Source organism: Daktulosphaira vitifoliae, unplaced genomic scaffold (genome assembly GCF_025091365.1).
Source record: "Daktulosphaira vitifoliae isolate Bord-2020 unplaced genomic scaffold, ASM2509136v1 Scaffold_1, whole genome shotgun sequence".
NCBI classification, from domain to species: domain Eukaryota; kingdom Metazoa; phylum Arthropoda; class Insecta; order Hemiptera; family Phylloxeridae; genus Daktulosphaira; species Daktulosphaira vitifoliae.
This window is the reverse complement of record NW_026099572.1, coordinates 28874037-28943316: the sequence shown is the minus strand read 5'-3', so window position 1 is coordinate 28943316 and position 69280 is coordinate 28874037. Positions and strand designations below refer to the sequence as shown.

At 32.2% G+C, this 69280-nt stretch overlaps 1 protein-coding gene across 1 annotated transcript; it reads right to left on the bottom strand.

The window, feature by feature from the left end:
* Positions 1-21349: 21349 nt before the first annotated feature.
* Positions 21350-59168, bottom strand: LOC126902850 (transcription factor hamlet-like). The gene is made up of 4 exons (XM_050680550.1): positions 58756-59168; positions 46532-46615; positions 24157-24994; positions 21350-23324 (listed from the first exon to the last, which is right to left on the bottom strand). Exons 3-4 carry the CDS (start codon positions 24975-24977, stop codon positions 22739-22741), a joined length of 1407 nt encoding a protein of 468 aa, XP_050536507.1. The 5' UTR covers positions 24978-24994; positions 46532-46615; positions 58756-59168; the 3' UTR covers positions 21350-22738.
* Positions 59169-69280: the final 10112 nt, after the last annotated feature.

Sequence of the window (69280 nt, the reverse complement as noted above, 5' to 3'; positions counted from 1 at the left end):
TTATAAATAATAAATATAGTATTTAGGAAAAAATTATTACATATCAAAGACAAACTGTATACTATGGCTGAGATTTGTCCGTTGCTCTTAATACTTAATAAAAAGTGTTTGTATTTTTAAACAATTATAAATTAAATTTTAATAATCATGATGTAGTTTTTCGTTAAGTTTTAAAATAAAATCGCATTTCATAAAATAAAAATTGGCTTTTTTTGCCTTTTGGTGAGTATTAAAGCATTAAAAATATTATTTTTAGGTTCTTATTATAGCGCTTAAAATAACACAATTCAGTGCTATAAGTTACGAGCCTTAGTAATTATTTTTGTGTATTAAAATATAAATTTATCAATTATTTTAGAAAAAATAAATATTTATATCATCAAGAAATTGTTAATAAAATGTAAATTTTTGAAAAAAAACGTTATTATCACTCGCAAATGGCAACTAAACTAACGTAGTTTACACGATATATTTTCATTCAACATTTACAAAATTGATTTATGATATTTACATTTTGAGTTACTAACGTTATTAACTTTGCCCTGGCTTCCATATGTGATATTGCCACCAAAGCTGATTATTTCTACCATTCGTCTAATAATAATTATCGTGTTGCATAGAACGATAGCGGAAACTATATACTGAGATAAAATAGACCATAAGAAAGAAATTGCTGTAGCTGTTGTTGCGCATATTGTGTTTGGTAATTATTGCCATTGGGTCAAACAGGGTTAATCGTGAGGTTATGTCATGCAGGAGCTATACATTTTTACTTATTGCCCCTCTGATATTTCATTTCCCTTGACCAATAAACGAAATAGCACTATAGATGATAGATGATAATACTTAAACAGCATAGGGTTTCCAACTAAATTAGTGAGAGTATCTGTAAAAACCATAACTTTATTCTCTCTGTGTGTCAGAACTTGTAATATTGTGATAATATTGCAATATTTGCAATAAATGAATAAATATTTAGGTTATTTTTAAATTTTACATCATTTAAAGTGACATCAATGATTTCAGAATAAGACCAGAAAAAGAGCAACACAACCAATCAGAAATACACGATGGGGTTTTTTTATACTCTTTCAAACCTCTTCATCATGTATTTCTAAATAATGTCCTGATCGATTGTATTGCTCTTTTTCTGGTCTTATTCCCAAGAAAAAATAATCATTGAATGTCACTTGAAAGGATGCAATATTTAAAAATAAACTAACTATTCATTTAGTATCCATCATAAGATTTAATTTACATTATATGTATTAGACTAGCTATTTGATTTGAATAATAGATTAAATTTGTAATTATGTTAACAGTATATTTTATTAGTTGTATACAGTTTTACTTATAGTATAAGTAACATTTTTTAAAATGTTGAGTCATACAATCATGTTTTCAAATTTATGTAGATAAATTATAATTCTTATAGCCATATCTATAAAAAACAACTATAAATACGACATTGAGTCTTTTAAATATTGACTCTAAAATAAATACAGCAATAATTTTTTTGTTGACGAGTGTCTAGTGTAAATTACAATGTGTGCTCTGAAAACAAATTAATTCTAAAAAATATCGTTAGACATTTAATATTTTACAAGTTATAGATAAATTGAATTTCAGTTCATCGGCTAAGGTAAAGAGACAAATAAAATGAGTAAACAGAGACAGCTTACTCATGTAGTAGCTGGAACTGACAATTGTCTAGATTCCCACACAGCATCTTCTAGGCACATCACAGTAATTACGTGTAATCGCTTGGTTATTTTTTTTTTACCTACTTCATCTTCTTTTTTTTACATTTATAGATGTTGCGATGCACACCGGTATCTTCCATTGCCGCATGCGGCGTCGATGTGCACTTCGATTATACTAGCACACACATGTAGAAGAACAATTGTGCTGCAAAGCACGAAGGGAAATTCCGATTGTCCCCACGGGCTTATGTGTCGACTTTTAATTGTTTTTTTATTAAATAAAAATAATATAACAAGCAGAACGTGCCGTGAGTGAGTAACGGCACCACTACCCGCGTTGACGCCGCGCCGGCCGGATACACATGTTTATACGTGTTTCACTTCTTCTTATATCTTATGTGGTTGTATGTGCACATGTAATAATACTATTTCATATATATATATTGTTGAACCTGAAGTAGTCTCTTTACTGCTTCCACGATCTGGCTTTTTCTTGCTTCGACTTTTTGCAAGTCCCTATAATACTGACTTCTTCTTAACTGTAACCAATGTCTATAAGACTGCTNTTGTTGAACCTGAAGTAGTCTCTTTACTGCTTCCACGATGTGGCTTTTTCTTGCTTCGACTTTTTGCAAGTCCCTATAATACTGACTTCTTCTTAACTGTAACCAATGTCTATAAGACTGCTATTAATATATGGTTTTATATAAATTCAGTAATTATTCTGGAACCGCGATGAGAAAATTACGGGTTTTATAGTTTGAACTGCTTTATTTATATAAGAAAAATTATCATTAGATATTTTATTCTTTATATTGTTCAATACTAGTATTGTTTTATTACACCTGTATGATAATTTTCTTTAATATTTACATTGGTCACAATTACAAATATTTGTATAATGTAGAATTTTGTGGGTATTAAACAGTAATAAAATATTGTTTTATAGTAAATTTTCATAATCAGTCACTATACTGCGTATTAGGGTGGCGCTTATTTTTCAACTTTAAAAGTTTGATGCTACGCACTATTCATTTTTTTGTACATAGTAAATAAAAATTTTTGGTAAAATTTTAATATTCTTGGTCACGTGCCGCAAAGGGGTTGAAAATTGTCATAAAGTGGTAGAAATGTTATTTTTTGCTTATAACTTTTAACTAATATAATTATAAAAAAATTGTTTATTTTTAATATTCTAGTGAAATATATTACAAACAGATAACATTTTGGTAATTTTTTTTTAACATTGACCGTTTATTGTAAAATCAATAAAAAAAATTAGTTCACACTATTCGAAAAAATCATTATATTTTGTTTTGCGTATAAATTTTTAATATTACAAATATAAAAACATTTTATATTATTAAAATGTGTAAAAATATATATTTTAACATAAACATAATTATACATTTTGTTATATAAGTGATATAATAACGTAAAATAAAAAATAACAGTAAATATTTCAAAAGTCTCAAAAATAAAAAAAAATTATATAATGTTTCCTATTACTAAAAAATTAAAGAAAAATGTATTATTTAAGGCGTAAAACAATTTTATTAATATTATAAATAATTGTAAAAATATATTGTTTTTGATTTTCATTTTTTGTAAATTTAGAGTTGAATTACTCTATAATTTTTATATAAGAAAGAGTTTTATTGCGAAAATATTTACGATTTATTTTTATCGAATTTCGATTTAATGTGTAATTGTTCGATTAAATATTGAATGATTTTACAAATGCAGTTATTAAATTTATTGCATCTCTATCGCTGACATTACATATGTCTTTAAGCGAAGCTACACGAATTATCATAATTATTTTGGTACCTCTTAATTGTTTGAGGTATTAGTTCAGTTGATTCTTCATTTATTAGCGTTTCATACGTATCAGCATCGATGTAGCTGATGAGTAAATCAGTTAAATCAAAGACAGCGTTACAAAATGGACCTTAAAAAAAATGTTATTGTTGTATAAATACTAATTGTTTTTTCAATTATATATATTTTGGAAGTTAATTCAAGATAACTTACCAGTTATGATTTTAGATTTTTTTTTTTATCTTCTCTTGCCGCAATTTACGTTTAACTCTCCTGTTTTAAATTCCAGATAATTTTTAACCTACCCCTGCCGTATATTAATATACCAAAAATTTCTTTTTACTGTGTAGAACAAAATGGCGAGTACCTGGCTTTAAACTAAAACAAAAAGTATAACTAATGGACACCCTATTGTGTATGGTTGCACTACTAAATAACAATGTACTGTTTATGTAATGTATTAAAGTTGGTCGATAAAAACTCAATATCCGTTCAAGATATAAAATGCTTAAACTATTTCTAAAAATTTTTTTATTATTTTGATAATACATCAATTAAGCTGCGTTGGCCTATACGGGAAAATCGTTCGATACAAAAAGTCATGTGTTACAAATTGAAATACACTTAAAGGATTAACAATAATTAAGCTACGTTTTGACATCTTTTATTGAGTATAGTTAGGTTTACTATAATGAACACGATGCATTTAACATGCAACCAATGAATTGTTGTTTACACTTGAAAAGCTCCGTTTCTACTATTTACTATCTAAAATAATAACTACTCTCTAAAAAGTGTTCCAGTTATGATTACTTTTCTTAGATTTTTGAGCGACATATTTATACTGATTAAATTAACTGTATAAAATATAACGACTGTGGTTATGGTAACGGATCATTTATTTTTAATTTTCTAATAGGTAATAACTGTGTAATCATCGAGATAAAAGATGAAACGTGTTATATAAAAAAAAAGTTACACTCCTATATCTAGTGCAATCATAGTCATTATATTCTTGGAAGTTACCCATAATAATACTCATAGATAGACATTACATTTTTGTTGGTTAAATATTCCTATTAGCCTGCAAGCAACTAGGAAATGTTTAATAAACTGACTATAATTGAATTAAATGTTGGGTCAGTTTAATGTTCAAAATTTTAACAGTTCAAATAGATGATATAACATTGACTACTTAAATGAATAGTAGCAACTAAAGTAGTGTTTCTGATGGGATCAAATGTATTTTTCTCTTACCCCAAAAAATATTTTTACACAAAATTAAATTATTTTTTAATTATAAGGAAAGAACTAATTAGTTAACAATGAACACATCAATTAGCTCTAAAGCCCTTTTAGTTTCGACTATGCTCAGATAATTTGAAAAAAAATTTGAATACATTATCCCTTAAATAATTTTGTCTAACTTCAGTATATTTGGAGGTCTTATAGAGTACATATCATTTTAAATGAATTTTTTTATTCAAGTTGAATCCTATGAAAATGTACGGTAAAATTTAGTAAATTGGCGTCGGCATTAAAATTCACAATAAATTATTGGAAAATGTTTAAAAATGTGTGTAAATTTATCAAAATAATTTGCAAAATTTGTATGATTATATTAAATACATTTAATTTTTATAAATGTACAGGATAAATTTACAGTGTAAATTTTACACCATACATTTGAAATTTAACAATACTATTTATAGTGTACTTATAGAAATAGTTAAAAAGTATTTGTTATGCTGTAATAAATTATTAAAATCATATTTCATAAGTTTATTATTGGATATTACTTATGGTATCGTATTAAAATATTTAGTGTTTGTACACATTAAATATACTCAACTTTTTTGCAAAATATTAAAGCTACTAAGAATACCCATATAGTTTTTTCTTTTTGTAAAATCTAAAGATAAGACATTTTTAGTAAAAATATTTCATTTATATTTTAACAGTCTTACTTTTCACACAATAATTTTTTTGAATATCAGATATGATATTAAAAAAAATATACTATATTCGATATTCGCAGATATGCAGCATTTATTATCAATGGTAGTAAGGCACATTGTTGTAAGTTCATAAAAACACCAACAGGCAATACAGAATGCATATCTATTGATAAAGACATAATTGACAATAAACACTCCGTCGTGTCTGTGAAACGTCATAAAAACCAATTAGTTACCTGTATTTGTAGTCCACATATATTATACATGTATATTAAATTCAAAAATGTGAACTTTAAAATGTAATATCTAATAAACGAATAATGTTATATTAAAAATTCAAATTCCATTTAATATTAAAATAAAAAATTAAAATTTAATTAAATTTCCATTTGAAAAACAAAGTTTACATTTTTTGCAAGGCATAAGGGAAGAACTTAAAGAGTATTAAATAGTTAGTAGTTCAAAAAAAATATGTTACTAAAGGTAACTAAAAAAATCACACTATATTGATATCATATATTTTTCATTTTAGATTTTTTAATTACGCTTTAACTAGAAATTAGTTAAAATTATTATAATATAAGTTATTTATAACGATTTTCATTATAGTTCTTAACACTTCATTCTTTTTATGATTGTTGATTGTCAATTAAATAAGTAATAAATATTTGGGTGCTAATAATTTACAAAGGCTATGGCCCTTAATGGGCATATAAAGCGTTAAAAAAAAAAAAATTTACAAATCTTCAAATTCTTTTGGGATTAGATACTTTTTAGCCATAGAAATACAGAAACAAAAAATTATGAAGTCAGGTAAATTACAAACATATTCACAGATAAACAAGGAGTAAGTTATAATACTCGAGTTCAACTTGACTTTATAAATCTAAAATTTTGCTAAAGATACTGAACTCCTACCATACAATTTTACTATAAGTTTTATGTTTTTATTGGAAGCTACTACGTATAAATTATCATCAAAATATTTTACTTGATTTTCAAGGATTGCTTTAGCATTATTTATAATATAAAATATTACTTTTTATAAAATAAAATATAAATTATGGTAATTATTGTAAAAATCGAATAGTAATCGAAAAATTAAGGAATTTGGACCTCAAAATAAAATAACAGATTTTTCATTGTAAATAAAAATAAATATTGAAATAGTTTTAAATAACCCTTAAGTACTATGTATTATTTTTATAAAATGCTTCCTGAGAAAAAACATTTCGATGCCTATGTGTTACTTTAATATATTAAACATACTTTGCAGTAAATAAAATGTGTGTTTGTCTTGAAATGATAAATTGACCTTTATAAATAGGAATTATAAAATTAAAAATTAAATTTTTAACTTGAAACTTTAGTCTCTTGTCTTCTTAAACTCTATACGTTCCATGTACCATAATTTTACATATGCATACGTAAAATTGATTATATTTTAATTTAAAAAAATTAATTTCTTTAAGGCGCTATTTAGATTTTATTTTTATTTTCGCTCCCTTAAAAAATTATTAAAATAAACAGTTCGACATTTGAAAAATAACCACACAATAAAATTTTTTCTGGAAATTATTATTTTAGGAAAAATTTAGTGGTCAATCGATCACCCTAAATAATATTAAAAATCAATATAGAAAAATATATTTTCGCTTCATAAATTCATTAAATTTATACATATTAACTTTATAATACCATATAAAAGATAATTGTTGAGCTATATTAATAATATGAATTGAAATCTACTTAAAATATACATATTTATTCAGTTGTAAAATATATTTTGTGAAATATTGTCTATTTTTCAATATAGCATGAAAAACTATTTAAGTATTTATTAACAAATATTTATCCAACTAAATCGATAAATAAAAATACATATTTTCATATCTTACTTTTATGTAAAATTAATATATAAAAAGCTATATAAATATCGTTTGAGTAGTTAAATCAAGTTTTAATTTTTTAAGAATAATAATTTATATAAAAGTGCTAACCTAAGCAGTGAAAAATGATTTTTAATAATTTTTTTTCTATTATTATAATAACGGCGATTTTCCGTGCTATGCAAGTTGATACAAGTTCTTCTCGTAATGTTTCGGACCTTGATTCAGAATTTAAAAAAGCCTTAAAACTAGATACTGGATTCACTTATTCTGAGCATAATCAATTCTATTTACTTAAGTTTAAAAAAATAATGGAATTACTAGAAATTAAAGAATTACCAAAGGGAAACACCATGAAAAGCGCCTTTGATATAATATACTCTGACTTGGTATGTGGTAATTTGTACTTACTTAAGAATTATTTGTTGTTATGTCAAAATATAAATGATTATTATTTAGACGAATCAATAACTAGGCACATGCTAGCTTCTGTTTTAAAAATAAATCAAATAAATTATGTAGATCCATTCTGGTATATACACATGTATACTTTGTATAGATCAATGTTCCTAAATGAAGCTGATAAAGATCATATTTGTTTCATAAACAAAGTAAAGTATGATATCAGTGAACGGTTCAATACAATGATAGAAAAATGGTGTAGGAAAAATAATCGGTACATAAATACAGTTAAAAATAACGATAAGAAAATAGAAATAGAAAATCTCATAAAAATAATAAATAATAGACAAAAAAATAATGATATCTTATTGGAAAATGAAACAGAAGAAAATTGGGTATCCTTAAAAAGTATTTACTTACACAAAATAATAGAAGAAGACCAAAATTGTTTGAAAACCATAATTATGACATTCGGTGATCAAGACGAAATTGTTTATAAATCAATACGTGATGATATTGTCAATTATTATGAACTAGCGAAAAATTATTATTATTATGATGATTGGGTCACGCAAATAAGGGTATATTTAGAGAGTATGGTGAATATTATTAAAGTAGCCGCTTTGCATTTAATAAGGAACCATTTATACTATACTCATCAATATTGGCAATCAAAATCTAGTATTATACGAAATGTTGATGTAGGCTATCCTGAAATAAAAGAGTTACTTTTAAATAATAATCTCTTTGAAAAACTCTTTAAGTCTGATAAAAGTAAAATATTAGAAATAATAAAAAATTTGACTATAAATATATTTAGTAATATACATAGATCACACATTATAATAATTTCCACAATTGACATCACAATAAAAAATCTGTTATCAAAATTTGTGCTAAGAAAATCTGATACTTTATTTAATGCTAACTTTATAAATCATATAAGAGCTAAAAATGAAAAATATAAAGGAAATTTAAGTAAGAAAGACTTAATCAAAGTAGAAAATTTTAAACAGAAGTTTAAATATCCATCGTTAAGTGATAGTTATGAGAGGATCATTGCGTATCTACATTATTTAGATACTATATTTGAGGGCTATAACATTGAGACTACTTTGTCTTATATTATAAATTTTAAGAATTATAAAGGAATAAGTCATAATGTAGTTAGACAAACTAATACAGAAAATGTAATAAAATTTTAATTTGTTTTAAGATTATAGAGAAATGCATCATCTTCTACTATGTAATAAACAATTTTAATTGATAACAATATAAATTAATTTTTGTTCCTGACAACATATTTATAAAAGAAATATCATTTTTTTAATCATAATCAATTTCCTATTATTGATATTTATTTAACACTTACATTGTTGAGCCTAAATAATGTTTTTTATTTATATGTATAAAAAGATACTTATTGATGAGACCAACGAATTGTTCATTACTATAAAATCTTATATAAATATTTGCTATAGCATATAGGGAAATATAAAAATATTCACTGAAAGTCATTGGTTAGAAATTGCTATTTTGTAAGTATAAATAATGAGGTTGGCTTTTTTAATGGAAAGACACCCATACCGCTACATATAAAAACATTTTTGTGCTTATTTCAAATTTGCAATTAGATATTTTTCACCACCACTAATTTTTGATATTTTTAATAATTAGTTAAAAACAAGTATTAAAATATAAAAAAAAAAATAGGTTAAAATGAAATCCAACAACAAAACAGTGGACGAAATCATAGATGAAACTAGGCGCAGAATATTCTTAAATATTAGTATATTATAGAATACCATAGTAACTTCCTGATCACATATCAATCTAAAAAATACAATTTTTTATTCCTCATAAAATTTTCTATTTAATGGTATAAATTCTAAATATGCAAGTTGAGCTAAAATAGTGTTTAAAAGTTGAACATCATTAAATTATTAACTTGTAAAAAATCAACTGTAAAGGATAAAAAAATTAAAAATGCCGTTTTTTAAACAAATTTCGCGTGAAATTGAAAAAATGTAAAAATACCAAGGGTGTATATACACGCTTCTCCCTACTCGCTACTAAAATAATTTTTTTATACATTTATTACCGATGAGCAACAACAGATTATTTTTAAAAAAGAAACTGAAAAGACAAACGCAATTAATAATAATCTTTGCATAACATCGCGGCATCAATTCAACTACACAATATTAATTTAAGTATCATAATTATGAATGCAATGTTTTACTTTTCATTATCTAAAAGTGTAATTTTCATCTTCAACTATACAAATATTTAACGACAAATGAAATATTATAACATAAATATTAAATAACATTGTATATTATTGTATTTAGTAAGAACTCATTTACAATCGAATAACCAGCGAACAATTTTAATCAGTTCGAGCGCTACCAAAAAATCTCATTATTCAATTTTTAGTTTTACATAACTGTAAGTACAATTGTTGTTATTATCAAATCTATCCATGTATTAAACAAACGTGATTTTCAAATTTATGTATTTAATACATCGAAGCTTTACGAAGGAATTATTAAGAGCTTACCTGGTCAGTGTTTCGTAAAGAATAATTATTGAAATTTTTTTGCAAAAAAAATATTTGGATTCAATGGAATATTGAAACTAAAATTAATCAACTAGATCTTTTCAGAAGTTTAATTGTATTCGTCCATGATTAAATAAATACTAAAAAATATATTTATTAGATTTTATAGTGGATTTTATTACTTTTAAAAATTCAATCTGATTATTCGATGCGTAAGTTGATTTTATTAGTCCCACGAGTTGAAATTTAATGATTTTTTTTTGGTACCATAAAAAAGTCGTTAAACGTTTTTAGAGTGTATCAATACTGACGTGATGTGCAATAACATAAAATATAGATGCTTTATGTAATTTATTTGCATTTAAATTCTACCTCAAGATTATTGATTATTAGTCTATTGGTGAGGATATCGAGATCACACTCATTTTAAACATAATATTCTCTACGCGATAGATAATAACTTTTTAAGTAACAATTATAATGAACAAGGTTCAAATATTTAAAATTATTCTCAACTGTTATAAGATATTTATTTAATGGCAGATACCATTAACTGACCCATCAGTTTATTATTATTATTACGATGCGTTCCCACACGAAAACGGTCGCAGCTAATCCCACTTGAAGAATGCGCATTTCACTTGAGATGCATTTGGAGTGAACATAATATGTTTTATTTGGTCGCACTATTTTATATGAAACTGGTTGACTTCTTCTCTCTGCGTCACGTCTCAGTCCATTTGGAATTTTGCCACATTAAATGCATCTAGTGCGCGTACACGCCTATAATTAATCGCCGTGCCTCGTTGGACGTATACCGAATTAATTAATCCCCTGGTAAACATATTACCACAGTACACGTTCATATGTATATATGGACTTGCCGTCGTCGCAACACCCATCATGCACTTGCCATTCACACCAGCGCGTGGGCGTACCATCGTCTCGGATCACGTCACTCCGATTACATTATCATTCGCGTAAGTCAACACACAATTTTTTTGATTTATTAATGTTCACACTTATTGGTGAATTGATCAGAGCGCGGGTACATCGCAAGTACCACGCTCGGCGGAAGTTTGTTCCGGTTTGTCGTTTCGGTGAATATTCACCGGGCTTCGTTCTCACAATATTACATACGATTAAAAAATATAACGTCAACAACAAAAAAAGTAATATTGTGCAGTCGACCGTGCAGCGGCGTTATCGCGACGTCTCGGCGGTGGCGGAGCGCAGGTCACTATAATAATAATAATAATAATAATAATCTTGGCAACCGCACAGGCCGACAATCTAGTTTAAGTTTCCTATTCTAGATCACTTAGAGACCGGGGGCCGCTTCGTGACCGAAACTCCAGAAAAATCTATACCGTATGCGACAACTGGTTTTCTCCGTAAAAACCTGCGTCCGCTTCGGTGCAGCCGCTCTGTAGTATACGAATACAACGCAAAGTGCACGCGATTCCGGTACGCGGATTTCGTCAAGCTCTAGATTGTTGCCTATGAGATGCTCATTATTGTGTGTGTGTGTAATGGATTCATGTAGGCACAATACACGCGTACGTGTGCGTCTATTATTTTGCGCCGCCTGCGTGTTGTACACACGTGTGGAATGTGTTCCCGTGTACGTAAGCCCATTTCTTTGTTCGCGCTGGATAACGCCGCGCGCTGGCCGTTCAAGTCTCCACAATACACACGTAATTTCCGTGTACTGACTCTGGTGCGGAGTTGAGCGAGCGGCTTAAAACCAATGAATAATCGCATTTCGGTATGGTAATCAAGGAGACGCTTTCGTTACGTCGAACCACTTGTGTGTGCGGCACAATACGATATTCAAATTAACCTTTACGGTCAATAATGTCACCACTATGCGTTATAACGGGACATCGTTATTATATACCCCACGCCGTAACCATCGCCACAAACGCACTGACCAATGATTTCTTAACGTTTTTTTCTCTTTATTTCATTATCTGTTAACTGTCTCTTTTATCTAATGGAACGAAATCGTTAGACACTCATTATTACTATTGTGAATCGTTAAGTGTTTTATCACTCCATAAAACAGGTTAATTAATTACTGCATTATTTCACTTATGATTTTACAATATTTTTCCATTGAGTGTGTTATTATTCACCTGCCGAAGTGCATTGATATGTTGGAATTGTGTCGTTCTATCATAATTAGACACATTTTTAACGATTGGAACATCTTATGACATGTTTTACGTTACAATGAATATGACGACAATAATAAATTAAAATTTTATGAATGGAAAGGGAGTGGTCACATAGCAGTAACCATTCTCGTCAACTATGAAACGTCGAGGACACCAGTTCATACTAAAGTTGTTAAATTTTAATCATTTTGTATTGTTGTGAAAAATAATTATTCATTATTCTACGAGAATTCTAAAGATATACGATTTTTATGTTGCATTTTACTATGAGTTTTTGTAAAATTATATCATTAATTAATTTTATGAAAAATATATTTATTTCTATTAATACTACTACGATATGCTAGTATTTTAATAAGATAATTACTATATTAAAAATGCTACTAATTAATATTTATTAAAATAAGTAAATTTTAACGAAAGAAGAAATTATGAAAAAGAAAAGGATTAAAAAATGCAGCATCAATAAATATAACATGACTGAATGTATTGAATATTGTTTATTCTCATTTTACTAATTGAGCCGGTAATAAAACGTTCAGTAAACAAAATCATTAATGAATAGAAAACATCTATAAATTTGACTTTTTAATTTAATTTTTATATGAAAAATAATTAGGGAAAAATTGAAAAAAAAATGAAATATGTATATTTTGATATTATATACTTGCAGGAAGCTTTAAATTTTATTAATTTCAATTCTGTGACAGCCGAAGCTATTAGCTTCTGTTATAATTTTTTTCCTATTATGATGTAGGACTGGGTATTAAATTATATAGCTTCTTTTTGTACTAGTTTTATACAATATTATTTCTAATTATATATTATATATTATAAAAAAAATACATTTTAAAAACTACACTCATATGTTATCGTTTACCGAAGTTCATTCCAACCAATAAATAAAAACTGTTTACGCAATTAATGTAATTTACTTAATTTCATTTGATATTTTTACTTGTTTCAAGTGTAATATAGCTCTATGAAAATATATTAACTATTTGACTTGTGTGATAATAATTGTATCTATGACTAACATATTAAATTTTTAATAATTTGTTGATTTTGATGCCATAAAAATCAAAATTTATACTAAAAATATAAAACATTTTTAGAATATATTATTTTATATTGATTAATAGTCGTATTTTTCGCATTTCACGATTACATTTTTAAATTTAATAAAGTATTAAACTTCATCTTACGATTATTTATGAGGTTATTTATTTAATTTAACAATTATAATTCATTGTTTCTATCTTTAAGTATGACATCTATTACACATTTCAATTGTTAATAAAATATCATCATAATATGAGAGTTAAATTTAACTTAAAAAATTTGCATTTATTAAAAAAAAACACTTTAAACGAGTACCATAATTTTGTAATATATATATATATTTATAATTAGACCTGCAACACATTTTAATTTAATGCGTGATATTTAATTTATATGAAAAATGTTCAGTTTAAAAATATAAAATGTAGAGTTTCTTATTATAAACGAAACCTTGTTTAAATAATTGTTTTATATAACAGACCACTATTAATCAGAAGATTATTGGTTTGGACACTTGGGCGTAGGCGACCGATGGTCTTATAATCAATCTACGACCTCTGTTTAATAGTTTATTCACCATTACCACAATAGAAATGAAAATCTGCCTACTAATTCACCAAGCTAAAAATATAAACCGGCATCGATGAGAGGTGTCAATATATTATGATAACTCATTCTGAATACACAGAGGCGTGAGCAATCTTGAATGTATATCTAAGAGGTCAAGTATTTTCAAGAATTTACACTTGATGTAATTTTATAGGCATTATATATAAGAGAGTGTTCTAGAAATGTTTAAAAATATGGTGTTGATCATGGTTAAAAGCAGTACAAACATTTTATATTTATAACATGTAATAAGTTGCAAATCATTAAATTTATTATAAAATAATCAAAAAACATTCTATAGGTATACCATGAAAACCGATACAATATTAACTAGCGTTACGTTTATAGTATTTCACATTTGATATTTAATAAATACTTATCCAAAATACTTTACATACATAATTAAATAAATGAACTATGTATTGGTATCTCGGAAAAGAACATACGAGAAACGTCTAGAAAGTAACTGTACTGGAGCTCTCACGACCGTAAGAAATGTTTTTTTTTAATTTCGGCAACCTTGTAGCCTCCGTTTTAAAACGAGATCAATTTGAGATTACTATGTTAAAAACTCTTGAAGCAGGAGCATCTCTTGCGAAAAATTCGAGTGGTGCGACGCGATAATGATATTAGGCGATTAAAAATAAAAGAAGGAGAATACTCAGACAAATGGACTTGCTCTGCTACACGAAAATACTAAATCCCACACGACCAACGCCACGAAAAAATTATTCGATTCGGACGTTTTTAGCGATCAAATTATTTTTACATTTCATTGTTTAGACAGCAAATTGATTAAGTTTTACATATTTTTTTTGTATTATACACTAAATGGATACTTGACCTATCTGAAAAGACTTATGTGAAGGTTGTGTGAAATTATTCTTATAGTTTCTACATTTTTTTCATACAGAATGGAACACATCTAACTGACTACTCCTATAACATTTGGTATAATTAATACTTCGCCGTAATTTTTAAAAAATAATTTATGCATTTTTATACTACGTTCAAATAATATTCTTTATTATTCCTAAAAAAAAAATTCTTAATTAATTTTAATTTTTCCAGAATTTCAAAATAGCCAGTTTTCAGCACTCTTCTTACAAAAATTATTTATAGACTATAATTTAAGACAAATGGAGTATATAATATAAATATGTACCAATACAAACTATACCCATACACCCGCACTACATATATTGTTTATTTATTAATATTCTTATAACTCAATAATTACTCGCCCTTTATGTTGACCTATTAATAATATTTTTAGTAAAGTGCTTATAACTGGTTATTTTGAAATTAATTTATTTTTAAAATCTAAGAACGCATAAATTATAAAAAAATAAATTACAGAGAGAACTTAAATGTATCAAAAAGTAATAAAAGTTGTCAATTAGCCTTGTTCCACTCTACTAGCATGTGCTAGTAGTGTGCCAGCTATTTTAAACATTTTTAAACGCTTAGACTGGAGTAAATAATTTCTAGCTGTAATCAATTAATTTTTTATCGATTAATTTAGATTTCTAACAGGAATCTAACATATTTAAAAATTATTGTACGTGCTGCAGAAAAAAAAATGAATGGGCTATTATTATTCATAACTAAAAATAGTAATATCTGTTTATAAGTCAAATCTAAAACCAGTTCACTGACGGTTTTTTCATTAGAAAATCTATGAGAAAACTAACAGTTTGTTTATCATATCGGAGTGTGGATATCTTCGGTAATTGTTAATTATTAACTTTTATTTTCACATGCTATTTTTTAAAAAATTTAAACGGGGGCACTGTTTGAATTCTCACTACGTCACTTAAGGACGATAAAACGCGTTTTAGTCGTCTTCAGCTGTGTCCGAGAGACAGATTGAGTTTCTCAATTTTACAAACCGGAAACTGACACAATTATTAAAAATATAATATACTGAATTGAATTTCGGTGAGCAGTTACAACTTACCTGTCTGTCTACTACTCACTTAAGGGTACACATATTTATATATACGAACAATCGACCAAATAAAACAGTTCGTAATTGGTATTGTAACACATAACAATATTCTATCATATTATTGTTGTGCAACAATAAACCATAAAAAAGCAAAATACAATATGATGTTTTGGCTGACAAGATTAGAAACGATTATTAGGTATTATCGATTTTTTTTCGATTATTGCTAAGAAATAATTATTTTTATTTTTTGATAACAGTAAATAAAAATTCCTAATGTCATTCATAATTATATTCCAATTATTTCAGCTGTTTAAAATTAGAAATCGAAATATATTTTAATGAATAATTTCAACAAACTCCGTTTGATTTCTTTTAATACCATTTGTTATTTGACATTTCGATGCTATACTATAAAATAAAATAAACTTGCAATTGTTTAAGTCATTTTGAATTAAATTTAATAATGTAAGTTTTAAATAATTAAATTAAGTTTAACCCAATATATTATTCTCTTAACCTTAATTGAATATTTTTAATTAATTTAAGTTTTACATTGATATGTGCCTTAGTGAATGTTTCATTTTCGTCGTGAGTTCTTTAAATTTGCCGGTTCACAAACGCTTCCATAGTTAAATAGAATAGGCTAAGGTGTTACAACTCAATTATCATCTCACGCAGACAATGTAAAAAAATAAGAACGAATTGTGTGATTATGGTATTGTAGAAGTCCAAGTGGCAACATAAATCATGACAAAAAACAGATTTTTACGAGTTATCTTGGTGTTATTATACAGCATCGTGCGCATTGTTTTGAAACAATTACTTTCGTTTATTTCAGTTAAAAACATAAGTTCTTTCAATCTATTAGTTTTGACCAAATAAGCGCAAGGAATAAAATAACAATTGATCTTTCAAAATAAATATAATATTGTACAACATTCGTTATATACTCTTAACCGATGGATCTTTTTTGGTTAATTTCTTGAAATTATAAAATTTAATAAACTTCGTACTGTAGTGACATAGACATAATAACTAAAATCATTAATTATTAAATTAATCTAAGTCTATGTTTTTTAAAATCATTATTATAAAAGTAAAACAATAATAATAATAATAACTTTATCGACATATTGAATTACTATACATGAAATATCAATTACAATAATGTATTTTTATTAAACACTCATTAAATTACAATTTCAATTTTTTTTTTCAATCGTATTTAACTAAGGAGAAGCTATAAAAATATAAATACTTTTAAAATAGTTTTCTTTATATTATGTAAAGTAAAATTACATTCAAAATATTGACATCCTTTTACTTATTTGGAAGCATTACATATACAGTAGATAAAATCTCATATTTTGAATCGAATATTTTGGTAACTAATATTAATTTGCATATTTATATATTTTTAATTAATGATATAGATAACCGTATATATTTCTTGTTGTGGCTATTATAAATATTTTGGAATTTAGATAAATATTTAAAAATAAAACTTAATTAATGAAAATTTTATGATTGGGAATTGTAGGATCGCATCAGTATCAGTTCACTACATTAAGCTAATTTCCAGTGATTGATAACTAAATAGTCGTCTAGATTAGATATAAATATTTGGGGGGGAATTATCTAGTTAAAAGACAAAATTATTTGTAATGTATCTATATAAAATGCAAATTCATTCCTGTTTTCATTTATTTATTATTTTATTAACGTTTTTTTCTTTCGTGATAAATGAGTTTCTATTTTATTCTCGACAATACTGTCAATATTGTTAAGAAAATTTATAAATTATATGCTTACTAAAACATTTTTAATTTTCATTACTAATAAAATAAAATTAACAAATGACACACTCAATTTATTAATATTATATAGAAAATTTTATTCATTTTTCTCTGCAGTGTTACTTATTAAGATAACTATCACTTAATTTTTCGTTAAATAATGTTTTTTCTTTAAATTTTACAAATTCAACAGACTTATTTTTACTTAACAATTACTTCATTAAATATTTTTTTATAAATACCTTTTAATTATATATATATATATTTGTATTTATTTTTATTATATTATTTCTAAAAGTAGATCCTTAGAAATAATTTTTTCTTACAATAACCTTGATAAACTTTGATTTATTCAATAAACTTGAGTTCTCATAAAATGTTCTATATTATTGGAAGATTTACAAATTTCAATACGTGTTTGACTCTGATTTATTTATGTATAACGTATTAGTACAATAGAGCTACATAAAGACTAGAGTTACTGTTAAATGAACTAATGGTAATGCTTGTGTATATATTCTACTTATTCTTCTTCTAAGTATATCATTATCAATACTAATAGTGACGGCTACTTTGGTTACGGCATTATACAAAAAACGTATATACATATAAATTTAATGGGACTGCATATACACTATAATGTAAGTACATATACCAATATCAACTTATGCGATTCTTCAATTGCAAATACATACTTGTCTGTACTGTACTGGCAAATTCCAAACGTTTACTATAAAGTAAATGGAAATGTATGTAAATCAACAACAATTTAAATGAGTATACGTTTTACTTTATGTAATGTGAAGTTATAAAATGTATTATTAACATTGTTAATCATGCTGCTGACCAGATTTTTGCAATCAACTTAATTTATTATTGATATAATAACTTGGCATTCGGAAAATTTTACTCATTTCACTGAATATGTTCCATTATAGAGTTCACATTTGTGTTCTAATAATTGATAGATATAATTATTTATTTTATGTAAATACTGAAAGATCAATACCTAAAACAACATTTGCTTATTTCAATGTTGTGTTGATAAGTTCAACAGTCGAAGACAAGTAGAGTAAAATTTTGGTGAATTTTTATAAAAAAAAAAAATAGTAAGACGGATTAACAAAAAGGTATTGTAAATACAATTTTATACTTTTAACGTAACATTACTTTCTTTTTCTTCAATTTTATGGTATACTTTTCGTTTGCAGTGCTACATTTTAGAGATATTTTAATATAAATCATTTATATGCTTTATTTTTTTAAATCTATTATTTGTAGTCGTAGATAGCTAAATGTGATTCGCGTCGTGTCACTTGTCATTCCCCGTTCGTCTTATCAGAAGTGGTTATTGTGATGAAATCTACACGACTATAGATGTTACTAATGATTACGATACATAAACTACAGTAAAGGTATTTACATGGACGTCGGGTTGTGTGGCTCCCCATAGAATTTTAGCAAAATTATATGCATTTTTCAAAGAAATAATTTTTTTGAAAAAAAAATTTAATTTAGACCCCTTGAAAAATATAATAATGAATATTATAATGTTATTATTATTTATGATATGCATGTATACTATACGCCTAAATAAAGTGATAATTTATAGCTTACTAGAAGTCCAATCACTACTTTAGATATTTATAGGCACTACACACTTCATAAATGGACTTACCATCAGCATTATTTGTAACGCATCAATTATTATATGGTACGCAGCATCATAAATATTGCACACGTGCATTAGACTTTTAACGACCGTTCAAGTCTCCTGCGCCCTACGGCCAACACTCATCTTGATGTTGCACTATTCTGATCTCATTATGCTAAGTATTAACCAAGTAGAATACGCCATGTGGTTAAAAAAAGTTCAATACTATTTAGTTTGTACCATATAAATCTATGAAATAATTCTAAAATCGAATAAAAACATTTAACTTTAACAGAAATGCATTAAATCACGGAAAAGGTCTCGTGTTTCGTATTAAATTAAAATAAATCAGATAAAAACATGTTTAACAGTATAGAAAATGCAAGTCTACAAATGTTGCACTAAAAAATGTAAATTTGTTTAGGTCGTCCTAATATTTGTAATATAGTGATTGAGCTCAAGTATTACACTATCAGATGTCTGTTAAACGAATTTCGGTGTTAATTAGTATGCAAATGAGGGGCGGCTATCACTTGTTTATGTAAAGAGTATTTAGAAACTCAAAGTTGGATTTCATTAATTTTAAATAACATACAGCATAAATAATTATGCGATCAGTCATAACATTTGGTCTACTAATGATGACTGTATTATGTGATTTTGAAAATACTGTTATTAATCATTATAAAATTAACAGTATAATATTGTACTTGGTGATGATTCTGAGAAGAATGAAAACTGTAGATTTAACTCCCAAAAAATTTACATATAACTAGCTCATTTTATGAACGATTAGTTTTTAAATGATCAACCAAGAAACATTTCGAAATATCAAGCTGTTTATTTTGATAAGCTTTTATTAATAAGCATTTGATAGGGATAAATTCTGTGAATTTTTATCTTTTTTAGTTGAATGACTTTATTTTCAACCATGTCGATTTATCGTATTTATTTATCGTAAATATTAAAATCGAGTTTATATTTATAGTGACGTTATTTACAATCCCACTCTATTGGTTTTTAAAATAGAGATTATCGATCAACGATGCAAGACTTCTCCACTAATTTATCAATCGAATTATATTTCAACTAAAAAATAAAACGTAATACCTGTATAACTCAACGCGTGTTTTCCAAGAAAAATACGCATCACTATTTAATTGATATTATATTTAAACATGTTTTGATCGTTTTTAGATTCTTGTTAAAAAAAATTGATTAATATATCTGGATAACTTATAAACGCATTTATTTATATGAACTATAACATTTGTAAAACATATTAGGTACTTATACAATAGTAATAAAAACTTTTAAACATAACACTTAATAAAATTATAAATTCGAGTGGTTTGTTTTTTACTGATAAATTCAAATAACAATCTTAAAGGTTAATAATTTAGAACATAACGAATTTTGTAGGTAAAATATATAGATAACAGCATTATGAAGATTTCTAAAAATATATTGGTAACTTAAACACACGAGATTCGGATAATCTCAGTTAGACTAAATAGCATTATAATTAAAATAATCTAAACAAAGTATACATTATATTTAACTAATATTAAACAAGATTCTTACATTCAATTACTAATAAAATATAATTATAATATTTTCACGAAATAAAATCTAGTAGCATAACAAAAAAGTATATCTTTATAATTATAAAATTAAGTTTAGCATGCATTTCATAATAACTATTGAATTTGTTTATAATAACTACATTACATATTTATTTTTCATCATAAATATTGTGTCTTCTTTTTTTTTTTTTTTTACTAGCTTTTCAGTATTATTTTGTTTACGATTTACTTAAATGCGTTTACTTATTGGCTTCTGCGATCATTTTTGTATGAATAAGTAGGTACAAATTTCCATACGATTTATACTTGCGAACAAACTAAATGTGCATTAATTTGTTTACAATAAACTTTATTGATATGCCCTATAGGTAGCACGTATATCATTAGAATAAAAGATGCTACAGTAATAATTATAATGGATATTTGTATTTGATTTATATACAATTTTTTTTGTGGTCGTAGAACGCGATCGAGGAACCGGTTTGCGAGAAAACCGTATATTATCGAACTGGAAGTTAAAAAAGTATATAGCAGTATATACACAACATATGTATATAAGTGAAAAAACATTAACATTATACATTATTATATGTAACGATATCATCGACCGGTTTTTGTTCTGCGCAGAATCTAGAGCATCCTGCTCGAGTCTTAACGCGTTTTAAATATTATGGTAATGCAAAATGCACTACAGGTAAATAGAGAAACTGTTTTCTATAGTTACTGCGTACACCAATTCATTTACCATTTGCACACGCAATCATTCTCCTTACAACCTTTTTCTTTAGATAATCATTACTGATGAACAATGCGTGAAGATGTCGTCAGGGCATAACAATAACATTTCAAAAGCGTATAAGCAAAAACATCGCTAGAACTAACAAGTAAGCCATGGATCAATATTGTTGAGTAAATGTGTATATGTACATTACAATTAACTAGATTCGCCCTAAAAATTATATAAATCTTAAATGATTAAAACCAAATTTACACTTCTATACAGTAATAATAAATCTACAAAGTATGTGATTTGAACGGTCGATTAAAAAATAGATAGTATTTATTATGGGTAATGAATACGTTTTAGTTAAGTAGAATATTTAAAATGTAATTGACGCCAAAATATTTCGTGTCAAGTATTTATAAACCTTACAGAAAATGTCAGCTGGGAGCCAAATTGTCAATAATAATATTATACAATATTGAGTGAAACAAAACGAGTGCTCAAAATATCGTTTCTTTGTTAAACATAACACGGACGTGGACGTGTTTGTCGGTGCAAAACATGAATAAATCTTCTTAATGATAAACGACAATTAAATTGACGATATTTAACAAGGAATACTTTTACCTGTATTGGCGGGTAAAGACGGAGAAGAATTAATGATCTCGTGGGCATTATAACATATTATTAATAAATGAGTTAACACTGAGAGAGATCTACAGCAATCTCAAGATCTAATCGATCCAAAAATAAAAACGCGATCGGCGTGGTTGTGTTTTCAGCCCTTTACCGTTTCAGGCGTTGTTCCGGCCGATCCGCGTTGAAAGCGAAAACACGGCGTCAGGTGTTGTTGTTGGTCTCTTTCTCGTTGACCAACGAGGCGGCCAAGTCCTTGTTGGGCGACTCCGACGAGGCGCTACCGGCCGACGACGACGAGAATCGTTCGTTTTCGGCAGACCCGCGGCGGTACATGCACAGCGGTCGAACGAGTTGTTGAGGATAAGGCGAGTGCCGGTTGTGGGCGGCCAGGACGGCGGCTGCCGTTGCGAACCGGCTCCCGTCCTCGCTGACTTTACCCATGAACGACCGGATCTCCTCGAAATAGGAATCGTCGCCAGGCCTGGACCTCCGGTGTTCAGCAGCCGCCGCGAGCCTGTCGTCCATGATCGTGGGCCCGTCCGCTTCGTGCTTCTTCAGATGCCTGTCCAAATTGGTCTGCTGGCCGAAACACCGTTCGCACAATGGACACTTGAACGGTTTTTCTTTATTGTGGATGTTTCGGACGTGTCGCTGCAAGTTTGACGATATGCTGAATGACCGTTCGCAATAGTTGCACTTGTATGGTTGTTCCCCTGTGTGTGTCCGCAAATGTCGGGTCAAGTTAGCACTTCGAGGGAACACTTTTTGACAGAACTTGCATGAATATCTAAAAAACAAAAAAATAACCCGTCAGATACATTTTTTTAGACATTTAAACACTAAACTTGAAAATTTGAATCGATTCTCCCGGCATTTAAAATGCAAAGAGTCGATTAATATCTGGCAAATATTTATTTCAAAGTAAATAAATATTAAGAAATAAACTTATGGTAACAATTTCAAGACATTTTTTATTTATAACTTGTTTTCTATTTAAATTCCCTCATTATAGAATCGATGCATTCGGAGCTTTCACGCTTCTACACCTTGCACAATACGAATCCGTTTATTATGCGACTCTCATTGGTTCAACTCTAATCCACTTTTTGTACATAAAATGTACTTCCTATAAAAATAAAACGCGTTTCCTTTTAAATTTCAAGGTAATTGTTTACATTTGAGGATACAAAGTAAAATCAAACTTCTGACTAAATTAATCATTATTACTTTGACATCACCTTACGTTTATAATGTTCAATCATTTTAGTCTTTAAAACAAATGTCTACCGTGGTCTATTGTAAATAGAAAGTAAAATATTTAAAATTAGCAAACAGTACACCTTGAAAGGGGGAAAAAACGCTTATCTCTCATGAAACACCTTGTACGTGATCATTAGATATTTGAAACTTGAAACTTCCTATGTTGTTCAAACAAGGAATCTGGCATTGAGCCTGTATTGTCTCTTGTGAAAAATTATTTTCTGATTCAACGTATTAAACTAACTTCAAAGTATCTATGCGGATCTTATGACTCTAACATTTAATAATTTCTCAATAGTTTTTATTCTATTAATATATTCATGGCGAAGTTTTAAGACTACAATTAAATGGGTTTTTACCTGTCTTTGGGTTTGCCTGGAGACTCCTGGAACGTTTTTTGCGGAGATCTAGTTACGGGTGCCGGTGTTGGTCTGACAACATCGTACGTAGGCGGTGGCACATGATGATGCCCGTTGAGCAATGAAGCGTTGATGAATGGATAGTGCGATGGCCTATGGTAGCCACCACCGCCGCCGGGTTGGTATCCGCCCAAACCGGGCACCCGTGACTTATCGCCTACGCGATAAATAGCTTCTAACATCATAGGGTGCAGCGGTTGTGGCGGGAACAATACCGGATAGTTAACCATCCGTCTAGTGCATTCCTCATCCATTGCCCGCCGATCGTCGTCCTTGTCCGAAGAGCATGGACTGTTAAATACCTGCGATGGAGGCGGTTGTGGGGGTCCCGGACTGTCCACTTGTATGTCTTCGGGCGACGGAGTTCTGATGATCAAATTTTGATTTTCGTCTTCCATCTCGTCCTTACGCGATTTCTTATGGTCGACTCTCAAGTCCAACGGTTGATCGTTGTTGTTCTCGTACGGCTTGAACGCAGCCGGTGACATGCGATGCGACGGTGATGGCGTACGCCGATCACTTATGCTATTGTTGTTGGAGTTATTGCTGCTACGGGACAAATCGAACGGCATATTGTCGGGGTGATCGGCCGGACCACTGGTGGGATACACGGACGCCTGTTTGGGTGACGTGCAGGGCAAAGGAGGCATGACCATTTTGCGAGGGCTCGAGTGCTTCTCGCGCATGCTGGCTTCACGCGGCTGGGTAGCTGGTCGTGGGTAGTAGGTGTACCACGCCGGTGACGTGTCCACCACGCTCATCACTTTGGCCACGCCGTCTATAATTGAAAAAAAAAACAACATTAGTACACGAAGCATCGAGGAAGTGGGTAATTGTTTTTTTATAAATAAACACATAACGGGTGTTAATTTAATACAGAATGATGATTATTACCATTATTGTTGTTGTGGTTTATCGCGGTCGCAGTTACAATGCGTCCGACAGTTAATCTAAACAAGCCAATAAATTGTGAACTTACAACGTGACACAATGTCAACGGCTGGTAATGGTCGTAATAATAATTGCAGACGGTCTACTGGAAGACTGGCAACAATTTTAACGAGAAGCGCAACGCAAAAATTTGGCTTGTATATATAAAATGGAACGTGCGGCGTAAACCCGGCAGTCCTGAGGATTACATGTCGCGTTGGAAAGTATAACGTTCGATTTTTTATTAAATCCACCAAGTTTGACGACTTGGCGGTAATAGAAACAAAAAAAAAAAAAAAAAATAATATATAAACCCGTTGCTCTGATTTTCTCCTCCGTCGCCACTACCGCATATTATTCTCTACATAACAACTAACTTCCAATTATATGAAGTGTATTTTATTCAGTACACATTTTTTAGTGTCTGAATCCGGATCGTTGCAATTTTTTCCTCATTTGTAATTTATTTAATTTTTTTTTTGTTCATCTTTTCTAGACATGTGTTTGAACTTTTCGCTAACGAGCGTCCCATGACGAAACCCGTTTATCGCATTTCCAAATCTGATTCGGGAAAGCATTAAAAAAATAAAATAAAACTAAACAAATACTGGCCAGATTTTTACGCAACAAGCGTTCGCGTTCCTCTTCATTATTAGATTTTCGTGTCATATTATATAAATTTTTTATGGCGATTCTTGACAAAACTGGATTATTTTATTTTTTACCGACAATTTTTAAATGTCGTTGTAGGCGCACCCAATGTGTTTTTTTTTTTTAAATCTAGACCGGATCGACTGATTGAACACAGCTGTTGAATGAATCGAAACGTCGTACACAAATTATTGCAACATAAAATCTAACTGATGCGCTGCTATAAGCGCATTAATGGTTTAAGTATAAACTAATAAAGATCGTGAATCTGTCACATAGAACTGTAAATGATTCATATTTATGTTAACGTTCAATAAAACTATGCAAGTCGACAAAAATCAGAGAGTTGAATGCACTGGTTTCCACTCTGAGTTACTAACTTCGTCCTTGCGAGTTCTTGCGAGGGACCTAATATTGTACCGGAAACCGTAGAAGACCAATTTCCAAAGTAATAATGTGAATACATTACTTGAAACAGAAGGTTTAACGGATAGGTGAAATAACGATTTAGGTTCAGAAAATTAACGAAAAACGTTTCTAATCTAAAAAAATCATCGATTTCAATTTGTATTCTAACAAATGTGTTGTTACACATTCTATCAGGTGGTAGACATGGTGGTATACCTTATACCAGTGGGGGAAATTGTCAGTGACCCGTTCTTAAATTTATTACCCGGCTACTGATTCATAAATCCAATATCATCTCCATACAGACTATTTGTATATAAGTTGTATACATTTGAATAGCAATAAATACACATTGTGTACCTTCATATGTTAGTAATTTTGTTTAAAACAACCGTATATGGTTGAGTTTGACATCCTATCATTATTATAGACCTAAAGAAGTATATTTCACATGAGTCCATCAGTGACTTAACGACAGTGTACCTATTTTGTTTTATTATAACTATAAATTCGAACTAACAACCAACTAGATTCCATTTTTTTACAACGTAACTATAATCCTCTCGATTTGAGGCTTTTTTATTGCATATATTTACCGGTATAGCGTAATATTGTTATTGTTTTATGGCCTCCGGTAAAGGGTGTTAACGTAAAAGGAGAAAACAATGCATGGTGGTGCAGTCTACGTTTCGAACGAAACAAATTCTCTTGTGTTTAATTAAAAAACTACTCTACTTTTACTCGTTAGTTTTATTTATTTATTTTTTTTTTGATTACACTCACGATTTGTATCATCGCTGTCGTTTATTCGTTCAAGCGTCTCCTCTTCTGTCTGTTCAATAAACGGCGTCATAAGTACCGAGAAAAAACTTACTCGAGATAAAAAAAAAAAAACTATTACAAGATAACGTTCTGAGAAAAACTGTCACGTGGAGGAGTACGATCACTTGAATGAATACGTTACCAGAACTCCGACGAAGACGATGATGACTATGATTACCATGATGACGATGACAATAATTTACAACACATGGATTTTATAAACACTGTGATAATCAATTATACGCACTGGTGAAATACCCGCAAACTCGTAAATCTTCTCCGGATGACTCGAGCGGACGTTTTCGATCGTGTTAGCCCGAGGTAATGTGTGCTGTACAGCTCTTCTTGTTGTTGTTGTTCTTCTTCTTCAGCGTGCCCGTACGCTGGCAATGTGTTGAGTGCCACGCGCTGGCATCCATCGCGCTAGACAATAATAATAATAATAATAACAACAACAGTCGTTGCTTATTTAATCTCGTTGTGCATAAGTCGCACGTGGTGGTTGTCTTGTGGTGGTCGGTGCAAGTGGTACGAACCAATAGCAGTGTTACAGCAATACGAATTTAGAACAAAACAGAAAATACATAGATCCAATCCCGCGGCCACAGAAACGATGATTACCCGGAGGCCGATGCTTGTTGCTCAACCTCGTGATCGTCGCCGCTGCCGTTGCTATTGTACAGGTGCTATATGGGGCATTGTTCGACAATTACCGGGCACGTGCTTTGCCTTGGTTATTATTGCGGCACACGATGTCTCCTCCTTCCCATGTGCAGCAACTCCGCGCGATTTATATTATTGAGAGTATACCTTTTGCTGCGCCATTACTTCTAGTTGTGTTATCCATCGCTATTATTTTTTGTTTTGTTTTCGCACAACGTTTTGTAATAGTCCATCGACAACATGCCGTCTTAACATTATTATTACTAGCTGAGCGATTGCAGGGGCTACCTCCTATTTATTATTGCCCGAGTTATTTCGTTTGTGTGCGCAATACCTAAGCGTGTAATGATATTGAGAACTAGAACGACTATTGCCATAACAATAATAACAGCGCAATGTGATTATCGAACGAAGAGCAATAAAGCTGTTGCACCCAGAGAAAAACCTCGATCTATATAATAAATTCATTGTTCAATTTGATAAATATATCATTACTATTGAATCTATGATATATTTATCAATATGATGATTTTTTTTCTTATCTTGAACAATAATTATTCATAAGAATAATTATTTTGTTCGTATTAATAAAACATTATCATAAACCCTTGATAAAATTTCTCTATCAAAATTGATTGAGGTTTTTCTTTGGGTGTGTAAGGGAAATCGACATGAATGGATTATGAAGAATTCGTGAGAAACAAGTAAAATAATGGTCAGGAAACTAAACGGTTTTACTTTTTTTGGAAAGATTACATTTTTTTAACATATCTGTCACTTGAAACACAAAGATACGTCCTTTAGCGTTCACTCGCCGTCTATGCAGTCATTGATGAATACCTCCATCTATTGGAAAGTCCATTTACCAAGATTAGTTTCACGATGCCACCGTTGCCTCATTCGTCTTAAGTCACCCTAAGGCCTTCGGGATTTCGGCGGGTATCTCTACAATAAATGGAGACGGCTCAAGCACAAAGATAGTACACCGTGAATATAAATCATGTTTGCTGTGGTTGCGACCACCGAATCGCAATAAATAAGAGGCACTGGGCGCCTTAGGGTCTTTGCATTGAAGATCCGGATCCTCCCAAAATCATAATAGGTAATCGTTTCATTTATTATTAACTAATTTTTTTAAATAATAATTTGTTTAGCCCGTTTGAACCAGAAATTTACGTTTATGTTCGACACGCAATTTACATCTTGTTACTCCGAAGAGTAACAACCTATTTTTTATTTATTTTTATTTCTCTCGCACACGGCGGCGGTTCGTTCGATGTAATAAAGTAGACGCGAGCGATTCGCCCACGAGCCGTTTATACACTTATCGGTAAATTAATACACGCGATGCTCAAGTATGTTTTCAGTTCATATTCATTGCCGACTCCGTACAGTCAATGGAAACAATCGGATCACCTACAACCACTGGGCATGTTATTGTTAACGCATAATCAATTTAAAAGACGGATTCATTATATTGACTTGAACAGCGTGACATCAATGAATTTTATTTACAGTGGCGTGTTTTATTTTTAACAATATCAGTAAATTTCTATATAAATATATCTAGTAAGGTTTTCTACGGGTGTGAGCTAATCATGTTTTTTGCCGACCATTAATGAGTTAGATGTATTTTCTTTTTCAGTTAGTCTGCAAGTAAATTCAGACTACAATGTTGTGTTTAAATAGATTGGGTTTTCGCTTAATGATATGCCTAGTTTCAAACAGATGGCAAATAACATGACCACCGCATATATAAGAAAACAATATTATTTTGCTTTAGATAGAAAACAAAACTTAACAACCGTGTCGTGACTGTGGTGTTATTAAAACTATTATGTGTAGACTGTGGTATCCAGTGAAATCACGTAACAAAATATTGTAGCAATAGGAAAAAAAACTTAATTAGAGTGATATCCAGCAAAAATAATTTTTAAAAAGGAAAATTATACGCTTTGTCAGATTTAAATAGGTATATCACCAGAACTTGTGATTATCCAAAAGTGCAGGTGTTTTTTAATGTATAATTATAAAATTTAGGTACATGCCAGATAACCCGGTGGTCATTTTCGGACAGTTATGATTAAACCCGTACCAGTTTTGGTGTGGAATCATAAGCGAATGCGATCGGTTCAAATGTGTTGAACGTATCGGCTGTGCCGATCTATGGTAGCGATGAAAATAAATAGTAACATCCAGTTCGAATTTCACTGAGTAGGTCATTGACACGCCTATTTTAACCTGATACTGGTCGGTGAAAATGATTTTTTTTTTTATAAATTGTAACATTGTACGTGTGAGCAACAGCATCGATCGTCCAAAATCGATGGCGTAGTGGAAAACAAAACGGAAAACACTCATTTCTTCAACAATGTACTTCAACAGGTTCGTCCGGCGCATTAACAACGACCAATAGCCGTGCGATTGTTGTACACGACGAACGCTTTGGTGTAACTAGAAGAGACAATTTTGGCGTTGCAACGATTTGCGTCATGTCTACAGAGCACCGCCGACATGTTAGTAATAATAATAATAATAACAATAATAATTACCGTCCGTGGGCCGTACGGATGGTGTTGTGAATGAACGGGTCGGCGGCGGCGGCAACAGTGGTACCATCAATCTCGGACGCGGCGCTGTCAGACCTGTCGGCCGGGCCGCATGATGTATGGGCCTCGTCAAAAGAGGTACAGCTCTTCCGTCGCGCGTCTTCGTTCGCCTCCGCGTATCGATCTTCGCCGCGGATGACCTTTTTGCGCGCTCCGAGGAAAAAAACACATCCGCCGAATGAAAACAATTGCCGGTCTAACGGCCACCGCAGCGCACGAGCACTTAACGAGACCGCTAGGCGGCGACCGGAATCGCATTGCCTCCCACACCCGGATGAAAATAATTCATATTATTATCGCATTTTAGTTTTCGCTGGATTTACAACATAAACGGTCGGCGTGGTCTAATCAAAGGTGTTTAGTACGTGCGCGACCAACGGCAGTTCAATAGCAGTCTCCGTGTTATTATCCCGTTTAACATTCACTTAAACACCGGCCGGCTGTTCATCTTTAAGCGCGACATTCGTTTCTTATACGTGTGTTGGACGTGCGCTGCGCTATTTACACGCCGTTTTCCTGTGCCGCACAAGACAATTGTGTTTACCGGTAGTCTCCACAACACTACACAATCACGTAGCAGAGACGAACACTCCGCGTTTGTCACACCAGTACGTTTACGAATAAATTTCCATTTCACGTTCAACGCCGCTCGTCGTTACCGCGACAGATCAACGATTTTTCACGTGTAAAAAAATAGGGGAAATCGTCGAAAATGTGCGAGACCGTTCGAAACTCCTCACACTTAACTCCGTCTGTTCTTCTGCCCATTACTTATTCTGTTTTGTGCGATCACGGACCTCGTTCAGACGACGGTCACACTCGCGTGTAATTTAGTGCCGTGCATAATGTAAGCAGTTGGAGATTCCACGACTCTTAAATCTCGTACACGCGCTTGTATATCAAAACCGATGTCGTGCGAATCGTATAATTCTCAAGTAGCTGTTACATGAACGTTTTATCGTTCGTACATTGTAATCATTACGGCTTGGCCAAAGATTAATATTTTCCAATTGCAAAGCCAGTGGTGCAGGCGGCGCATAAATCGCTGCCCGTGCGTTTGCCTCCTCCGAGATCGCAAACCTCGTATGTATCCCGTAATTTATTACACCCGGACGGAATTTGATATTCTCTCTGCTCCGTCGGATTCCTCGTCCGTGTAAATTTCCGACGGTGACCACTGCAGCGATGGTTTTTTTTTTTATGACGTAACTAGACCCGGCCGCGGTTCATTACTTATAATTTACACACGGGCGGACGCCGTCCCATACCGTACAGCCCCGTAGCATTTTGTACGCGCGCAAAGACGGGCACGGATTTTCCGGCACCGGTAACGTCTAATTGGTGAAGTGACTTAAATTCTGCACAAGCCGTTTTGCCTCTCGACGCGAGATTTTATTTTTTCTCCATACCCCACAGCGAATCCGCAGCGCACGTACAGCGCCAGAACCACATGCTAGCCGCCGAGCGCTTCATACATATTTATTGCGCATAAACATGTCGCGCGCGCGACCGTTGTACGTACGCACATAATATATTACACTTGCCCGCGTGTGAAGTACACGGATTTGTACATAATGCGTTCAGTGAAAACAGTGTGTGTGTGTCTTTGTGGGAGAAAGAGAAAAAATAAGGTGGCGCTAATGAACGCGCCCTGGCACAAAAGGAGAAAACTTGGGCTCGTTCGCCGACCTTTTCACGTATTATTTATTATTGTAGCCGGTGTGCGACCGCCGTGTGTGCTTTGTTTGCTTCTGCAATCGCGTCGGCCATTGGGAAAAACCAAACACTGCCGTTAGTCGCAGCGCATTGTGGCCCATAGCGTCCGGTGAACGCGTTACATTATTATTTTTTTACTCGCCTCCGTCGATCGTACAAAATCTCACGGTGTTAATGTCACAAGTCACAACGTAATAACACAATGAAACCAATATAAAGATATAGTGCCAAGCCGTCGCGCGATACGGTCCTTGTGGTGTTTCTCATATCGACACATCATTTTTAATAACCTTTACGGTATTTACGGCCTCATCAAGATGACGTCCGACAGCAGTGTAGAAATAATCGTGACATTATTCTGACATGCCATTTCAAAACTGAATTATTAATAATGATTTTTTATGAAATCAGGTAAAAGGCGTGTAAAATCATAGTCGAGAATTCGCCAGAGTATTTTAATTGCCAATAAAACAACCGTTGACGGCCGAAGAGATGCCGTAACGAAATTTTTACTAGTTCAAGTGGCCGCCGAGTCGTTCCCAGAACCGTCGAAGGTGCCGCCAAACGAAATTGACGTTAGAAATTCGGCCGCGTGCCACCTCGGAAGTTGATTTGTTTTCTCAGTCACAAGTAACCGGCTAGAAAATTTCGTTCGGCGGACTTACGGTGCTGGAGGCGCGACAGTTGCCACTTAATAATCGTTTTTAAACTATAATCTCACCGAGTGCGCCCACGGAATCTGGAGGGTCCAACGGGCTGTCAGTTTGCTTTTTACGAGCAAACCGGCCGGGTACCGTTCGATTTTAATGAGCTGGTTTTTTTTTCGTAAAAAAAATATTTTCGAGTGTCGTCACGTCGTCTGCCGTCAATCGTTTCAAATTCGTAGAGATCCGACGGAACGATTATTATTTTACTTTTAGTTGGTTTTTGCATCTCTCGAATTTTTTATTGTCTTTCTATGTGCGGCAATCGACAGGTTTCCACGGAACGTCGTACGTTTTTCTTTAAATTCTACTACGTGCACGTGGAAATTGAATCAAGCGAAAGTCGATTATTCTTTTACTTGTGAAAACCAAACACTGTCGAAACCACGTGCGGTCGCGCAACAGTTTAGTAAAAAATGTAACGTTCAATTGATTGGCCGCGATGAATGTGTTCGCTTGTTGACTGTAATTTATTTGTTTGCGCAAAGACACAGGTGTTTATAGTTTTAACAATTTTCTAGAAAAAATACCGGACCTAAAGGTCTTTGCTCAGTGTGAATGGTCACTCTGAACATACCCAAATTAATAATTAACACACGGCGGGTGGCCAAGTTAAACGACATCATAGAGCAGATTATATTACAATTATTACGGTCGTCGTGGCGGCTCGTGTGACTGTTTATATTTTATTTATTACTTGTCTCGTTGGACATTTATTATTTTCCGTTTGTATACACAAGACGTGTTCATGTGGCGTAGTCCGTTTAGTTAACGACTAAACAAAATGTATTTCATTAACATGTCTACCGTTTGTTGTACTGGATAACGTTGCCATTTTATTGTATCTATTTTTTAAAGAAAATTTTAATGGTATAAATAATTTTGAGAGTTCACCAGTAAACCGTAAGAACCGACTCAAACGGATAGCAAAAGTAAAGATTATGAACACAATCCGGTCTATTGCAAAAACCCATCAATAAGTCTCAAACGAAATCATAACGATTAATGACTTATGTCGGTATGAAATTAAACTATTACTTTGTATGGATAGAAGAAGCAATTATGATGGAGTTGAAAAAAAAAAACAACGATATAGAAATGTCGTTCAATTTCCAACTTATAAGAACTGAAGATGGTTTGCTCATCTCTGCCTCATCACTTCTAACAAGGCGTACCACGAGTTAAAATATGATGATCAATGATGATTAATGACGATTAATGACGGTAGCTTAAGTAAAAAAATCCATCTACCGTTTCGTTGTCCGCCGAGTAAATGCTATTACTCATACATTAAATTAAATGGTATTCGCTGTAGGTATAGAGAGTGAATTATATAACAATTATTACCCGTAGTAATTAACGTGTAAAATCCATTTTAATATAGGACACAACGTGTGTAGCCCGCTAGATTAATGGTGATGGTTTTGACTGACCGTTTTGTTACTTATATTAATCGTATCTGCAAGATGATTATGTTGTGAGGAAAAAAAAATACAGCGGTTGCAATATTGTCGGTCAGTTTTTTTTATTGAATTTTGTAGCTGTTGGTTTGCGCGACCAGTTACAACGATTTCCCGTACCGATTTATCGTAAATCGTTCTTTGTTCGATTGTGGATAAAAGTCATTATTGGTTAATAATAACTCTTTAACCGATAACATCAGAATAGTGCACAACACACTGGTAATTATATTTTTACAATTGGAGATTATTCTTCTAATGAACTAAAAAGAGCATTGTTACGTTCCGATATTGGTTATTATATCTGCTTGCAACTGGATTTCATTATTGCCTCAGTTTTCTTTTTCGTCGAGAGATGATTTATATTACAGCTCTGTTGTGCATTCAACTCTTTTGCAGTCTTTATCGGTGGTGGTTTGATCTAGTTTTGTGTATGATCGTACGATTTCTATAACGAAACCGCACGGTAAAACGAATTAATGGATTAAAAGAAAAAAAAAACAAGCAATAACAAACTAAAACAATATCACCGAGATGTTCTACAACGCTATAAATGCAGTTGAAGTTGATGTTTTATGTGACTAGTTTTTTTTTTTTTTTAATATTATTTTGTTTGTATAACACGCGTGATAAATACAAATAAATAATTGTTGTTTTATGCTCGAACGTGCGTGTCACGTATACGAATAATATAACTGCGGTATCCAACTGAGTATTGAATTTTCAAATGAATATCGAGAGCAAAATCTCCTAATACTATCTGAACAGTTAGAAAAAGACTTCGAGACGATTTTTGTCTATTGATTTATTTTCAGACACACTGCATACAGCACTGTCAGTGATTATACGATGTGTGCAATGCGTAAAATGTAACATCATTTAGAGCAATTACTTTTGTAAGAAAGTACGGACGGCGATCTTGCAATATGTTATCAGGTCTAACTGGTTCTTGTATGTGTTAGTCTAAACTTGTGAAACTCCACCCACTTCATAGATTTAACGAAAAAAGCCGTAGCTTGTTTTTTTACGATAACAAAATGATATTATTTTAGACATGTTGTAGTTTTTTGCTCGATAGCAGATTTTATCGAATTGAAACATGAAAATACACGGTTAAGAGAATACGATGCAAATAGAATATTATCCAAATATTTTTATTGCGCTGTGATAATTACTTTTTTCAATGCTTGATCGAATGTCGAAATAAATCTCACGTTATAAATCATTTAATTTTAAGTACACAAAACATGTCATGTCATCGGAATATCTGAAGAGATATAAAAATGAGGTGTGAATATTTTATTCAAATGAACTAATGTCTCGTTAATTATCTCGAATTGCCAAATTTTCAAGTTTTTATTAATCGATATTCTCGATTTCCATTCGATTAACATAATTATCGGCGACTTGTTGTTTGATCGAAACGAAAATTACCCAATTATGTTGTGTAATAAAAATAAAAATAAATGGGCTCAGCTCTTGTACTAATTAAGTTAAAACAACTATATGGCATTGTAGCACACAAACGGAAGTAGTGGTGTTAAGAAGGTTAAGTTTTTCATCTGCCCGAAGGCAACGTACTTGTTATACGAATAGCATAATGTATGCACGAGACCGCTTGATATGAATCAAACTAATTATTTCACCCGAGCGGCCAAGTCGACCAGTTTGCAAAATAACTTTTCATAGTTAATAATTTCCTTTCCACCAAACGTATGCGCGCACTTGACTAAGGGCGATGCTAATGTGCACTTTATTATAATATCCATACTCGAAGAAAAAATGTGCATTTGAAATGTTGCCGCACAATATAAATAACAATAAAAAATATCATGCCCAACTAACGAATAATTACAAAGCGTCGTGGTGTCGGGTAGCCAACAGGTCGTTGTTGGCCGCTAAATCTCTCGACGCGGGTTGTTATTATGTTGCCAGTTGCCTCTGACTGCGGTGCATTCCACGGACGTTGTGGCCGGTACCCAACGGAGAGCCCACGGATATTTTTGAAACAATAATATTGTGCGGCCGCGTGGGACGATGCGTTATTATCGTCGTACGTCCCGTGTCGACAATGCATTTCCTAATCCGCTTTACATATTATTATTACTACTACTACTGAGGTTATGGCCGATAAGAATATTTATGTTTACGGACAAGTCTATTGAATGACTTGACGCAACAGGACTTTGAAACGAGTGTCGAATTCTTTAGGACCGCGAAATCGTTTTGGACGGTTGAACGCGCATGTACACACTTAACGCAATACCAAATCTCGTTGTTAGCGCAGTTCCAAAAGAAATGATTGTACGTGTGTGCGGTTTATATATATACACACTGTTTTCGAACTACTATTTCACTATCGGACACTTTCTAAACGATTAATTGGTTTTTTCGATTATTATTTACACGGGTCGTCGCTACTATTCTTCTAAAACGCGCACGTTACTATCATTATTATTTTGTGCGCATAATGAATACGAGAGGCTGAACTACAACGGCAGCGGTGACCGAAGTGTATAGAGTGGCAGACACAATGCGGATGGGTGAGAAAGCACGATGAAAGGTTTTTATGTATGTATTTTTTTGCGCTACGCTTGACGGACCGTGAAAACTCCGAACACTATCTTGCCGTGTATCTCCCTTGTATTCAAGCGCATGCTCATTGTTTTTATATTATTATTTTTTCTCTACGCTCGTACAACATAACTTATCTATATGTAAAACCAATGTTTGTGTGTGTGCGCGTGTGTGTATGGCGAATTCCTTTTGCGCTTTCTCGATCATCAGCGCTTTACGTTTGTAGTTCAGATGCAACACTCCGTACGATAGCAAACCTATCGGATTTTTTTATTTTCCAAGTTGCCCGTAGTCCTTGGAACGATAGTGTAATTATGATACCACCACGCAATTGTGGTATTTGGCGCAGTCTTGAGAACATTTCCTCCATGCGAAACATTTTCGGATCGACTCACCGACCTTGAATAGTCTTGAAATGGAGCAGAAGATGCGATGGACAATCAGACGGCTAGCGGGCAGCTGAGTAAATAATATTTATGCGTACACTCTCGTTCACCTTCGAGTTTCCTCGGCCGATTCGCTACCGCTCCTGTCCACCGCCGTACTATTGGTAATTATGGAGGGCGTCGGTTGGTATATTATGTAAAACATAATGAAGATAATTAGGCGGGACGGTGCAACACTCGAACTTGTTTATTACATTCATCACAAACAAATGTAAAAATAATAAATACTATGTCATATTACGGCCAATGTAATTATTATGAACGGCGTGGGTCGTCGTCAAAAGCTATAATTATTTCTATAAAAAGCTATAATATTTGTTCATCTCACTTATTCGGTCAACTGTTTAAACGCTTAATCGATTATCTTCTTCAGACTCCAGGCGTTTTTCCGTGCAAAACACGTAAAACAAAAACGCGTTGATTTTTTTTCCGGGCAATTGTAGGGGATCGTGTTTTTTTCACAGCGTCCAGTCAAAAAAGTTGTCATTATAACATATTCCGTACTACAGACGCGTAGTGAAATTCACGCGATGTTTTTCTCTGAAATTTAGATTGAAAATGTAAGCGGAATCGTTGGGGTTTTGCTGACAAACAACTGCACTGGATTCTTACAATAATTTACTCTCGTCTATAAACAAGTGGTTCCAGTAGAACACAACAGTTGGCGATGGAGGATTAACATGGGTAGCTCAGCGGTATTTGTTTATCAGCTACGGAAATGAACTAAGTAGCACTTGAAATAAAATGTGTCGTCCTTCTACAGCGACTTCAATTCACAAGAAAGATTTATTATAAATGTTATCAAGAAAAATATTTTTAAAAAACACATTTTATCCGTTACCACCGGTTCACACGAGTATCGATGCCGAACTCTTCTCACCGAGTGATTCGTTCAAGACACTTGAAAGATGTAACACAGTAGTATCGATGGCCAATAACTAGTGGACGCCTTTCATTGTAAATGACGAGTAGTGATGGCACTGCACATTATTATTGTTATTATCTCGGCCTCTAAACCACACGTTCGGACCAATTCTCATTGATGATTCTCGAGAACCCGAGTGCCTTGTACGATGATNCCAATAACTAGTGGACGCCTTTCATTGTAAATGACGAGTAGTGATGGCACTGCACATTATTATCTCGGCCTCTAAACCACACGTTCGGACCAATTCTCATTGATGATTCTCGAGAACCCGAGTGCCTTGTACGATGATAATTTAACGATAAAACAAATATCGGCGGCGCAGCTCTACTATTAGTATTAATTTATACGGCATAATATACACGGCGCAGTCGCGTAACACCGTTGTAATTCTAAACCGCAGCACAAATATGTGACGCTCCTGTATAACATTACAATAGTATAAATAATTGTCGTGTGGATATTGTGTTACAAATGGACGAGACGTTCTAAACTCACCGGCACCCGTATTTCCGAATAATTACGAATAATGCGGTGCGCGTTGCTCGTCAACCGAACTTTTCGCGTGTTCAACCGGACGCATAAGCGTAACACAATGGAGTGTAAATCGAGTTCAGTGTTTCACTGGGAGGCTCGGACGCTTTCACGAGGCCACACAATGAAACTGCTTTGTATTGTTATCGTTGTGAAGATTTGCGGGTCTCGCAATCTGTCTTTCGGTCGGCGTGTGCGCGCGTTTTCGCCCCGAAGATGAATAATGGACTTTGGCCGAGTAGTCGTCGTGCATTGGCGCGTGTGTGCTGTTCACGCGGAAACAACACTGGCATGACGTCGGGCGTCCCGAACAACACCACGCCGTATACAATGAGTGTTACACGCGCGCACCGAACAGCCTGCACCGTCACGACCTCTCAAGCACACGCCACGGTCGCCACCGTCGTCAATCGTGCAGTGTTTTGCTCGGCGCACGCGCTTTTTGTTCGCGTATCCACCCCCCGACAGCAGCGGCAGCGTCCTGTGCACGCGCGGTGAAAGTGGTGTCGGTCCGACGAGCGCTATCATTAATAACGAAAAACAGAAGAAAGAGAGAGAACGCGATGTGTCGCCGGTCGACAATAGGATGAATAACAACAATGGTCGTTATCTATTGGCTACCGTCGCGCAACTTGTTATTTGTGTGCCAATACAATATTCAATTTCGGATAACGGTACACGAGGCGGCACTGTTCTCGATTGCGTGATTAGACACGACCGCGGGCCTCGGCTACGTGAAATCCGACCGCGCCATTTAAATAATATCATTGTGCGATCGGTATCTGGCGCATGTGATTTACCAATTTACCGCATACACGCCGAGGGACAATTAGGCGTAGGAATCACGGGGCGGACGTCGATCCGCCGGACCTCGTGCAAATGCAGTTGAACACATAATGATAAATAATAACACAATGCGTGTGCATAATTTATGTATATTGTGATGATTGTTGTTTGGCGGACCGTTAGCGCAGACGAATTTATTCGTTCCGTTGGACTGGTGACAAACGGTCGCGTGTTCGATAAAAATTATAATAAATAATCGATTTCAAGTCGACGCTTTACAACCGGATATTTCTTAGGATAAGTTCCCAGAGAAAATAGAATGCATATACAGGGTGGACACAGACCAAACTCCAATCATTTTTAATACCATAACCGTATTGTTATTTTTTTAATACCCGAAACGAATTCTTAGGCGGTATTAAAATTATCCAGTTTCTAGCACTTTTCTTAATGCAAACATTTTTAACGCGTCGATAAAATGTCAAGACAAATGTTTGCGCTCAATTAGATTTTGTCTTAAAATTTGAAGAAATTTTTCTTTTGAAATAGCAAAAAAAATGATTTCAACGTTATCTAAGAATTCGTAAATTGTTTAAAAAAAGTAACGTACTATAAAATTTTTTCTAGATCAAAGGTTAATAGATAACAGCCAACCACCCCATCGCCGAGTTTACTTAAATAGAAGACGAGTGAACAGAAAACGATTACGGCGATTACGCGATAACTGTTTTCTTAAAAGTTTCTCGTGATGACCACGATATCCAACGAGTGAGTTGACAACCGCCTATCGTCTCCATCGTGTTAGGAAGATCTGCAGCGATTTCGAAAAACCGTATTTTGCTTTCACGTTAGTCCTATTTTTAAGTTCTCGTGTATCGTTTAACTCGCTAATATAATCTTACCATATGTTCAAACCATTGCAGCATCTCTCATTGGTATTCATCGCAATCGAAATCTAACGTTTGACGCCGCTTGTCAGACCTGCCTTAGATTCTTTCTTAACCATCCGATGAAATGACATCGGATGAAATCTTGGCCAAACTACTGCTGTAAACCAGTTCATATAATAAAATCAGTAGATTAATTTAAAGAATTCGCGCTGACTCGGTATGGAATGGCATTTATAGTTTTGTTAAAAATTTAATAATTAATATCGAATTACCGACACTGAACGGTTGTGGTAATTACAGTTTCGAGTGTGGTCTAAAGACGTCTTACAGAGATTTAGTCGAGCTTTGTTCCCTTAAAAGGATCCTTCAATATCATTTCTACAGTGTTTATTGATAAGATTTTGAATGACAGCCACTATACGAGCACGTACATTAAAGCAAAACCAAATGAAAAAGAACCTTGTCACGGCTTTCGTATCCACGTCTAATGGATTATGTCTTTTAGTTTTGAAATCGATTTTCATTCGTTTTTGGCTCTTGTTCTTAACAAATCCGGGTCACGGACAAGACGATCCTCTGCCGTTGTTCTTCGCAGAGACAACCATCTAATAATCTCTAGACACAGTTCAAACGACCGAAACGGTTTGAACCACGTCATTGCATCACTAGGTGTCAGTCACGACGTGGGCAAAATCCGTGGGGGGGCAATCGGCGGGAAAAAAACAAATCGAGATTTTCGACGTCCAACGCGAAAATCGATTATTGAAAGTCATATGTACTAGTCATTACACCAATAATAGCGTTGTTTAAAACAAAACGAGTTGTTATCGGTTCAGGTCATCTTTTTATGGGCTTGTAAGGGTAAATTAAATCTTGTAAATGTAAAATAACTATAATGTACTTGAAATTCGTTTTGATGTGTGCGTTTTTAAATATATCTTCTTAAAAATTGCCATAACATTTCGAACGCTTTCCAAACCTGGACAGCTCACGTGTGTTGACAGGTACGTTATTATGGTCAATTTAATTTGATATAATCGTTCACCGCATTATTATACATATCGTTGTAATCGCGGCACGGACAGTTCTGCTGGAAGGGATCATTACGGGCGCGATGCTTTACCGTCTCTGAATCGGCTCTGGATAAAAACTGAAAGAACTACACGAAAAATTTTGCGTGGGCAGCTCCGGCGTATGTTATTATGATATTATATTGTATTTTTTGATAGATACTGTTGAATTAAAATCGCGTGGTCCTCGTGACTTACAGGAGCCTCGAGCGAAAATTCCCAGTAGATTGTTAGGCCCGTGCATGACACGTATCTAAAATCTGTATCACATTATGTTACTTAGATTATACATTGGTGTAGATTTTCGGTAGGGCGACTACTACAGGGGCGGAGCGCAAATACCGGACTGACGGCTAGCGACACACGACGCCCGAAGCTTCCAACTAGTTATGCTGTCGTGAGATTATATACGCGATCTCGTATGCGTAAAAACGTGACATTCACTCAGTGTTTTTTACACAAATGCAAACGTTGGTTTCGATCCTCAGGTGTTGGGCCAGGCCAAAGGATTCACGGTGCCCGTCTAGAAACTGGGCTAGGTCTTTTTAAGATTACCGATTACTGGTCTTGGCGAACGTGAATATTGTTCAACCGTTTGTCATTAGGAGGCATACGGTAACGCGACCACGGCGGCCTATGGAAATGAATAATTTTCGACCGCTTTCACCAAAAACATACAACTTGGGCAAGTGTACTACAGCTTTTGTGAATCTGTGTCGGCTCGTTGTACCTTAGTTACCTAATACGCGCACGAGCTAACAAAGTGGCTAGACTGTAAGGTCTACACACAATGATCGTTGGTTTTGAAAGCCATAAATCATATCATATATACCTGCGTTATGTACTTATTTCCAACCGCGAACGACATTGTGCGTATAAATCAATCACTGGCGGCTGTGCCGAATGAATTTTTTTCTTTTACATAATAAATGAACTTCTTCGTATCCGAGCGAATTTTTTACACGAAAGCCATGTGATGACTATCACAACAATTTCCTTTCAATTAGCGACACAGTCTCGGCAAAATAATATGATTGATGTACTTAAGACACAAGAGCTCGTGTTCATCAAAAACACATTCTCCATTATAACGCATGCTTGCCGTTAAGTCGACGTTTTTTTTTTTTTTTTTTTAACGCAATGTAACCTCGAGTCATCCACACAAGTCACCGTGTTTTTGATCGACATAATACACCGAGCAACAATACTGTTTTGATAAAGTCGACGTTGTGCAACCGATTCCAACCGCAACCGTCGCCTGCAAACACGTATACATTACAATAACGGATGCCGCTCCGTTGTAGCTTACGACCGTCGGCCGTAATCTCCACGCAGAGGAGTCAAGGATCAAGGAGCTATACACTGCAGTGTATTATTAACGCGTACAATACACACACTACTCGAGTGAACGACATTATACAGAGCAAAAGAATATTAAAACCTAGTCGCCGTTTAGCGGCGCAATGAAATCGATGAGGACTGGTGTTGTTGAAACCGCTCGGTGTGGGAGGCAGAAGCATCCGCCGAGAACAATATAATATTTCAAGTTGATAATAAGGCCCTAGTGTAAAACACACCGCCGAGTCATGGCGCGCTGTCTTTTTCTTTTTACCTACCGTATTGTAATGTGACCATTGATTGCTGTGCAAGACACACATAGCTTAACGTTTCATTGCGCCTTCAAAGACCGCACGCCAGTCGTAACGCATTTTTTTTTTTAACTGTAATGATGATTATGATGATGGTAGTAACAATAAGTTTTGTGCTTGCCCAATAGTTCTATAAAAACGGACCGTGTTCTTATATAAACTGTGACGGTACCAGATCAAAAATCTAACACGCGCATAAAAATCATTTTTCTTCTCGTTATTCTATTATGTACCTATTCCAGTTTATATTTTAATTATAATAATGACGTTTATAATAAAGAAGATTGTTCCTGTAGACACTAGAGAGTCAATTAAAACGGCGCACGATTAAGCGCTGCTTAACAACTCGTACTTGATTGAATAAATGACACGATTGGTATTTTCTTTTGTCCGTGCATTACGTTCATAACTAATTTAATTTAAAATAACTTAACGAGGTTCATTAAACGGTTTAATTATTTCCATGTATTTTGCTAAGGTAGCTTATGAGATGATGTTAAAACCAATGGACTAGGTACAATTATTCGTACGTTTATGTAGAAATAATTTTTACAAAAAAAGTGAACATTTACGTATTTAGAGTAACCACTTGAATTATTTATAATACGATGCCACAATTTGGGCATTACTATGATCATTATGGTGGACGATAATAAAAAATTAAATAAATCTTCGTCGTCATTTTCACCCATTAATGAACAGTCGTTTCACTATAATAGAAGAGCAACGAGTATTAGAGTTGCATTATTTTCGCATTGAATTCATTTTTAATGGTTTTTATTTTTTAATACTTTTATTCAATAATACTGTATACCATCATAAAATATTAAAATAAAATAAATAATTAAACGACGAATTTCCTTGTTTTGCTACGATTAACATGTTTTCGTTGTAATATTTTGTCTAGATTATGTACATATAATTCAGATGTTGAAGTAAAATTCGTGTCACGACTTCGCAAGTTGATTACACAAATTTACAGAGGTCATCTAGTGCTAACAAACGGCTCTTCGTGATCGGTTTTAGCGCAAAAAATCCAAGTATACACGAGAAAAGTATTTTTTTCATACGACAGATTTGAACTTTACATGCATATAATGAAGACGAACATATGTGTATAATAAAAATCATCTGACTGGAAGTGCAGAGGATTTGAACGTATTATCCATTAAGATGTAAACGAAACATAAACAAAATCGCGTTGTAAGCACTACAGTTATTTTTTCGACTGTATTTATGTTTATTTTAATTCAGCTACGATATAATTTTGCCAACGACCGAGTTCGCAGGAACATTGCCAGGCGCGTGTTATGCGCATTTTTAGATATTTGATACACGTACCTGTGCAAGATAGGTAACTGGATCGACGTGCGGTAAGTGCATTTGCATGTTGTATACAAATACAGGCAATATATGCAGCCAGGGCGATTATTACTGGACACCAACCTCGACATGTCGCGGTTTGGCATTCGCTGTATAAGTCTCGATGAACTTAATGCCAAAAGACGTTTATCCGCAGAATGCAGACGTTCATCGGATTTCCTCAACATCTTTGTCACAACTCAACGTTCACACTAATGCAGTCGAACATTTTAGCTCTGTAAAATTATTCCACTAAAAACTTCCGATAAAAAACGTATACTTTCAACGATAATATCAGGTATGAACACTCCATATAATTAATAAAAATAAACGATTGTTTTACACTTGCATGTTGTTCACTAATGTTGTCCTTTGGCCGGTAGACCAGTTGTTAAACGACAAGAAAAAAACCGACGGCAAACATGTCGCCGGACCGGATAAAAAAGAATGACTCCCTTTTCGGGCGAGTCTACTACAGGACATTAAATCAGTACCGACTACCGCCGTGCCTACCGACTGTAATAATTTTAACTTATAAATGAAGAAGATAATAGGTAATATTAAAAAAAGTGTATATCGTTCGAACGTGATCTAGCGTGCTGGTCGGTGTTCCAAGCCTGGTCAGTTGATTAAAATTTATCCCGAAGGCAGAGCGGTGGAGTTTTGCACGCTGGTTCAAACCACCCACGTCACAGCCATAGCCCAAGTCAAGCGCATTAGCTGAACATATAACGCTTTTTATACACACCGAATGTAACATGCATATTATTATTATACCGACACAGCCACCGATTCTGAGCCACCACACTAATTTAAATACGTTCGATCTTCGTGTGCGACGACGGCAATTACACGGGAGGTTTATTAAAACGCCGAAACACATATAAAAGTCACGGTCGGCGAAATTTCAAACGGGATGAGCCAAAATATGAACGAAATTTATTTACACGCGCCCAACGGTATTTAAACGATACGTCCCAGAGGAGAGCACGCAACCCGATCGTCGTGGTCTACAGTGTTACTATTATATTTAAGATACCGTGTCGGGCTTATACTCGGGGCAATATATTACTGGTATAAAAACCATGTTGACTAAGTAAGTAGATGTCTCCCGTGACGCAACGGCGTTATTAATATTTTTCCAACGTTTATTAAGATATTATTGAAATCGGCCGCCCCAGCGCACCCGCTGTTGAATATTTAAATTTGATGTTTTCTGTCCACTCATTTCGCAAACGTAAACATTTACACATAAAATTTAATAAATACGTTTCTCACAGTATCGTAAATGATCACAGAGTGTGTGTGTGTGAAAATCCGGTGTAGTATAAATCATTTGATTTTGCATGTAATCGAAAACTAGTTTTACGATTTTTTTAATGCTTCAGTTCACTGCTGTTGAGTACTGATGACACTGCAACCCATGTCGTATTCGACTCGACAAGAGTATATTTATCAATAGAAGAGTTATCCTAAAACGCAGAAGAAATCGCCGAGTGGGGTACGATAAAATAAATTGATTATACGTATAGAACGTAAGATTTTATTAAAACGAATATTTTACAAAAACTATAAATATTATCGTCATTTAACTAATTTGACGTTTTCATAATTTAGTTCACGTGGAAAGAAGAGCAAATTAGAATTTTTCATTAAGAATAGAAAACTTTGACTTTGACTTGCTCTATAAATGACAAATTAACACGGACAGGCACTAAACATATTTTTATAATAAAATACAAAAAAAAAAAAAGTGAATTGTTTCATTATATCACGAGTTATTTTCTAACGTAATTATAAACATACATATTTTTGAAGTGTAAAAATATCACTGGGGAAAAAAATCATAATATCCAGTTACCACATAAATATGAAAAACGCGTGTCTGCTGACACGACGGAGCCGCAAGCTCATTGATAGCAAAATACGCATAGAATATGTAACGACTAATTATAATATCTTATTATAATTAGTATAATGACTTAAAGGCGATTTCTCCGTGCGTTGTTTGTTTTTCGGGTTGCACCGGTGCGATTAACGAGTTTATTATTTTATTACACCGACACGGGCATTGCGTGTTTACACATACATGGTCGTAAATGTATTTACATACCTGATTAATAGATCATCTACGGACAGCCGAGATCCAGGGCGTACACAGCAATGTTTGTAACAATCACGCCTGCAGTTTTCAATTCTGAAATAATAAAATAATACGTTTATGAGCAAACGAGTAGAATATGTCGTGGGAACTGTGCGGCTAATAAGTATGCGACGGGTAATTCTATCGAACGTACGCAGATGTTTTAATTAGACACCGTCCGCATCATCACAGTAGAGACGCGTTTGATCGCTGTACGATGCGCATCGCTGGGATACTCCATAGTAATGACTTCCGCGATTTAATGTATTCACAAATAGAAACTGGCATAGAACAGTCATTGGAGGTTAGTTAATTAACAGCGGATAGTTTAATGACGACCGATCATCAATGACGAAAAGATGCTATCGAGTAAAATACAATTTGTTTGGATTCGTTTCGTTTGTCCAATTGTACAAGTAAAACACCTCGTCTTCGTTGGAAATGATCGAATGTAAAAAAACGAATGAGAATAATCAGTTTTATTTCAATATAAAACACATGAAAAGGCGTGTCTACGACATTAGCGCGATAAAATTAAAAAAAAACTCGAGTTTCAAATAATTGTCGCTTGTAATTTTTTTTTAACCTATAGATTTATTTTTCTGGTGATATTTAACGGTGGTGGTACTCGTCAGGGAAAAAAACGTCCTTAGCAGACACACTATTTTCTTATGTTCAAGGAACTGGTGTGCGAGGGAAAATGATGCCACTGTCAAATTATGGTAAGCATTATTTTATAATAAAACATAATTATATTTTTTATGCGTTAATCTAACGACATCAATTTGATTTTGTTTCGTTGCGGCTACGGTACCTACTGGCACGTTGGCGTTCAGGTTGAAAGAGTATCGGTAGTCGGGCGTGACGGAATCGTAGAGAATTGTAGTTAATCTAATTAAAATAATTTGTTAAAAAAAATATGATGTAAAACAAGTGAAATTTTTTTGGTTTTTTAGTATTGTTTGTTACGCGTGTGAGATGGCGTTTGCTTTCGCTACTGTAACGCACTGCTCTCAACACAACAGCTCTACGCGTCATCTCGATGTGCGACCCGTAATCGGTCCAATTTTGGAACAGATGTCGATGATTTCACTTTGCATATAGAAAGTCGAAAAACGTCCAAACGAAAATCGTACGTCCATGCAACGGTGGCACGAGTGAGATAGAAGACAAAAAAAACAAAAAAAGAGATCAAGTCGCGTATAGATGTAAAAAAAATATATATATTAAGGACAATGTTGGCGATGGGTCGATGATTAACAAACACGTTTTAATTGGTTGTTATAACGAGATGGCATTTTTAATGATGTGCCATCATCAACTAGTAGTGTAGTCTTCCGATTTTGCGATCCACCGTGAGAACCAACGCTGATTATCGCACCGCAGACCGGCCAAATATTATCATTTCAAGCGTGCAAGTTTTTTGTTGGTACCACAAAAAAAATATGTATATCGGTTATTTTCTAAAGCCTGTCCTTTGCTCTGTGCGAGTTCTCACAATAATTATCATCGGAACATTAAGGTAAAACAACTGGTTTTGGGCCGGACAAATTTGTTTGTCGATCGTATCACCGGCTACCGTACAGCCTTCTGCAAGTCGCCCCCGAGCGTCCACTTCTCACGGGGTTTTTTTACTCGAAAATTCGTAAACCGCTCGTCGACAGCCGTTTGCGTGCATTGTGCGTACGGAATGCGCACTCGACGATTACACTAATTATCGATGGCACATATCGCGTACGATTCCCATGACTGTTACAGTGATTTGCAATTTTTCTCGGACGAGATTTGTAATAAGAAACTGAATTGCGTTGTTTTTATGCAGACGAGCTCAACGTTGTTCGATTGGAAATTTTATCTAGTGTTGGATCTTCGGAGCCGCCAAGGTTCAATTGTGTTATTAGTTAATTCTGCTCGGCAAAGTTGATTAATAGTATGCATAACGCTGCGATGTCCATATTTGGTAAAGATTTTCCATTTCGATGTACACGCGATACGAGTAATAAGAAACTTCCTATTTTTCTATTTGCGTTTCTCGCATAATTACATTCGCACTGGGTGGTGCGCGACCAGATAACACCTAACACCGTCCGTCTTCCCAAGCCTTCCGGAGGGTAATCCAATACGCACACGATGTGGGTCACGGAGTAATGTAGACAACATACGAAGCCCCGCGTATACCGCGTTTGTAGTATGTGTACCGAAATCGCGGTAATAACACGTTTCATATGATATTCAAAACGATACACGGATGCTAATGTGTTTTTCCATTATGGAAACGTACACGGGTTGCATGTGTGTGAATATTAGCTGCTCTCGTACGCGTACGTGATCCAATGAGAAATCTCGGCGTATGCGAACCGCAGTGGCCGAGGTACTGCTCATCATTGGGCTTATCAACAAAAATTACAAGTAGTGATGTGCACACGCATGACGGCCAACATATTTACGCGCGCGTGTGTGTCCGACTGATTGACGGCAAACGGAGCTCCCATAGGCCGCAGCGCGTATAAATGACTGTTAACAACAGCCTGTTATAGTTATAGGATTTATTGGTTTAGTGATGTGCGTCCGACACGGCTAATCGACTGGCACCAATTATATTGTCGCTAACTAATAAAAGCACACGAGCCTGGCGCAATACTAATGGACGTACTCGCTGCTTATTAATATAAAAAAATCGCCGCGTGTTGCAGTCGACGGATGATTCTGCTTGTCGTCGGTTCGGTGTAGAGCTTCAATAATACTATGCTATACTAATACTATGAATCGCAACCGGTAGGAAATTACTTGAACCGCACGCGGCACAATATAAAATAATTGATGTACAATTATGAGGATGTTGCTACAAGGAAAACGAAAATGGCATTAATCGCCAATTACATGTAATATATGACTATTGGTAGAAAACCGCAGTGTGAGACATTGGTCATAACGTACATAAAAATAATAATATGTTCGCGGATAAACGTTTGCAGTTTTAATAGTTTTTTGTATTTAAATGCAGAGCACGTAGAAGAGGCGTAGGAAAACCAGTTGAAGATTCACTATTTGTTGTGAATAATATACTCAGTAATATTACGGAGGTGTTTGGATGCTGTTTGTTAATCTGTTTCCGGCGACTTGAACGTCAAAATGAGTGTAAACACATTTAATGATCCGCTGAGATATGATCTTTTTGCAGAACTTGCAGGTTATTTGCACAAGGTCGTACACAGCAGCTGTCAAACCGGTGGTGTTATCAGAGATAGACAAAATATATTGTTGAGGGACAGCTAGTGCAAGTGAGATTTCTATATTATAAAGTTGCCTAACCACTTTATCTTCGAATTATTTCGAAATGATTTTGATGAATGACAAATACTGAAACGCCTACGGGCGACCAGGTGACTTTAACGCTGGACGTGAATAAACGTTTTTTTTTTTATTCTTATACGAGTGATACTATTATACATTTATTTACCACGTGTCAATTACATGTATATGACAATTTATGTAAACTTTTTATATTAGCTATTAGAAATAATTGCAATAGGTATTTCAATTTACAAATTTATCAATGTTAATTCACTTGCATATACTATTATAATATTTATTCAAATTACATTAAATTTAAACATCGATATGCCGTTTTTTTTTGCAACTCTTTAACTGCCACAAAAACGTATTTTTATTAAGCAATTAATTTTGAAGACTCGATTAAAATGTGCGCTTATAGTTATTTTTTTAAACACATTTCAATTTTAATAAAAAAAATAATTAGGATTTAGCAATATTAAATTTTTTTCCTCTCTTGAATCTAATAGTTTCAGTATCAATCAACATTTCATAAAAATTTATTTTTTCAATTATTTATCTAACGTGATTTATTTGATAATATTAAGTCACAGCGTAGTTAATTAGCATTAAAATATAAAAAAAACATAAAATTTCGACTAAATAATTCGAAAAAACCTATTCGTCGAATGAAATAATTTTTCAATTACTTGTTGTATAATTAAATAAATAGATAAATAAAAATTATGTGAATGTAATAGTAGTTTGCAATAAAAATACTCGTCTCATCCAGTTAAGACATAAAGAATATGGTTCATAAAATTAGGTGTACGATCTAAAGTGATCATTACCATCAAATAAAATTTTATGGTAGATTGAAATTTTAATTTAAAAAGAAATCATTAATATACAAAGCATTAAAACTGTTCAAATAAAAGATCATAAATAATAAAAAATGTATAATATTATTGATATAATTTTGAGTTAAAACTTAAGTATAATTTAATGATTTTTCTCAATTACATGTTTAAAGTAAAATAAACTCAGTAATACAAACATCTTTATCCCGTTATTATTATAAAGATATATTTAAATATAATTTTACTATGTTTTCAACATTTTCCTTTTTATTTTATTAAAAATTTCTATTTTGCGGCAGCTTTTTAGAGCTGTTTTAAGTTATTTAAAATGTGAATGTAAAAGCTTATAAAAATAATTCATAGACACATTTCGTAGTTCTAAAAATCTATTGTAAGTAAATTTCTCAATTACAATCATGGATATGTTTTAAGTTTGACAACAAATTGTTAAATAAAAGCTATATGTGACGTTTAAACGTTTATGTTGAAAGTTCATATTCAAAAGTTCTTTGCACAATGATATTTTAAACAACAGTTTATCTTTTGTTAAGGAATACCTAATATGTAATAATACCTACTGCTATGATCGCAAAAAAAGATTAAGAGTGACATTTCCTCTAAGTATTTTTTGACCTATAATCTTCTTTAGGTCTAGTGTCTCAAAGAGCGTCTTGTAGTAAAAGACAACTCTTTCAAATTTTACATTAAAATATTGTATGCGCCCCCGCACCAAATGTTTTTTTAAAACCAAATGGTTGTAATTGTATAATCACGGGAAATGTACAACATTACAGTCGTTTAATAGAGCTTGTCCGATTAAATCACTTTGGGAGAACAAAAAATACACATGATTGTCAGATTTGTTATAAAAATTGACGTATTTAATGAAAATATGTAAAGTAATCCAATAAAAAAGAAGCTTTACATAAAATGTTATTATAGTGTTAATAATTTATAATATATTATACCTCAGACTCTGTTAATAAGCGTATAGATCATAATGACGTATTAGCTCACGTTCTATATTGTAGGGGAGGGGTCCATTAGCATAACAGTACAAGGTGAACCCATAAGATCGATTAAATTGAATGATTGGTTGATATTATGAAATACACATTTCGGGGTACTAATTGTTTCAATTCGAAATTTCCAAGGAACTCTGGCTATTTTAATGATCCATTATTATATACGGTGATGTGAAATCGCTGTAATAATCTTTTTTGAATATAATTTCAAAAGACAAGAATATTCTTTTTAGAAATTCGAAAAACATTACGAAGCATAGAATTATATTTGAATTCAAATTGTTTTTCATGGAATTTTTGGTATTTATATTACATTATTAGCGTTTGCGACTATCGACCAAGTAAAAGATTATTATTCTATTATGAGTTTTCAATAAATATTTCTTCCGACAATTTTTATCAAATATTCTTAATAAAATTATTTAGTTCTATTTTTTTTTTTTTGAAGAATATATTATTTTGTAATAATCTACATAAGAATATTCCCATTACCGACAAAATTCTCTTGAAAACGTTCTTTCATTATATCATAATATATTTTGGTTTTGTGTTTCCATTTCATCCATATTAATGTAAGAATAAAAAAATAATAACCTGTCGTCGTATAACAAAAATTAGTTTGAGTGTAATGATTTATGCAATTTCAACAACCTCACTGAATACAAATTAAAAACATTTTTTTTTTTTTACCGATTTTAAGTAATTATTAAATGATTACATTAAGACAGGTCGCCTTGTTTAATTTTAATTCGTTCACATGAAATATACAAACGTACAGATTGTACGGATCATTTTACAACACTGTTTTGAGCGTTAAAAAAAGTAATAATAATAATTTTTGGTTTATGAATAACAAATGTACTTATTGGGAAATCGGTGTGCGTTATAATATCTATGATCTAACTCAAGATCGGCTGCGAGGGGCCAACGACCAGAAAATGTATGAACAAAAGCAGCTAAACGTCGCAGTAGTTGTACAAGTACGCGTGTTGGCATGAAGAGTTTTTTTTTTTTTTTTTTTTTTTACCTCGCCCTCTCTATGGAAATAGCTTCGTAGAATTTGTACGGAGTATACAAACAAATTGGATCAAAGATGAATGGACCCGATCGATCAAATGCGGTTGAAATTGAAAGTCGATTCGAATCGGATCGATTTATGCTAATCTTTTCGGTCAGTACGCTGTGCATGGAATACATTATTATAATATAATATACAATTCTAATACCGGTAGCCACTGGATCTCAATTCCAACACAACGCCGCATATGCCTACGCCCTTGTCAAAATACAGTGAAACCCGTCCCTGGCAAAAATTGACGTCCGTTCGATAAACATCTCTATCACACAAGCCCATTGTGTTCCAAAACTCTCGCGATAATACCATTACCGAATTTCGTGGCAGAGAACCATTTCCATACGTATACTCCTACGCGCTATTATAATATAAATAGAATTAAAACGCATACATTAACGGACACATTTAAATGAATATCATATTATAAAATAACCAGGAGACTGTCGTTGATCCGTTTGGTAAGTGCCGCCGGTCTAACATGAAAAAAATACTGCATTGTACGATGCGTGCCAGTAGTAATTAGTAAAAAAAAATTGACTGACGACTCGGCTCGTATAAAATAGAATAGCGTCTAAACGGATGATTTATGTTTAAATTATGTCGTTATAACACGCGCATATTTTATTGTCGATTTGTTTGTTTAGATAAACACCATTTACGAAACCAACTCGCCGTAATAACGATCGAGGTTTATTCGTATGTCCACCTGAAACATTTTGGAAATTACTGACTTGATTAAAAACATTTTGCAAATGCGTGCACTTAATGGAATATTGTAATTACGTACACGGCCGTCAAACGCAACAGAGACGGTGAACCAAATTGGTTTTATTCCTCCAAGTTTACAGTTAATTATAGGCAGTCACTATTTGCAAGAAAAGTACAAGTTAATTACCTTTACTTTGAATTTCGGGTGCCAATTATGCTCAGTTCTTTAATAATATATTTGTATTATTTGCTATACACCAAGTGATCTGCTACACATCATAATAAATTACATAATAAGGCGTTGCGCTCACTGTTGCAGTAATTATAAATAATCAATGGTGAAAAATTGTTAATCGCAAAAAAATACATTATCTACATTATTCAGAGACATCCAATTTCGTTACACATAACTTTTTGTAACATCAGCGTAAATAATTGGATTTAAAGTTAATATATTTTTTTAATATTTATCGAGTATGTTAAATGTTAATCGTATGCGATTGCATTTTTCTTGAGCAATGCCATGGAAAATAAAATACGCGAAGATAAATATTTATTATTGGCTCGAAATCAAAAATATTTTATTTTTATTTAGTTTTCATACTAATTAATACCAAGGAAGTTTTTGTTAAGCGCATGCAGTTCATTTTTTGTGTAATTTCTCAAAGAAATAACAGGTTAATCAATTTTTTACTTTACATTTATAAATCTATGGTTTGTTTTAAACGTTTGATGTTGTTCGAAATCATAAAACATAAATATCNAATATGTTAAATGTTAATCGTATGCGATTGTATTTTTCTTGAGCAATGCCATGGAAAATAAAATACGCGAAGATAAATATTTATTATTGGCTCGAAGTCAAAAATGTTTTATTTTTATTTAGTTTTCATACTAATTAATACCAAGGAAGTTTTTGTTAAGCGCGTGCAGTTCATTTTTTGTGTAATTTCTCAATGAAATAACAGGTTAATCAATTTTTTACTTTACATTTATAAATCTATGGTTTGTTTTAAGCGTTTGATGTTGTTCGAAATCATAAAACATAAATGTCATATAAATAAGAATTATTTTCGATCAATAAAATAATTAACAGCGTTTACGAGAATTCAGTTTTTTTTTTTTTTTTTTTAAAAAAATTCATAATGGAATAAGGTTTTTCTATTTTCGTTTGTTATGTATTATGATGACGAAATGAACTCGATGGACGACATAACCCGGAAAATAGATTTTCTTTCGTTCAGGCGTGAATGATCGCAATGTGCTAATAATAGACGATGACGCAACGGAACTAATTTGTAACACTTTCCATTTTCTTTGGGTTTTTTTTCCTATATTTATATACATATTTATTTAATATTGGCCCATTCTGTGAAGGTGCTGTATTTGAAATTTAGGTAAACCCATCCGAACACAGTGAGAATATGCAAATCATTTGTGACGACACAAAAATCTATACACAGCAGTTAAACTACTTTTTAACAGTGCGGTAAAAAAAAAAAATTGCATGCAAACACACACATGCAATTTTAAACGTATAAAAAACTATACATACGTGCTCACACATAAGTGGATATTCGTACAAAAACACAACATCCAAAGCCAAAAAATTAACGATGTCAAAACGACCGCCGTTCGGATAAACAGTTGCGGCGAGGTTATTTTTTTATCAGTACGCAGTGCGTTATTGTAATTCACCGTTGGGTTGTCGTGCCACCGCCGTCCGAACGACTCGTGTGACATTGCGGGAGTCATAAAAAATTCATCGGTCGATCCAAATTATCATCGTCAACGAGCAACACGGTCCAGATTTACTGTCATTTATGCCAATAGGTACGCGCAATCGATCAGTCGTGTCCGATGCCGATAAAACAATGTAACGCGTTTTAAACTTGTAGTCGGTGACCTAAAAATTATCACCCCGTGAATTTTTTTATCTCCTTTTATCGCCGGCCTGTGGAGTACGTAACGCATAACCGTAAATGTTTTTTGTCGCTTTTGTTATATAAACACGCGGTCCAACACATTGCGCCGGCAACGAAATATAACTCGGTCGTGGAAATCTGACGGGTTCCAATTAGTCGGCTCTAATGTCGCGCATTCGTTAACGTGTTAATAAAACACTCGGTCGACGGAGAAAAAAACGGACCATTTTTTGCATCCACTGGCGATGGCCACTCGTTCGATATTTTGTGGCGCGATTGTCGTGAGATGCCAAATCGCAATTAAAACAGTTCATTTCACGTCGTTATTAACGCGTAGAAAATTGTACCCGCAACGTTTGGTGGTCATAAATGAATCCGAACCCTAACTCGGACATGATGCCAAAATAAACGAATCGTCGTAAACCTTAGGCGCTTATGAACTCCTCTGGTTAATTCATTAAAACGTGACATTGAAATAAATAACGAGATTCGTTGGTGGAAATTATCCGTTTGCCACCCATAGCGCAACAGTATCATTTAAGATGTGCAAGCACAGCATGGCGGTGTAATTACGAGTACAAACGCACGACGGTTGTGCGGCGGACAGTTTGACAATTGCACACGCTGATGACAGAACAGCGGATACTACGCCGTTTTTCACTACGCGTCCATCAGCGATAAACGTCGTCCGGCCTTTTGCCTCGGCTAATACTGTTGTCCGTCGAGGCCGAGGAAAATGTCGAAAATCGGTTCGGCAACAGCTGTGAACACGTTGTTATCGCGGGACAAAGAAAATACGCAGGCACTCGTCGCGAATCGGAATGATTGTTATTATTACATTACACGAACGTGTCGAAACTGTGGTCGGACTCCGTACCGTCGGGCCGATTGGGCAATCGCACAAAACGTTCCCCGTGCAATCTACGGCAGTGTCACACCGCTGTCTGGGCGCGGGCAACTAACACACAGGTAGCCGATCATTAACCCGCGATGATGATACACAACAATGGCCGACATATTAACCCATTTTCGTCCGTCGCTGGCGTATTCAGTTGTCGCTTACGACGGTGTCCGGTGGGCACCGTCCAAAAACGACCGCCGTAAACGGTTCCCTAATGGATCTATAATCACGACTTGTCGCCGATGAGATAACATTTGTGGACAAATCGCCGTGTGAGAGACGAGTCGCCGAAAGAATCGTGAAACCTTTTTCGGTCACGTAGATAAGTCCTGTGACGGATAGAGACGACCCCGACCGCTAATGTTTTTTAATAACGTGTCATTCTTTGTTTACCAGTGGACGCTCGGGATGTGCTCTTCGTCGTTTCGTTATTAAAAACAATGTTCGCAATGATATCGGACGAAACGAGAATAGAAAAAAAACGTGCGGCAAAGGAGCGGCCGTGCGGAAAAAATTGAGTGTTATTGCACAACGACCTGTTGCCGAGACACAGACACAGGTAAAAATGTAGAATTTTCGTGAAGAGTTTATATGCGACCGAAAATCCGTCAAATTTGGTATTGTTCTTTGTTACAGAACGTTTTTTGTACGAGCGTACACGTTATGAAACTGAGTAGGTTTTTTTTTGGCTTCTTCACTACACTTGCGGTTTTTATTATTGTCATTATTTAGCAACGTGAACTAATCAATCATTCGTGACAAAAGAACCGCGCGAAGAATGGAGACGATAGGGAACAATGACGGCGATTGGGAAAAGTGAATTCGGATGAGAAAACTCGGTCAACGAAAATAAAAGTGCCAAGGAAATCCATCGATAGTGTGTAACGAATTTCCCTTCTTGTAACGAGAAAAAAGGAAATGTGTTTTAATGAGATTATACACCACGGCCTTATACGTAATACGAACGGGTTACACCAAGTCAACAAAATATATCAGTACTACCAATAGTCATTTGAACTAAAATTTTATTGTTTTTTTGCCATGATCATAAAATTTATGGTTTGGAGTGTTTCGTACTTATAATGAATGTAATGTATCTTCTGTTTTGATTTTGTTGAACTGTATAGATACTCTATCTAATCAAACGATACTAATCAAATTTTATTGATAATTTAAACAAATTTATCATAACGCGGGAAAAATAATTTCTCCCAGTAAATTCAGTACAATCAAGACAGTTCAAGTAAAAACTAATTCATATTTACATAAAATATTTTATGACTATTATAGTAATAATATTTTCTATAGTTTTTATAGATTAAAATTTGAAAATCAAGCTGTAAAATTAAAATTACGATTTTGCTTAATTTTGAATTTGACTCAGCCATTTTTTACTAAATTATTCTTCCAATTGCCGTTAAAACACAATTTAAGAATATTCGTAATGTCAAATGTTATGATATAATTGTTTTTTTTTTTCATTTTCTTCGTATAATATTAGTTTTCAAAAATTATTTTTTAAATGCTCTGTGTAAAATAATTAAAACTGATTTGGAATGTTTGGTGTAAGTGAATTTTAGTCTGAATTAAAATAAGCATAATGAATAAAAAATAATTTCTAGGATATTATATCTAAAAAAATACTTAATTTTAACCAAAGAATATTTCATAATAACTAATCTTTTTGGTGAATGGTTTCTAATTTTTTTTTTTGAAAATACAAAATACTTAAAATTGTTTAGTTATATTCACTAAAAAACTAATGTGCGTGATTAAAAGAAATATTTAATATTTTGTCTGTGATAAATAGCTAATGAGTAAAAGATTTTTTAGAATTATGACTAAGATTAACAAATTGAATTTATGTTGATAAAGACAATTATTTAAATAGTTTTTATTTAAAGATTTTTAAAAGCGACGGAATAAACGTATTTTTTGTTTATATTGACTGAATCTTAAGACTTTTAACAATCAAAATTGCATATAATTCATTAAGATTTTCAAATTTTTACGTTCTATAATAATGGATACTAAAAAAGGAACAATAAAAAATCAATTGATATAATATTAAATTCTGTTTAATACATTTTTTTAACTTTTATTTACTAAAGCAACAATAATGATTATTTTTATCATTTTTCTAATAACTTAATAAAGTGAAAAGTACTTTTATAAAATAATTAAATATTTTTGCTTCCAAACAAACCCAAATTAAAAATGTTTCTAATTATTTATTTAAAAGAAAAAATCAAATTATCTATTTATATGAATTATATTGTTATAATTAGGCCAAAATAAGTATATCCGCTAGATTTAATAAAATTGAAAATTATGTATAAATTATTCGTGTAGAATTACAATTAATTTTAAATGGTTGGGAAAAGGATTTAAAAAAAAGTTCCCGTGTAGTAAATATGTTCTAGTTACCTTTAAAATTATAACTAAATCAAAGTGGTAGTTATCCTGTTACAGAACACTGGACACTTACACGCGGACACAATCGGAACAGCGAATTGTCATGATCGTCACTGGTCGTGTAAATAACATTTGACGCGACACTCGTCTATATTTCTCTGAACTGATGTATTTCGCCGCCAATGACAATATTTTAATATTATTGTTATTGTCTCGTCACAACTGTTTTCGACTGTCCGATAAATTGCAATATTTTAGCGAACCATAACGACGGCAACGAAGACGACAAGAACGAACGGGTTCAATATCGTTTGTGTGTCCGAGTGTGCGTTGTTCGCGTATCGGATGCGTATGTTCCACTGCCGGCCCGGAGGACAACCCAGTTTCTCCTGGTGCGTCTTCTGCCACCGTTACCGTTTTCTAGCGTCCCCCCCACTCGACCAGGCCGGGGTACCGCACCGTACACTTTTGCTTTCTGTCGGTATGACACGCGACTCATCTCTCCCGCGCAAACACGCCGCCGCATGAGCCGCTTGGTGGCCCAGTTTATGGTGCGAAGCGGATGGTGTACGGTACACGTGGGCGGCGGAGGGGAGTGATTGCCTTAGTGCGTTCTGGAGGCGGTGCCGTTAACTGTCGAGCGGGGAGAAACGGGGCGGTGCTCGGGTCGCTAAATCGGTAACGGGTTGGCCGAGATTCGGTCAGTGGCCCTATGCGCATCGCTCTCATGCCGATCGCCGCGGGAGGGGGCGCCCTAAAACTCGAACGACGGGCGTCCCGCGTCCGTAACAGCATATACCGTTCAATTTATGCAGTCTTCGAGACCACCGCCAGACGATAATCTCTGGTGTCGCTCACATAACTTCTGTGTTATCAAACACGTCAATTCAGCCAAATTTTACCCAACCGATGGCATATTTTTTTATTTTTCTTGGAGACCATCAGCGTCTCTGACTTCCCTTTGAGCAATTCTGAGTTTCTCTACTCAAGCCTAAAAAATTCACTAGCGAACCGAACAACTATATACTGTATACTTTTGCATTTCAAAGCGGGCAGAGTGCACATTAGCAATAAGACCTGTACCCTCCCACACTGTGTACTTACTGATTGTAGTGAAATGCTTGTGACTCAATAAGTATTGACTCTAAATTTGTTATCCACTATCAATATGTCTTGTAAAAAAAGGGCTACAAAATAGTTATTTTAACATTTCACAAAAATTTATATTCTTGATTTTCTGTGTTAAAATTACCATTTTTGTGCGCATAAAAAAACAAATAAATTAATAACACTAACATTACGATGATAAACTTATAATTTATAATGTTAAATATTCATAAAATATGATGTTTGACCTAATAAAAATAATAAATAATTAATACGAACATTTAAAATTAACAAATATAATTTAAGCATTGGAGGGGAAAATCATAAAACAAAAATACTATTGAAATCTTTAGTGTAATATAAACACGCCAGAAAAATAAAAATATTTTATTATTAATCAAATAATATGAGGGACCAGTGAGAGCCGAGAATTATTATGAACAGAAATAAAAAGAATGTACATGTTCACAAAATAATATATTCTCAGCTTAGGATCAAATTTAAATTAATAATTTGGCATTCATTTTAAAAATGATTTTGTTTATTAGGTAAAACAATGGAAATTCCAACTTTCATTGAAATAATAAAATGTTTGAAAAAAAAAACTGTTATAAAACGTTAAATATTAACATAATGTTATTTCATTCTTATTGATTGGGTTTGATGACTAGAAAATACGATAATAAAAATTTAGTTATTGTCAAACAGAAAAATTTTAAAAAGAAAAACATTTTAAGTTTTTAAACATTTTTAAAGAATTATTTTAAAACTGTACTTCAGTTTCAAGACTAAATATGAAAATGCGTGTTTATATTTTATTTTAAATTATGAGCAATCATTATTTGTTTCATTTGTGTAACACAACATGTATTTTAAGATTATATTGGTTATGAATTAAATACACATAAATGTTTATTCAGTATGAATCTTTTAAATTTAGAGATATTTTTTGCGTTGCTAATAATTCAAATTTATACTAAGTTGTAATTATGGATCTATTTAAAAAATAATTAATTCACAATAACTCTAAAATATTATTCCAAGTAAAAGTCAATTATATTTTATGGATTTTGATGAACTTTTAATTTAGTACAACAGTTATCATTATCACCATAGCCTCTATTTAAGCTATTAGGAATTGGTGCCACCTTAACGATTTGACAGGATTTTATAACAGCTGTCGAACCTCAATAAAATTCATTATGTCTAAGAGAACCAGTAAGGTGGTTAGGTTTGTGTCACTATTAATGTTTTCGTATGGTCACCCGTCCGTATTAAACCGCAAACAGAACAGCTGAACATCAGGGCTAAGGTAACCCTTTTATTCAAGAGCTGATCACCACACCTCTGGCCTGATTAATTTCCTTCCTAATTTTTCCTATTAACACTTTATTGTCAGCAAATAACATGCACCTCTCCTTGTATTTCTCTAGTAATTTCTTCCATTACAATAGAAATTAAGTAAGGGCTTAAAGCATAAGTTTGATGCACTTCTACTCTTACCCTAAAACCTTCTGTTTTATAATTAATCAATTGAAATTGTTATCTTTAATTTGTACTTTTTTAAATTTATCTAAATTTGTCTTTTTTTGTAACTTTTGCTTTTAGTTAACAAAGTTACAGTGTGCAGCTCTAGAGTATTATAATAACATCTAATGTTTGCAATATTTTCAATTTAGAAAAGTAATTTTTGATTACGATAATTTTTGGGGAAAAAATGTTTATGTTCTAACATATATTAACATATTATTGTTTTAAATTTTTCTATAAAACATTCAGTATCACAAGATAATTTTAATAATAAACTAACATACTTAGTTAAAAAAAAAAATGATATTTTTTATTAATAAAGAAAAATAAATAATACGCCTTTCTAATAGTCCAGAACTGTAAAAAATATTCACGCAAAATATTTGTATGATGTAAGTTTTCTTTAGATGTAAAAATTTTGTGAGAGACTCTATGTATTAGATAATCTATTTATACATTTTACATTTTATTTGACTATTAAATAACTTACACAAGGGATTTTTCCCTTGTTTAAGTTTATAAAATTATCTGGTGAGAAGGCTAAGAAAAATTGGTCACAATCGAAAAAATATTTAGTAGTAAAACACAATAAAAGTTTTTTTTGGTTATTATTTATTTCCATAAGATCAAAAAAACTAAAAGATAAAAAACTACAGTTTTTTGAAACATTATATTACATATTAAACTTTGTATTTTTATAAATGTTCAAATATTAAATAAAACAACTATTGAAATAATTGACCAAAAATTAATTTGTTTTGTTAAAAATTAAAATCTATAAAAACTTTTTTAGTTGTTCTATGTACATCATAATTTGAATTAAGTTTACATGAATCAATATAATACACAGAAGTCTTAATATTATACTCTTCAAATAAATTTTCTAAATGCATTAAATACGATTTGATAATGTCAATATTTTGCATTAATTCTTCCTTAATTTCTTCTTTAATTTTATCTGAATTTCTATTATCTAGTATTTCATTGTAATCTATTAGAACAAATTTTGGCGACAGACTTTTCATAATTCTTTCAATATCTGTAATTGAATTCTGAAGTGTCATATTTATACCTTTTACAACTTGTGGTCTTTTAACGGAATCTTTTAAAACTACTATCACTTCTTGCCTGTTAAATAGTGTTTTAAAGAAATCATCATTTAAAATATATTTATTCATATCATTAATTTCTGTATTGGTATTTCCAAAAAATGTATGTTTTAATTTCCAATATTTAGAAGCATAAATTATGTGCTTTCTTATAAAATGTAATGCTACTGTTCTTATCACGTTTAACATTTGTTCTTGATATTTTCGTATTTGAATTATCCAAAGATCTAGATGGTAATAATTCGTTGCTTCATAAAAACTTTTGTTGAGCACTTGATATATTTTGTTAAAAACTTCTTCACTTTGACCACCAAAATTCATAATTATGTTTCTCAATATATTTTCATTCTTTATTTTATATAAGCAAATACTTTCTAAGGAAACCCAATTTTTTTCTTTATCATTTTCAAATAGAATACCATTATTATGTTCTTGTATTTGGCTTATCAATACTTCGAAATCTTCCAAATTTACACCATCGTCAGGATTCACTATCATACTATTCTTGTTATCTTTTCTACAATATATATTAATAGAAGAATTTAATATGGATATGATTTCATTTATTATTAAATAATTGTTATTCATATTAATTGAATTTTTACGGCACATTGAACTATGCAACAAAAACATATGTACTAGCCAGAACGGTCTTACATAAAATTTCTTATTTATTTTGATAAGTGAAGCTAACATGTGGCTGGTAATTTTTTCGCTTAAATGACATTCAATTACATTTGTGCAGTTTGTTAAATAATTATGAAGTAAAATCATATTGCCACAAACCAAGTCACAGTATATGAAATCAACGGTTTTTTGTATAACATTGTTACTTATTAATTTATCAGTGAAAGATAATATCTTTTTTACATCATTAAATTTTAATTTTTGTATATTATCCAGCAGCGAATAATCAAGTCCAGTTTTCAGTTTGATTGCTTGTTTAATATTTAAATGTTCACTCGGAATATTTGTTGAATGACACGTATTAACTTGCATAGCATGCCAAATAATCGTAACTACAATGTTGATAAAAAGATTAAAAATCATTTTTCACTACTTTAGTTTGCAATTGTTAAATAAATGATAATTCATGCAAAATGAAAACTTTTTAACTACTTGATTAATATTGTGTATCGTTTTTGATATGTTAATTTTCCTAAAAAGTAGGTTATGACAATATATTTAAATGTTTATAAATTTATGATAATCATTGTTAGGGACTATTTTTATAGTTTACTTATTATTTTGAAAAATAGTCTAAATCTAATACTAAACTGAATAAATATTAACGCAATAATATTTACAGTGGTAAAAACTATGGCAAGAAATGCTTTGATGAAAATTTATAGATAGTGTATAATTCTAAAAATTGATCGATAATTATAACTACGTTAAACTCATATGTTATTAATTATATATAATGTAATAAAAGTAACCCTAAATAATATTAATCCTAAGAAATCAAATGAGCTTTAACACTCAAACCTAACTCAAACCAACATAATTAGTTAGCTATGTTATACTTTAGTCACTAACTAATTAAAAAGAGAGAAAAAAAATTAATCTACTTATATATAACTCATATAAATCCTTATACATGTTATATTTCGAACCCATTAATGAATATTTTTGGAAATGTTATGGACATATTTGTTCAGGCGCGGACTGGGACCAATTTTCTTACCGGTAAACCAAGTTAAAGGGGCCCATAGGACCTTTCCAGAGCCGCGGCAAAGCTCCTAGAAGCCCACCCGATCATTTGTGCTGGTTTTTTTTTATCTGTCGCCTACTTTACTCAGCTTAGACTTGACCGATTTTGATGAACTATACGTAAAAAGACTACTAATCGTATCTAGTTAAAGACATACTTCTCGTGTCCCTAAGAAAGGAAAAAATTAAAAAAAAATGATGTGCTATCGTTTTAATATTAAACTTCAACCATAAAAACCAAAAGAAAAATAAGTTGCTTTTGTTAAATTATCTGACTTTTCTAAAAATAATAGTAATTTTTTTCGCGTTACAGTCATTAAAATTGAGTTTTTATAATCAAAAAAATTGCTTTTTTCGTGTTGCCAAAATTCCAGAAGTTCTCTAATATTTGTTTAGAAAGGTAAGAAAACTTTACATAATATGGGTAAATTACAAATGGGGTTCTCCATGAAAACTTTTAAAAACTTTTAGTAAAATCGAAAAAACGGAAAAATATCTTATTTTACACAAATAGAATAAATATTGATTAATGTGGATTTTCTTTTCATTGTAATATACGTGCAGTATAATTAAAATTTTATATTTGTTGCTAGGCAAGAATGAGTAAACATAATTTTATACGCTATGGTTATAGACTTACGTAATTATTGTATGCACTCCTAATTATAATTAGTATACATGTCATAAAGAGCCGGATTGAGACTTTTCAGCCTACCGAGATTTTAAGTTTCAGCCCATACGACAAAAGCTGTTGTACTCATCTCTAATTTTATTTACATCCTAGTCAAAGAGAAAACATAATTATTCTTTCGTGATCACTTTTTAGTAGAAGAATTCATTATTCGCGATCTGACTTACCCCTAAAGGAATCGTACATCCATTCATATTCCTACTCAATCCATCTCTTATAGTCATAATAATTCGCTGTATTATAAAAATATTTAAAAATATAAAATATATTTTATTTATATTCGCTGTACTGTATGCTTCGTAGTGTGTTACTAGCACTCCTCTGTTATATCACTAATTACTTTATTATTATATATTTAATCTTTAATTAATTAAATCACTTAGTTGTAAACATTATGTAAATTGGTGTTTGGCGCGAATAAAGTAAATAAAATAATAATTGTTTCACTTAGACATAATTATAAATAATTTCTCGGTAGCTCGCTGGCTCAATTCAGACATGGTGTCATACGTGTCATTTAATGTTTTACAAACAACAATGTTAATGTTTAATACATTTTTTTACTCATAAAATATAGTATAATGTATATTAGTATAATTTTTAAGTACTCACCAAACAATAAAGCGGTTACCAAAACTCATAAGACACAATAACGATAGTTACCATTGACGAGCAAAATGAAAATGATCAAGATTTCAAATAAAAAACAAACAAAAATATTTTTTTGAAATCATTAATAAATATAAAATCATGATAAAAGGATATCGCAAATTGAGAAATATCGATATGCTATTTATTGATTTTTATGATACAATANAGGGATATCGAAAATCGAGAAATATCGATATGCTATTAATTGATTTTTATGATACAATACAGACGTTGGACAACACACGGATCGGTCATTAGTTTTTATCATAATAATTGTAAATATAAACAATTCGGACACATCAGCCGTCAAACACGTGCTGACGACTTCCGCGAATTAAAAGCAGACGACATATTTGATAATCAGATATTTTTATCGATTTACATAAACAAATATGACAATTTTATGCTCTTAAAATAGTATTTAACTAATCCAAAATGCAAGAGGACTCATAAAACCTTCGGGTCATTCCAACATGTCTGTGAGGACCAAGTGGCGATATTAGGAGTCGCACAGGGCCCCAGAGCAGTGTCATCAATGACACGGCGCTGCATAACAATTTTTGATAACTTTTAATTGTCAGGAGGAAATTGGGGATTTTTGTAAAAAAAAAATTATTAAAATTTAGGCAGTTTACTAACTGATTTGCCATAGTACCAAGGGGCCCATATATCATAACTTTTGGGGGGGGGGGCCACCGGGATTTTCCCGATATCCCCGTGNTGGGGGGGGGCCCACCGGGATTTTCCCGATATCCCCGTGGGCCAGTCCGTGTCTGTATTTGTTTTTAATAAATCATTTTTTTCGAGATGCTGTTAAAATAAATATTGGCGATTATTTATAACAATCGTAGAAAATGATATCAAAATTATCAAATATTATTACAACGGAGTAATCTAAAATTATGCCTCACGCCGTATCTTCAAAATTAATCTCAAATTATTTTAGAAGTAATTAGTATCATAAACAGAATGATTCTGCTAACGCTTGTCGTCTTATCAGATATTATGGATTGATTTAAATAACTAAAAATTTTTATTATTAGAAACTTTTGGACATTTAGTCTACTTTTTTACAATTTTAAATACTTTACTGTTACCAGGTCTAAAGTTATTTTTAAAAATATTACTTTTTAATTTTGGAATGGCCTACGTCAACATTTCGTAAAATACTATAATTTGAATAAATTAAATTGAGTATCCCGAGCGGTATATTTACTAAATACGGTCCTGAATAAAAAATGCATTCTAAATAAAGATATTACTATTATATTATAATTTAGCTTTCTTACAAAAAAAAAGTAATGATTAATATAATAAATTTTTTTTTAAATTAAATATTTTAAATCTGATTTAATTTATAATTATATAAAATAAAGAAAAAACAGATTAAAACAGATTAAAATGAATTCCAAACAATACATCTGATGATAAATCAAAATGGTTACCTTTTTTGGTATTTAAAAAACACTAACAAATTTATATATTTTTTATGAAAAAGACGCAAGTCACTTTAAGTTATTTTTTGAAATTTGTATAACATATGTGTCATCTTATGCTTACCTAAGAATCCTAAAAATGAAAATCAATGATAATAAAATGCCATACACATTTATCGAAGAATCTGGAAAGAATTAAATATAAAATTTATACTTTTATATATTCGGATAATTAAATAAAAATTAATTCATATTATTAATATTAAAATCGTTTATTACATCGTAGAAGTTGTAAATCTCTATAATATTAAAACAATTACAATTGTATAAGCTTTTCACTGTTAGTTCGGTTATTAAATGATATTACTTTATAATTCTTAAATGCTCTGATAAAAGAAAAAGCAATATTATAAGTCTCAAATTTAGTTTCTACATAACGTAAATACAATATAATACTCGAATAACTATCTCTTAATAATTGACAATCAAACTTATTTTGGAAAGTTTTTTCTTTATTTGAGTCTTCCATAGTTATAATTTTTCTGTTTTTCTCATTTTCGTTTTTTTTTTTATCTAAATAAACATTATTTAAAAGGGTATCAGAAGGTATTAGCTCAAATTTTGATGACAGTTTTTTCATTATTATATCAATTTTAACAACTGTTGCAATATGTGTTTCATTTATTTTATTATTATATTTTTGCCGTTCATTCAATTTTTCTAAAGTTGTTATTACATTATTGTAATATGATTTATTAAAAAGTTGCATAAAGAAATTATTTTCTAATAGTATCTCTTTTATTTTAGAATAGCCTACGTCAACTTCTCGTAAAAGACTAGGGTTTAATTTTCTATAGTTCTCAGCATAATATAAATAGTTCCGTATTAAATGCAAAGTGACAATTCTTATGATATTAAATATGCTCTCTAGATATTTCTCAATTTGTATGACCCAATTGTCATAATAATAATAATTTTTCGCCAATTCATAATTATTGAAAATATCATCACGTATTGCTTTATAAACAACTTCGTTTTGATCACCGAATGTCATAATTATGGTTTTCCAAAAATGTTCATCTTCTAATATTTGGTGTAAGTAAATACTTTTAAGGGAAACCCAATTTATTTCTGTTTTATTTTCTATTAAGATATCATTTTTTGCTTGTCGTTCATTTATTAATTTTATGATATTTTGTACTTCTGTCGTCTCATTGTTATGTTGAACTATTGTTTTATATTGATTATTATCTCTACACCACGTATTAATATGCCTTTGTAAGGAATCTCCTGTCAAATAATTCACCGTTCTAATAAAGTCTTTATGATATTTATCAGTTTCATTTCGGAACATTGAACTGTATATTATATACATGTGAGCATACCAGAATGGTTTTTCATATATTAATTTATTTATTTTGAATAGGGAAACTAGCATGCGTCCAGTTATTGATTCTTCTAAATTATTATCATTTAAATTGTTACATATCGACAAATAATTTTTAATGACGTACATATTACCACATAACAAGTCACAGTATATTAGATCAATCGGTTTTTTTATGGTTACCTCTTTTGGTAAAATATTAATGTTTAGTAATTTCTTTATAGTAGCAATGTCAAGTTTATTTAATTCTTCATGCTCAGGATAAATAAATCCAGTGTCCAGAGAAAGAGCAGTTTCAAATTTGTAATCATACCTAGGAACACTTTTAATACAACATGTATTAACTTGCATTGAACGGAAAATGACCATTACTGTAATGATAAATAAAATCGGATTCATAATCATTATTCACTGCTTAGGTTTGCACTTTTAAACAAAAGATTATGTATAAAAAATTAATACTTGATTTAACAAATTGTGTATAGCTTTTTATATATTTCTTTTTCATTGAAAATAGTTATGTAAATACTAATTTTTTTAAATAGATCAAGCTGAATGAATATTTGTAAGTAACTGTTTTAATGGATTTACATGTAATACTTAATCTATATTAAAACTGAACATGTATACAGGATGATTCATTAAAAATAAGACAGTTTTTTTCTCGGAAACTATTGAACATTTTAGCTTCGATGCGAAGCTGAGAAGGTATTGGTTTTACTATGATGTGTTTTTTTTTGTGTCCGTTATCACTTTTTCTGAGCTCTCACCGAACGTATTTCTTTCAACGATACGTCAAAAGATCACAAATCGTATCTAGTCGAAGACATTACCCTTAAAAATTGAAAAAAATTCAACCGTAAATGGGNTTAAATATAAAAAAAATTCCCCCGTAAATGGGGGAAACCTCCAA

Coding starts and splice junctions, on each gene's coding strand:
- LOC126902850 (XM_050680550.1), bottom strand. CDS start 24,977: ATGAGCGTGGTGGACACGTCACCGGCGTGGTACACCTACTACCCACGA. Junction 23,325..24,156: donor CCAGGCAAACCCAAAGACAG/GTAAAAACCCAT, acceptor TTTGTTTTTTAG/ATATTCATGCAAGTTCTGTC.